The 72,089-nt window shown below is 28.6% G+C and overlaps 2 protein-coding genes across 5 annotated transcripts in view; both read right to left on the reverse strand.

Moving 5' to 3' along the window:
* Window positions 1-1,914: 1,914 nt before the first annotated feature.
* LOC111626628 (corepressor interacting with RBPJ 1-like) lies at window positions 1,915-43,817 on the reverse strand. Its single transcript, XM_023370074.1, has 11 exons — window positions 43,683-43,817; window positions 35,214-35,308; window positions 32,573-32,649; window positions 27,600-27,607; window positions 24,818-24,882; window positions 21,091-21,139; window positions 18,298-18,400; window positions 12,076-12,179; window positions 10,061-10,141; window positions 8,181-8,343; window positions 1,915-2,902 (listed from the first exon to the last, which is right to left on the reverse strand). Exons 1-11 carry the CDS (start codon window positions 43,752-43,754, stop codon window positions 2,151-2,153), a joined length of 1,569 nt encoding a protein of 522 aa, XP_023225842.1. The 5' UTR covers window positions 43,755-43,817; the 3' UTR covers window positions 1,915-2,150.
* A 9,262-nt stretch (window positions 43,818-53,079) lies between these two features.
* LOC111626639 (Ca(2+)/calmodulin-responsive adenylate cyclase-like) overlaps window positions 53,080-72,089 on the reverse strand; it is a 67,827-nt gene continuing 48,817 nt past the window's right edge. For 3 of the 4 annotated variants that reach the window (XM_023370086.1, XM_023370087.1, XM_023370088.1), the window contains 6 exons: window positions 69,850-69,969; window positions 64,869-65,015; window positions 64,390-64,488; window positions 57,150-57,270; window positions 56,769-56,893; window positions 53,080-56,697 (listed from right to left, as the gene is read on the reverse strand). In XM_023370086.1, the coding sequence (XP_023225854.1) occupies window positions 54,331-56,697; window positions 56,769-56,893; window positions 57,150-57,270; window positions 64,390-64,488; window positions 64,869-65,015; window positions 69,850-69,969 (2,979 nt within the window). In that variant the 3' untranslated portion in view covers window positions 53,080-54,330. The remainder of the gene's footprint in view (window positions 56,698-56,768; window positions 56,894-57,149; window positions 57,271-64,389; window positions 64,489-64,868; window positions 65,016-69,849; window positions 69,970-72,089) is intronic. The other variant, XM_023370084.1, reaches the window with a different exon arrangement.

Below are 72,089 nucleotides of genomic sequence, written 5' to 3' on the forward strand. Positions count from 1 at the left end.
CATCATTCATTTTTTTTCAAGCAATATAATGATCGTAATTTGACAAAATTGTCATCAGTATAATTAGATAAACAAAAATTGGCAGTTTGAAGTGTACCAAAAACATATATAGAATTTGAAAGATATCAAGGAACCATTTAGTTTAGTGATTGAATGATTATACTATTTGATTTTAATTAACTCAAATTTATGAAAAATAATTTGTAATATACTTTGTATCTTTATTTTTGTATTTGTATTCATCTAGTGCATTTTTATGATTAAATAAATCGACTCAAAATTTATCTTTAATCATCCCTATTTGGATTCATCCCTATTTGGATGTGTATTATTAAAAATGTTTATTGATAATAGACAAATAGATTGAGGATAGATAAAGTTAAGTTGTAACTTACATTATTATTAAAAACAGGTCTTTAATACTGTAAAATGTAAAGAGTATCATCATTACGATAAAATTTGCAATAACCCTTGTTTAGAAACTATCCCCATAAGGTATTAAACTAATTTTGTATATTAACATGCAAAAACTATTTTAATCTATTTTAAAATAAAATATCTTAAAACTGTTTCATATTTCAATTACTAAATTGAACACCAGTAAATTTTTCATCTTTTTCAAGTTTGATAAAAAAAAATTAATATTTTTGGTCTATGTGATAATGAAACAATATTCTAACACATTAAAATAATAAAACATGTGCTTTAATGTGAAAAAAGAATTAAGTAATTTTTTTATATATTTCTGTTGAAGCAGTATTGCAAATTATATGGGAATAAACAGATAGCCAATTAAAAATGATCTTATGATGATACCATTAGTGTGACTTGAAAAGTACCAATTTTTTTTTTACTACAGATTGACTGCACTGACCTGAGTTTGTAAGCAGGTATACATTTACTACTGTTGTTGTATTATTAGGATTTTCTTTGATTTTCTTTTGAATATAAATATAAACAGCAACTGATAATAGTTACAATAAACAACAATGATGTTACTTAGTATAATTTTTGTAGTGAAAACAGTTTTAGAGTAAAGCAAATTTATTCAAAATGGGTTTAATGTAAAAGTGCTTTTTGCTACGGTGTAGTACAGGGGTGGTCAACATACTGCCCGTGGGCCGGATCTGGCCCGTCTAATGAATTTATGTGGCCCATGTTTAATCTTTCAATATTAGCTACTCAAGTAGGAATAGCTTGATGAAAAATTCTGATGCCTAAAAAGAAAAAAAAAAAAAGTCAGCAACTCACTGTACATTTAGAGTTAACCTTCCATTACAAATCTCTTGAGTACAGCGTAAAATGTTGATAAAGCACGATAATGTGAAAAATGCCTGTAATCTCTATGTACAATTTAGTCTCTATGGGATGACACCACAATAAGATCTCGCACCACCTCAAAATCTTCCTACAGCAGACTCTGGTTTGGCCCGTGAAAAAAGTTTTCTTTCCAATTCGGCCCAGAGGCAAAAACTGTTGGCCACCCCTGGTGTAGTATCTATAATAAATTGAAGTATTCTGCAGGACAATTGAAGTGATTTGATATTGATGTTAGAATCAAAAGTGACGATTACAGACATTTTCAGTAATAAATGGCATTAATGAAATAATAAATAATACTAAATAATGTTATAATATGTATTGTTATACATATACATTATTTAGAATTATTCATGCTGCAATGGTTGATATGAATCAACTATTATGCTCTGTATCAACATTAGGATACTCCAAGTAAAAATAATCTTTCTTGGTATAAAATGTTTTTGAAATTATAGAATTAATTAATTTTTTTATAGTGGGAATTATATGAGATGCTGATTGTGTGTAGAAATTTTTTTTGTTATTCCCCAATTTATAGTAAATAAAATGAATACTTTTAACCCGCATTAATAAATCAATCAATAAAAAAAATATAGTAATAGTTTTACTTTTACTTTCATTCTTTAACTGTCACAATACTTTCCATGAAGTATCTAAAATGTAATAATACATTTTTTTTTGAAAAATTTGATAAATAAAAAAAATATTTTTGTTATTACAATCCTAAAACATAGAAATTATAGAAAATAAAAACAATAAACACATGATGATATTTTGTGTGTGATTATGCTGTACATTTTTTGTGTTCAGACATATTACCCAAACCATCAATATCTTTCATTGTATCTTGAAAATTCTGGTCTTCTGTTATCATTTTTATAATGTCTATGGTCTCTTTCTTCATGATAATTTCTTCTATAATTTTCAGACCTTTTGTAATAGTCTCTCATGTTATTATCATCATCCCTATAAAATCTTTTCTCTGACGATCGCTCTCTGTAAGTGGGTGACCGTGAATGACGACTCTCATAGTGAGAGTCTTCCCTCCGGCTTTCTCTCCAATTCTCTTCACGGGAACTCCTTCGTCCTGGCATTTCTAAACTTCTTTCTTCTTCATAACTTGCATCATTATTTCTATATCTGAACTCTTTTCTTCTTCTTCCTTCATCATAATTTTGATCTATATTTCTATGTCTTGAAGTTTCTCTATTTCTTTGTTCTTCCTCGTAACTTAAATTGTTGCTTTTGTGTTTAGATGATTCCATAGTTCTTTCTTCTTCATAATCTAGTCCATTAGTTTTATATTTAATATCATCTTCATAAGTACAGTTTCGTTCATTATATCTATTAGATATTTTTATATCTGAATTTTCTGAGTCACTGTTACATTTTTCCTTATTTTTTCTGGATGATTTTGTTTTGCTTTGCTTAGGAGAGACATCACTATCTGAATTTGATTCTGAATCCAAAGAACTACTGCTATCACAAGTATCACAAGTACTGCTACTATTACTGCTACTACTACTATTGCTACTTATAGACTTTTTATGCTTATTCTTTAGTTTCTTAGCCTTCTTTTCTGTAAATAATTAAAATTTTTTCTTAAATATCATTTAATATAATACTAATATAAAAAGAAATACAATTAGAATGTTAGTTAATTCAGTAAAGTCATATTTCAAAAATTTGATATATATATCTATATATATATATACATTTTTTTTTCAGGAAATTGTTAAATATATTTTAAACCAGATTATCAAAAAGGTTTACTTATGAGTAGCAACCTTGACAATGATGTGAGCCATTTATACTTGCTTTTTCCTTTGTTACATGTAACAAAAAATACTTAAACTTTTACTTACTACAGAATCAAGAGATAACATTGGTACTTAAAAGAATTCCTAAACATTATCTCTTATTCTTAGCATGTCTAGTCATTAAAAATTTTATTTGCAACAAGACGACTAGTTGGCATTGCCAAGTCTACTCCTTGTAAATAAATTTTTTATTTTATCATCCTATAATAAAGATTAACAATGAAAACAGTAACAGCAACAAGTATTTTTACTGGCATTCCTTAGTTATCACAATAGTTTCCACTATTACTATATTATTTATGATGATCGTTCTTAATGGCCATTCTTTAATTTCTTCAGGTTAGCAATGATTAAAGATATGATAATTAATTTTCTTACATTGACATGAAGCTAAAAATAAAACTGTGAAAGTGCCATTTACTAAAATACATATCTGATATAATTTTTCTTTATGATGCCATTAAATACTTACACCAATAGAATATTTATGTTACCCAAATATATGTTATGATGCAATCCTATAAATATTCTTTTTGTAAAATAATAAAAAAATTGTGTAATAAAATATGATTAATCCTATATAATATAATTCATTATATTTATTACTTTAGTTAAAAATGAAAGCTTCCTATATTAATTAAAAGATATAGCATAAAATGTGAACTGTAATTCCAAGTATAAATTAAACAATACTTATTTAAAAACTTTTTTGAATTATTGAAAAAATGACATAAAACTTGCAATAATTAACATTAATATACATAACATTTACAAGACAGAAAGATAAACAGAACTGTACTGTAGTCAAATATTGAAGTAAATAGATAAATCTTGGACATCTTGAAGTAAATAGATAAAATGATTTCAAACAAATTATTGTGTTACAATTCACAATTTTCAAACAAAGATAGATCCAAGCACAGTAACATTTTCACTGCCATTTAAAAAAATTTTAAACTTTTAATACTATACAAATAATATCTGTAAATGAAGAATTCAAATTAAGATAATCTAACATCTAATTATTAATTCTAAGCTTTCTGTGTGCATGCAAAAAGAAAAATATATACTACAAAAATGTTATAAATTAATAGAAATATTTTCAATTGTATATCCAAAATTGACATTGCATATGGACAATTATGTTCAAGAAAGGAAAGTTAGTTAGTTCTGAGTAAATACACACATATTTAACTAATAAAACAAATATTTTAAGTTTATGTGAATTATATATTCTAAATAAAGTTGATCAGATACTATTTTAATCATAGAGAAAATAGTGAAGTTTTATTAGCTATTGCAATGGACATTAGAATCAAAAGTTTCTTTAATGTGAAATAATCTGATTTAAATTAGAGAATTAAGATTTTTCCTCCAAAAATATTGCTGATTTTTACAGCAATATTTTCTCCAAATACACTAATATAATTAACACTTATGAAGCTTAAAGTCTGTATATAGCTTAGCTTGGTTATTGATAACAAGGATTTTCCCATTTGTATGCTAAATGAAAAACCATCTTTGTTTAAAATTAAAACTTAATATATTTTGTGTAACTGTAAATATTTTCATCAGATTTCTTTTAGATGTGTGTAGTTAATTAACGATTTGATTTTAATCTGACAGAATTGAAATTATGGGAAAGATCTTTAAGAAAATTTCCATATTCATTTATATATTGGCAAATACTTTGAAATAATTTTTAACTAAATTTTAAAAGTTTACCATAGAGGTAGTAAAGAGCAAAGTGAATAATGTATACCTAAATTTTGAGAGATAGTTACAACAAAGGTCACATTTTCTAATAAAGCAGCTTTAATACAGCTGGATGAGCAAGCCAATGACATTGTTTCAACTTGAACAAGCTACATCATTGGTTGCATTCATCAGACTCAACAGTTCCAGAGCTTTTGAGTACTTTTCTGCAGAATGCCCTTTACAGTAGTTCTGTTTTGGAACTTGTTTGGTATTTTTTATGTCATGTTTAATAGTGTCCTTCATTTATTCTACCTATCACTACCTGAAACTGACCAATGATCACTGCTTTTTGTTCCAACGCATACATTACCATACTCATCATTTGTCAGCAGGGCCGGATTAACCCACTTTCGGGCCCTAGACATTTTTTTCTTACCGGGCCCCTTCCTTCTCACACAAGAAATAGAGCACACAAAAAATATAAAACAATAAATAAAACAAAACTAAATAATGTGAAAAATTAAAACAAATCTTAAATTTCCACTCTTACTTACACAATCNAATAATCGTATAATTGATATTTTATGATAAAGAAAAAAAATAATTAGTATTTTTATATTATACAGAAACAATATACCAATGCTAGTGTGCCTCATCAATAGCAAAACAGTTTTAGAACTGTTCTTGTAAATATGCCTCTAGACATGTTCTGAATATTTTATTCATTTTACTCTGAATATAATCAATATCATCAAAGTGTGTTCCTTTCAGTGTTTCTTTTATCTTTGGAAATAAAAAGGTCACATGGGTGAACTACAGTAAATTTCATGTTTGATTTGAACATTGGATTACTGCACCCAATCTACTGTTCAACACCGCTTGGAATCTATTTCCAAAATTTCTTAAATCAGAAGAAAAAGTTTCTCTGTTCTTTCTCAAAACCAGACAATACAATTCTCTAAATGTTTGATTTAGAAACTTCTGGAAACATTCTATTTTACTGACATTCCAAAACCAAAATATTCATTCCACTGAACATCTGATTCATATCTTCTTCTCTCATGTTTCTGTTTCACATTCTATGTTCCAGATACTTTTAAATTCAAATATTAAATTAACTTAATAAAAATTTCCATAAGATTGTTCCTCAATCCTAACACTTCACATATCAAATAATACTAGATAAATGCTGCCCAGCTGAACATAATGACCCACAGAAGAGAATACAAAATATATACTTCATCTCTCTCTTACCCCAGTTTACTGACATGTTGCTCTGTCTCATACAGTTCTCTCCAAAGATTTGGAACTTTCCTTAATAAAATTATATAATTACAGATCTCAAACGTGAATAAAATAAAGAATTCAAGTAGTACGAATAAACACATCTTCAATAATCCAGCAAATAAAAATTAATAAAATAAAAATGTTTTCGACCATTTCTTAATGATCTTCTTCAGTTAACATATCATAGAATAAAATCGAACACAAAAAAAGAACGTAAATACAAAATTAAAAATATAAATAACAGAAAAGTAGCTGCAGTGGATAAAATAAACGAAAAAATAGAAATTAAGCCAAAAAATGTCCCTTAATAAAAATAAAATAAATAAAGTCATTAATTCTTGTAAAAGGAATCACCATGCGGTAGGTAAAGAGTCCGCATCTCTATGGTTGATGCAACCAGTTTTCTTGTGTGCCTTAAAGATCTCCAATTTCTCTAGATATTTCATTGTGTGTAAATTTGTTGTAGGTTTAATTATTTCCACATTATCCCAATGGACTTGAATGTCCTGTTATGTTGCGTAAGCCGATAGCATGGTGTTGTCAAGGTTCTTATTAATCGTATGCTCTTTGATACGTTGCAAATCAAAACGCCGATCGTGTAATGGTATAGAATAGATCCCTGATGCAGATTTCCAGTCATATCGCTTCTTATTGTTTCTTAATAGTTTGAAAACTGTAGGATTGTGTCGATATATCACTAGAAATTATTAGCCCTGGCCGTTTCATTATGTATTTGTCTCAAAAACGGGACATAATTTAAAACCATCCTTTGTCTATAGTCTACCGTGAGATGCCAATGTTTAGTTGTTTGGAAGGTTGTGATAAGTTTCTCGATGATTTCTTTTTGGTATCCCTGTTGTTCTGCAAGCCTTAGAATATATTTTAGCTCCACTATCTTGTCCTTTATGCCTGTACAATGCGTATAAGCTCTTTTTATCCAGGATCTAAAGGCCACTAATTTGATGTGATGTGGATCGATCGAATTATGCGGAATTAAAGTGGGTTGAAAGCATGGTTTTTTGTATATGCTGGTCCAGATCTCTCCTTGTATGCAAATGATGGAAATGTCCAAGAAATTTACAATACTTTCACTCTCCTGGTCCACTTGTAGTAACAAACCGTAAGGGTTATTATTGATCATATCCAAAAACTGCTGTAGGTTAGGTTTTCTTTGCCACAAGATGAATATATCGTCGACGTATCTGGAGTACAAAACAATAATATGTTGAAACTTTGGTAGAATTTTGTTTTTGAGTTGCCGTAAGACCAACTCACAAAGAATCGCCAATGTGGGACTACCCATCGGTACGCCTCTTCCTTGCAAATATAACTTGTTCTCAAATTCAAAAAACGATGTATAATAAACCAGGTGTGCACATTCCAGTATTTGATTGTGATGATGTTGCGCATTTTCAACATTGGCAAATAAAAAATCTCTTATTGTGAAGAAGCAAGAAGATAATTTTATCGATGGATACATCAACTTAAAGTCCAAGACTGTCATATATTCATTGTCCATTAGAGAAATGCTTTTGAGATCCTCTATGAGTTGTAGTGAGTTGTTAATCGAGAGTGGATGGTGATGAGCTTTAGATTGGAAGAATTTGACCAGTTGTTTTTCAATTAAGAAAGTTGGAGAGTTACATTTCTCGATTACAGGGCATATCTGGTATCCTGGTTTGTGTGTTTTGGCAAAAGCAAATATTCTTGGTGCTCTTGGTGCATGGACCATGGAGTTTTGCATATGTAAGAGTCGTGCTAAAAGAGTGGATGTGAACTTTTTAACTCTTTGCCGTAGGGTTTCTAAAAAATGGACAGTTGCTGGTTGACATTCAGTGCTTGTAATTTCTCGTTGTAGGCTGAATGTTTTAGCAATACCACTCCTTTCGATTTGTCAGCCTTCATCAGGACTATGTTATTTTGTTGTAACCATTGTTGTGATTTCTTTATCATGTTTCAAAACTTGTGTGTTCCACACATTGCTTGTTACTTCTTTCGTCGTTCAGAATTTGGTTTTCCAATAAACAAAATCATGGCTCATTTCGCTCATGCCTTTAATGACCAATTCAATATCCGGTATGTAGGTCTCTGGTATTGGCAAAAGGGTCAGAGCATAAAGAGGACCGTAATCCAAGGCTTCTAAAATGCATTGTGGGGATATGATGTTATCCCATGCCATGATATGGGTGTTTCTGCCTATGTTTGGTTTAATATTCTGCATTCGGAATATCCATCTTAGTTTCTTGATGTAATTGCGTTTTAAATTTCTTTCAACATTCTGTGTCAACTTAACAACACTTTTATTCACAATCGCTAGGAGTTGTGGGTCCTGTTCATAAAGGTAGTTCTCCATTTTTATCAGCTTGTACAAAAGAGTGTACGTTTGGCATCTTGTATTCCTAATAGCCTTTCTGAGGCACAGCTGTCTCAATTTTAGGATTAGTGAATTACATCCCGTCGGTAATCATATGCAATAAATAGACATTGGAAATGCACTATTGAGATGGCATTGAGAAAGAAAATCAAACTTAGCCCTTGCCTTACATAACTTAAGGGTCAGTTTCTTATACAGTTTGGCCGGTGTAGCCATTGGTATACTTATATAACGAACTAACTGGATAAATATACTACAAATAAACACACCTTTAATAATCCAGCAAATAAAAATTAATAAAATAAAAACGTTTTTGACCGTTTCTTAATGATCTTCTTCAGTTAACATATCATAGAATAAAATTGAACACAAAAAAGAACATGAATATGAAATTAAAAATATAAATAATGGAAAAGTAGCTGTGGTGGATAAAATAAACGAAAAAATAGAAATTAAGCCGAAAAATGTCTCTTAATAAAAAATAAAATAAATAAAGTCATTAATTCTTGTAAAAGGATTGCCATGCGATAGGTAAAGAGTCCGCATCTCTAAGGAGATCTTTAAGGCACACAAGAAAACTGGTTGCATCAACCATAAAGATGTGGACTCTTTACCTACCACACGGCGATCCTTTTACAAGAATTAATAATTTTATTTATTTTACTTTTATTAAGGGACATTTTTCGGCTTAATTTCTATTTTTTCGTTTATTTTATCCACCGCAGCTACTTTTCTGTTATTTATATTTTTAATTTTGTATTTACGTTCTTTTTTGTGTTCGATTTTATTCTGTGATATGTTAACTGAAGATGATTGTTAAGAAACGGTCAAAAACGTTTTTATTTTATTAATTTTTATTTGCTGGATTATTAAAGGTGTGTTTATTCATAGTATATTTATTCAGTTAGTTTGTTATACAAGAATTCAAGAGTAAACAAAACAAAGCAAAAGTTTAATATTGAAGAGAGGCTATTTAGATTTTGAGGTTTTTGTTCCTTATTCTATTTTTTCCATAAGCCCTGTTATTTTTATTGTGTAAAATTTGATAACATGACAAATTTAAAAATATATATATACAAGTAATAATGCAACAAATTTCCTAATATAAATAAATATCATTATTTTTTAATAATATTTAAGTTAAGTGACAAAGAAGTTGTCACTTTTATTTTTTTGTTAATCTTAACTTGGAAATTGTACAAAGTATGGTCTTTACACTGAGGTTTACAGTACTAAATTCTAAAATTAATATTTGATTATAAAAACACATTTAAAATTTCTTATAAAAAATTAAAATTATTTCAGTACACACATACATAATTCTTAATGACTGTGTATTGAAAACTAATAGAAGTCAAAAAAATTTACTTCATATCTAAGATTCTAACCTTAAATCTCAAGTAAATTTATAGCTTCTGTTAAATTTGATTGTAAATTTATATACAATAATAATTAGCAATAATATAAGAGACTTCATATTTACAAGTATCTAATTAAAATATTAAAGTGATATTGATTGAAATTATTATTGAACTAATTAATAAAAAAATGCTAACCTGAGAAGCTTTTTTTTTTGTTTTGTAGACAATGACTTTAAAAATTCCATTTCAGGATCTTCTTCATCACTTGTTAAAAATTGCTACATATCATAATGTAAAATAAAATAAATAACAATTAACAGTCCTAAAAATATTAATTAAAAATTTTTATTATACAATATAAAATGTTTTATGAAAATAAATATTTAAATTTCATATTGAAAATAGAATTAAAATTTAAATAAATATATTTATCATCTAAATTTAATAAATAAAATATAAAAATTAAATATAGTCAAATATATTTATATGTGCATTAATGCATGCATTTATTATTGCTTTCATACTACATCACTTATAAATAGGCCAAATCAACTAACTCCATTTGTAAATCCTTAATATAATTATTATTATTTTCAAATTTTTTGTGTAACAAATTTTACATATCATTATATTAAAAAATAGCTTTAATATAATGATATATAAAAATACATTCTGCAATGTTTATTTGAATTTAATGTTTAAACGGAATTAAAAAAAATAGTTTATATTATCAATTTTTATACTTTTTGTTTTGTGGAGTTAATAAATTTGGCAAGTGAGCAGCTCAAAAAATGGATTTATTAATAATATCCTAGATGGTTAAGTTATGTTAGATTAGTCATCTCCAAAATAAAGTAATCTTTCTAACAGGATTTATATATTAATTCTCTTGTATTTTCTCTTTCTTGACAATGACTAGAAACTTTTAATCACCAAACTTTAATGTAGTCATAAACCTTTGGTTTTATCAGCAATTCTTTCATTTACATAAAAAAAGAATTGCTGGTGAAGCTGAAGGTTTGTGATTACTTTAAAGTTTGGTGATTAAAAAAAGTTTCTTGTCATTGTTCAAAAAGAAAAAAGTTAAATCTAAATATTCAATATTAAATGAGAGAAACTTTGTAACAATAAATTTTTTAAAGTACAAAATAAGGGCATTTGTTCATTAAATTGCAAAAATTTTATAAATGATAATGTAAAATTTATAATTTTTAAAATGTCAGTTTAAAATTACTGTGTAATTTATAGATGTGCCAAATTAGACACTGATAAAGGACTAAAAGCCGAAAACGTACTTTGTATGAAGTACAGCAATAATTTATTTTTTTTAAAACAAATCAGAAATTGCTCAAAAGATCATGTACTTAAAAAAGCAGAAAAATTTAAGCTTCACAATACAAACTGGAATATAAAATATGTTATATTATTCTTAAAAGATATTAACAAAACAATTAAATTTTCTATTCCCTATGTACTTAAAAGCAAAAATAAATAAGAAAAAATGTAACTGACTTGATAATAATACGTTATTAACTAAAAATTTGTTCTAGAGAGTGTGTGTGTTTAATCAAGTACCAAGTGATGTTTTTCCAGAATTTGTGTTCAAATACCAAGTTGTTGAAGTTGGGAACTGTTCTAATACTGATATACCACTGTTCGTTCATCATTTTTATGAATGAATTAATAAATACCTATAGTTACAAAAAGTTTAACAACACTTACCTAAAAATGTTTAAATAAACTTTACCAAATACAAAGATTAATTTATAAAAAAAAAAAAAAAACACACAGTAACAGTGTTAAAGGTTACTCTTAAAGCAACATGACACCTGGTTGATAAGAAAGCTAGGACAAGGAAGAGAAAAAAAATTGAACTATCAGTTTTCATTAAAGTAAACCTGATGAAAGACACAAAACAAATCGAAAATTTCAATATTCTAAAATACATGGGCAAATTTGAGACAACATGTGTGCTTATTGAATAAAAAAAAAGTAATGAATAATGGAGTTTATACTTAAAAATTGTGAAATTTTTTAAGACGGATTTCCAAAACTGTGTTATACCAAAAACTTTGTTGTACAAGGGCCTCGTTGTATGAGGGATACCTATAATTTTTATTTATGATAGACAGATATTTAAACATTCATATTATTTATGTTTAAAAATGTCAGAATTACAATAATAGCAATAATAATAATAATAATAATAAACCTGATTATTTTGAATTGGATCTAACTGATGTCCTAAAATATGTTGTTTTAAAGATAATCCATCTTCATTCATTTGTTTCATCAATTCAAGTGGATCCATTGAGGCTGCAAATTTATTATTATTAATTTGCTGCTTATTGAAAGAATCAATTATTTGAAATAGCAATAATATACACAGATTATAAAAGCTAAATTATTTAAATATTTAAGAAATGTGAATTATATTATATTATATATATATACAGTATACACCCACACACACACAGTCAAACTTCACTAATTCAAAGATGAAGGGACCAACAAAAATTTTAAATTAAATAAGTTTTAGTATGGGTAGTAAAAATAACTTCAAAAATCATTTCTGGAACAAATAGTTAATAACAATTTATTAAAGACTTCTTACATTATTACAATGTAGGCTATTTATACATTTTTAAAAAAGCTTGACATTTTCAACTGTTTTTGAAGTTTTTCAATTAAGTTGTAATGTACTCTCCATGTTTATTATGTGATTTAAAAATGACATCACATGTTGTCCTTCAACAAACCATCATAATTCTTGAATGTGCTCCTTGACCTGCACTGCTGATGGAACTGGTTTCTCAGAAAGCTCTTCTAGTTGTTAGTTGTTCCCCTTCTTCATCTGAAGATGGACTATTATTTTTGATTTTCAGCACATCAGCCAAAATTTTGGTATCTAAGTTCTCCACAAACTGCCACATTGCTGTCCATGTTAACGTGGCACTCAAAAGAAATGCCTGTACTTTGTCCTACATCTTCCCAGGTATCCACAACAAGTACAATCTCTTCATCATCATCATTTACAGTATATTTTCAGCTTCTAAATGGCAAAATTTTTGAAAGAAGTTGGCTGTGGTCATGAGTTTCACTTGATCACAAGAATTGTTATGCATTAAAACAGCATGTAGCAGGTTGATCTTATTGTTTTTGTCAGTGTAAGTGGTTTGAACAAGGCATCAATAGTGGTGCTTTAATTTTTAATTACTCTGTATTCATCAGTTGGAGAACTGACATCATATTGGGGGAAGAAACATAAACTTTACATTTTCCATCAGGGATGAGGAGTCGGTAAAAAAACACTCAACTCTAACTCCTAATAATTTTAGTAGGCTGACCAACTCCAGCAAAATGAAATACCAAGTCACTTTATGGGGGGCGGAGGCACTCGTAGGGAGTTACCCTACTTTGGTAGTAGGGTAACTCCCTACTACCAAAGGAGGTACTCGTAGGGAGTTGGATAAATACCCTACTTTGAACTCTGAAAGGAGCAGAGCTCCTTTCAGAGTTCAAAGTAGGGTATTTATCCAAATATTTTTATAGTTAGTATTTTTAATATTTAACATACATTAATAATTATTTGTATAAAAAAAATTTATTTTTAACAAATATTTAACTAAGAGGAAAAAAGGGGAGCGATAAAATTCTACATCTACATATCTTTATTCTGCAGCTTTTGCACTTCAATTTCACCTTTCCAGAAAAGTTAGTCCAACTAAAAATTTAAAATTAGCTACTTCAGCCCCTTGTTCAGAAAAGAAAAAGGTATACTCTGATCAATTAGTCTGGATCATTCAAAAAAATAGAGTACTTATTTAGAACGGGGATAATAAAGGAATGAATCAAAAATATTCAAATTCAATTGGGTTAAAATAATTTAACTACTAAACATAAATACTACAAAGAAAACTACTGTATTGACACATATTTAATAAATTAAATTGTTGCATTTTGTATTTAAAATAAATGAATTATAACAAAATACAAAAACATTTTAAAAAGTTAATAAATATAAAATAAATTTTCTTTCATTTAAATAAAAAAACTAAATTAAATTTAAAATGCTGGAGTCGGAGTTGATACATTTTTCCCAACTCCAACTCCTCTGGCCAGAAATTCCTCCTGACTCCAACTCCGCAGCCCTTTTTTCCATCAGAGGATTGGTATTATATTACTTACAGTTGTCAATAAACAACATGATGTTTTGATTTTGTTTTCCAAATATTTTTGTCAATTTTTAAAAGCCACCTTTCAAAAATTTCACTTGTCATCCATACTTTTGTATTTAATTGATATTCTACTGGTTTATTTTTAACATTTTTGAAGCATCATGAGTTGGCTGCAATCATTAACAAAGCAACTTTTTTAGACCCATCCACTTTTGTCCCAATTAACCTTCTGTGAGTCGCATGGGTCTGACAGACCCATGCGACTCACGGAGGGGGTAAAAAAAAACGTCAATTAATTTGTCGCCGTTGCCGATAGCGAGTGTCGCAATAACTTTATCGCGCTGAAGTTGTCGCGCGGTGTCTATTATACTTTATAATATCGTTATTTATTTATATATTTATATTTTTGTTTTTTTTTTGTTATAATATTGTTTTCAAAATTAATGTCTAATTAACTTTTAATCATTTTAATTATTATTCTATTTTTATCATATAATTTTTATATATTACTTATGATGATTCTTCGTATATTAGACGATGCAAGTTGGCATTTTTTTACATTTACTAACCAATGGGAAACTTGTGAAAACAGTCTAGCTATAAATTGCCGGGAAATATCTCCCCCCTTTCGGCAATGATCTTGGAAATCAAATGTAAACAATCGCTATAAATTCGCTTGTTTTATTCGCGTTTTGAGCTATAAATTGTTAATTAAATATTGTTTCACAATGTATATACGAGTAAGCATGTTCTCAAAACTGTCTAGCAATAAATATTCCCGGGAAACTCCAACTCTCTATAGTAAGTCTATGGAAGATGTTATTGCTGTTAATTGGCTTTAAAATTTTTGTTTCTACGCCTATTACACTCTAATTGGTAATTTATATTATGACTGATTTAAGTTCAACGAATGAGAGGTTTCTTCAGAACCATCTGGTCTGGATTTTCCCGCGAAGAACCAATCAACGTGATTAAAGTCAGAATGTAAGCAAACCTTACAAATAGCTATCTTCTTCATTTTAGAGCCGTAATTCTGGTAATTTTACTCCTGAATGTTCCTGACAAAACAAACATTTGTTTAAATAACGTCAATTAAAATGAAAAGTAGCGAAATTAGAGCTGAAAACGATGAAAATGGCGATTAACTAACTTTTATTTACATTCTGACATTGATTTAAGTGAAAGGCTAATTCTTATCGCAGTCAATTTCCCACAAGACAATTCTGAGAAGATGCTTACTCGATCAAACGAAATAAAAGAACTATATGTTAGCTAATTAGCCCCTAAACATTATGAGAGCTAATTAGATATAAAGTGAAAAATTACAACTATGCGACAATCATATCGCATAGCTATCATTATTGTAAAATCAAATAATCTAAATTAATCTGATAAAAATACTTTAAATTGTTATCTGCAATTATTATCTATTTATTTTCCATCGCTAAACAACAAAACAAAACTAAAACAAGAACGTAAACTACATTTTAAGTAATTATAAATGAAATCGCTGCGTTTAATCGCGTTACGACTTTGTTGTCGCGCAATACGCAACGCGCGACAGAAAAAAACAAAAATAAATTATGACAATACAAATTGTGAAAATTACAAAATTTTTGATAATTGCATTTTTATAACATTCAGGTATTGACATGGATGTATTTTTTAAGTATTATTTTGTAAAAATTTTATATTATGAAGAAAACAAATTTCAGAATTGAGAGCATGTCGTAAATTGCCGAATTTTTGATGGTCCACCCATTATTTTTTCGATCGCTTCTTTTCATGCACAGAAAACATTTATAACTAAACTATAAGCAAATAATTTTGATGGATTCTATAATATTTTGAACGATGTCAATTTTTGAAAATAGGTGATCGAGTTAAGCCTAACACACGACTATATCAGATAAAAAATTAAAAATAAAATTTATGTCTAAAAATCATACGAAACTATCTATTAAATCATAAAGACAACATTCTTATGAGTAAAATGAAGTAAAATCTTTGTCAATTAGTCGATTTACAACTCAGAAAAGAAGTGTTGAAAATAGAGTCATAAAACAATTAACGTTTATTGACTTTCGCGGTAGGGGGTAACGCGGGGTCGGTTGACAAATTTTCTCGCAGTAGTGCAAAAGTTCTACTCACTTCGCTTGAAAGTGTCATATTTCTTCCCCACTTACAAACAAACCCGATGGCAATCGGTGAAACAGGAGATAAATTACAGCGAGTTGAAATTTGATATGTTTATTTTTTTGCGTTTTTCGTATCGAATTACATAAAAATAAATATTAATAAATTCATTTTGTCAATACGCAAGTAATTTATATCACTAGATAGAAAACAAAGCGCAGAATCCAACTAAGAAACTGTAGTTTCTTTAGGTGATAGATAAAATTGAATTATTTCATATTAAAAACACTGGGTCTGTAAGACCCATGTGACTCAAGTAAGAGCCCCATTCCTAGCGACTCACGCAGGGTTAAAAGTGTTATCCTTTCCTTGCTATCTTTACTGCCACTACAACACTCATTCTTGAAAGTCAATGTTTTGTCTGAGGTGCACTTATAAAACAGTCCAGTTTCATCAATATTAAAAACATCTTTGGTGTCTCTATCTTGAATCATTTCTGCCAAATCACTTTGCCACCTATCACCTAACAGCTCCACTTTCCTCACAAACAGTTTGAAAAAAAAAAGTTATTTCTTTCCTTAAACCATAAAGCCAATCAATGCTGGTTTCAAAACCACCCTATTTAGCCCTCAAGCAAATTCTTCAATTTTAGCTCTAAGGAGGGGTCCACTTATTGGAATGTTTTTGTCTCATGCCTGTTTAAACCATTTTAACATGCACTCCTCAATATCTGTTTTCTCTGTCCTCTTACTCTCTTCTTATCTTTGCCACTCTGTTTAGTCACACTGTTCAAAATTTTGTCCTTATTTTTTAGATATGTGGACAGTATATTCAATGGAAATCCAAAGACTTTTGCAATCTCAGAGTTATTTTTTAATCCTTTTTCCACTTCATATGTAACTGTTATTTTTTGGAAAAAGTTAAAGTTTTGTATCGCACAAGCTTTGTGTTTTTGACAAAGATATGATGGTAAAACATGCAGAATCCAATAAAAATTGCAAAGTAAACTTACAGTAAAAGCAATACTTTTCACCTTAGTTACAAATAATGAAATGGCTCACTAATAATGTATACAAAAATCACAAGAAAAAGAAAAAGAATGCAGTGGTAACTGACTTCTTCCCGTGAATACAAAAGTAGACTGAACAGCCAGTGCAAGTGGCAAGATGATATCATAAACATAAAAATTTGTAAGAATTATGTTACAAGTCAATTTTAGAATATTCTAGATCAGTTATTTTCAACTGGTATGCTGTGAGAGAATTGTAGGTGTACTATGAAATTTTTTGAAAGTTACTATATAGATTATTTCAAAAGAAGCCCAAAGAACAATAAGAGTACATGTCAAAATTAAAATCTCTTCAAATTGATTATACAAGTTTTCATTGTTATAACAAATAAACATATACATAATGTAGTAACAAAAGATATCATATAATTTTGATACATATATATATGTGCATAAGACCAGGTTTAGAAACAACAATACTGTTAATAATAATACAATAAATATAAGAATAACTTTTAACAAAGAAAAAAATCTTTGCTTCAGTCATTTCTTTCGTTGTTTGCACCATCAGCAGTTCATAAAAATCACAAAAATTCATGGTCATCTCTGTGAGTTTTTGTGATTTTTATGAACTGCTGATGGTGTGAACAACAAAAGAAATGACTGAAGCAAAGATTTTTTTCTTTTTTAAAAGTCGTACTTATATTTATTGTATTATTATTACATGTAAATAATCGTTCGCCATGTTAAATTTATTATTAATTTTACTTAAAACAATACTGTTTTTTTTAATTCACAAAAAATATAGACAAAAATAATTAGGTTAAATAGCAAGCAATATGACAGTAGAATGTTTACAAAACTTTAAATCACATAATTTTTCTACAGAAATTTAATTATAGGTTCAAATGCGTCGATGTGTTGAAAAACACTGTGCTAGATCAACAAAGTTAACTGTAGTTTCATGAATGTTTACAGAAGTAATTACTAAAGCTCAAATTTTATGTTTATATATATTTTTATTCTTAAATATTAACAATAAACTAATCATTGTTAAAATAAATAAATATTTTTTAAAATAGGCATAACATATTCAAAACTTTAATCTTACTTGTTCCTGCAGATGAATTGTGAGCTTGATTAAAAAGTGGGCATTCCTTATCAGTGTTGATGTGACCCCACTGATGACATTTAATACAACGTACATTTCTTACCTGTAATATCCAAAATAAGAATCACTCAAAATTTTATTTAAATAAAATAATTGAATTTGTAAAATATCAATACTATTGAAAAGTTGTTAAAGCAAAAGTGCATAAAACTTATGTCCCACTGTAATAAAAATATTCAGAAATTTAAATTTGTTTTTAGAATGAAATCATACTAAAAGTACAGTAAGACCCCGCTTAATGCGGGGGATGCGTTCCTAGACGACAAAGTGCTAAGCGAAACAGCATTAAACGAGTCCATTTTAACATAGTGTAGGGTAGGGAAACACACAACCAAAAAATAAGCACATTTTACTATAATTTTAAGTTATTTTTATATAAATTTTTGCATAATAATATATGTTAAATAACACAAACATATGCACACAGAAATGTAAAGTCAATTTTTTGTGACAAAGCTCCTGACTCTTCTGAAATTCTTGTTTTTTGCAATGAAGTCATGTAGTTTCATTGGTCACTTTCTTTTTCTTTCCTTAAGCAAATGTTGGTAGCAGAAGATCGCATCCAAAGCATCTTGTTTTGCTTTGGCACTCCTATCAAAATCTGGATCGTTCGCTACAATTTGATCAACAATTTCAGTTATTGTTCCCAAACTTTTACGAAGGAAAACTGTAGAGAAATTTTTTAGGTTCTTCGTCTTCAGAATCTCTATTTTCCAGCTCTACATGAATTCCTTGTTCTGCCCATTCTTGAAGGTCATCGTTGGTAAGGCTCTTACCAGAAACCTGCAGTAACCCCAATATTTCTACATCTCCTGTATCAATTAAGTTGATAATTTTGTCAACCTAACAATACAGTGATAGGCTATTCTCGATGGAAATTCTTGGATACCATCAGCTATAACTACTTCAACACTCCTCCGTTCATGCATTTATCAGTTAATTCTTGCCAAGCAAAGTCACTATTTCCTATGGCATCCATGATGTTATATTTTTTTCCAAAATTGCACAAAACAAACATAGATTTAAGGGAAGTACAGTGCTACGACGAATTGCCACCTTTTGCTGACTGGTTCATGTTTGGGAATAATCGTATTATATATAAATCAATGAAATACTGCATTAATTTGAATCAGTGTAAATTTTGAACGTTTTCTAGGCATCAAGCAGACCGTGTTATATTGAATCAGTATTAAGTGGGGTCTTCCTGTATATTACTTTTTATTACAATGTACAAATAGCATTTCTTTTCTTAAAAGAACAGATGTAGGAAACAGTAATTATATTTCTATTAACAAGTATTGTAAAGCCAAATTTTCAGTTACTTCATTAATCACTTTTTAATGTAAAAACATTTTGACTCATCCTACATTCACATTGTAAATTTTAAGCTAAGATGGATAAATAAATCAACTTAATTTGCTTTCTAAAATAAGCTTAATGTAGTTTTTGGATTTATATAATAATTACTAGTGTAAGATGCCACCAGTACTTTGTAGTCAAAATTCCCTAGGATTTCAGACAAAAATAAATCCTTACTCTGTTTTTTTACTTTCCTGGCTGTAATATATAACAGAGGGAAAGTATGGAAATTGGTCAAAAAAATAACCACCAAGATTTTTACAATTTTGGACTTAGGACACCTTGAAACATCAAGAAATGCAAAAAAATTTGGGGGTAATTTCTGTGTGTGTGTGTATCTTGTGAATTCCTTAACTCCTGCAATTTTTGTTCAATCAAGACGAAATTCGGATTATATTCATTTTATGTTCTGACAGAAAGTATAGGCTACTTATTTTGTATATTATTTTGATTATTAACTAGAGAATAAATGTTTTATCAATTTTTGATCAATGACCACTTTATGTTTCAGTGACATCTGTGACCTCATTTAGTTCATGCTTGACAAGGGACTCTCTCTTAAGTTGCATTTTTAAATGTTTTGGCAAATTGCATATTTTAAACAATTAACTTTATTAAATTTAAATTTTAAAACAAGATAGCCACATTCTGTCACTTCTATAACAAATTTTTAACAAAAATCTTTCCATAGTGAACACAAGATGTTCTATTATCCAATTGGAAGTAATGATCTAACAAGCCTATTATTTGGAAAGTGTTATCTCTCCTCTAAAAAAAAATATGCCTAGAGGAAAGCTTAAGAGTAAAATTGGTCAAGTAAATTCTAGATCTAAAAGAATAGCAACAACTGAGACCACTGAAAACCACAAACTTCATCTTGAGAAAAACCAAGTAAGAAAGGCTTTATCAAGGGCTGCAGAAACAGCATCATGTCAAATTAGACTTGAGAAAATAGAAATATTAGCAACTTTTCTTGAATTTCTTGAAATCTCTACTCTTCTCAATTCTCCAATCTCTACTTTCTCATAAAAAGAATCTGTTATACTTGACAGAGAAATTTCTAGTAATTGTATAATTACTATTAATACTTTAGAGATTTATGATTAAGAAAAAAATCTTTTGCTAGTTCACAAGAGAATTTATACAAAAATTAAAATGATATTAATATATTTTTATTATATCATTAACTGTAAAGAATGTTTCAATCTATACTGTTTACTGTATATATAAATTAATTAAAATATTCAAATTACAGAATGATAATTTTATTAGTATTGAAAATATTAATATATTTAATGGTCTACTATGAAAACTAATTGGAATCATTGCTTTATTGTGTAGATAATCTATTTTAATAAACAGATTAATACTTACAGGAATTCCAAATGGTTGATCTTTAATATCTTTATTGTCTTTAGCAAAGCTGAAAGAATTAAAAAATTACTTTTTAAACATTCATTAAAATAAAACTTTTTTTTTTAATTAATTATAATTATAGACTACAGTTTTGACAATTTATAATATAAATTGTCAAAACTGTAGTCTATAATTATATTAACTGTAGTCTATTATTGTTAGAAAGTTGTGTATGTGACCTTTGTCTTTGTGATCGTCGCGCCCTCCCCTCTGCTATGTGTGGGGTCTGTTATGTTCGTCAAGGGAATTGTACTCTGGCCCAGGTTAGTTTAGTTTGGAATGTGTGCTGTGGTCTAACGGACATCGCTTTCTAGTTCTCTCCACTTTCTTTGTGTTACCTTCGACATTACCCTCCATTATATCCAAACCCTGACAATTATATAACTTTTATATAATAGATCTGAGAAGATAGGACTTTATAAAATGGCTTCTCTTCAATGAGATATGAATTTACAGTTGAATTTTCTATTTTTGTACAGTTTTTATTTAAATTATTTAATTTACCAATTAGTTCAATTCATTTAATTCACAGGCATTCTTGATAATCATAAAATAAAATCAGAGCTATGGCAAATGAATTTCATTCTAAATTACTCTATAATCCTTTCATAGATAGACCAAGTAAACTTTGCAAGAAGTGATTATTAAATTTTACAAACAAATTTGAAAAATTACTGGCCATTAAAATTATTGCATAAATATAAATATTTTATAAATCAAACTAATAAATATAATAAAGATGAGATGACTTTTAAAATATATATAATTAAATTCATTGAATATAAATAAAAACTACACTCATTAACAACAAAGTTATGCATCAAGAAATAAGCTTTGTAATCAAATGAAACTTTATTAAGTTGTAGATGTACTAACAATGATAATAAGTAATTATATATCATAACAAAGAGACAATTTCCTGTGCAACCATGATTCAATTTAAAGAAATCTTTAGTACCTTGTAGGACCTCCTCTTGCCTGGAAAAATGCAATGGAGACTTACAGGCATCATATGCTATCCTGCAACAGATACACAAGTATAGCTTCAGAATCCTCAGATTGCTCATACTCAAAAATGACTGAGGTTGGCATGCCATCTGGACCAAGACCAAGAACCAAGCAGACCAAGGAACAGAGGCAACACAATGGAGATATTTCTGGAAAAACTTAGCCGTAATATTCTTACAATCAGACAACTGAAACCATTTATTTAGCTGTCTGAGGCAAAGCTGTATGAAGACTTTTGCAGTAACTCAACAATTCTATTTGAGTGCATATTGAAGAGTTCTTAAAACAAATAAAATTGACTTTCAATTATAAAAAGTTCTTTAATTTGTAATTATTACACACTTATATAAGGCTAATGTTATAAAAACAAAATCAAGTATAAAGAACAAGCACACAAATGATGTTATGTATAAGAAAAATACAAATTTTTTTTCTACTAAACTAAATAAATGAAACAATAAGTAACTTTTTGTCTCATGTTTCTGAGACTGTCTTGAAATCTTTTCAATTATATTTTTCAATTGATATTGATAATGAAAAATTTTTCCAAGAAATTGTGTAAATTTTCACTTATAAAATCAATTTCAAAACAAACTTTAAAGTAATAAAAATTAAATTTATTTACTGTATTATCAAACTAATCTGTTCATAATGTAACCTAATTTTAAAAAATTTAATTACTACAGAGCCACATTAATATCATACAGGTATCCCTCATATAACATGGTAGTTATGTTTTGAAAAAGTGCTGTGTTATGCAAATCCCTGCTATATGAAACAAAGGACTAATGAAAATCATAGGGTCAATTCCAGAAGTTAGCAAAAGTATACTATTTTTTTTTCTAGGAAAAATATGTTTATTAAAGCATTAATAATTTATTACTAATCAATAATTAACTAGCAATCACTAGTGAAAGTACTGTATTATGCATTAATTTTCATTTAAGTTAAACAAGGGTGTTTTCTTTTTACAAAGTATCATCATCATCTCAGCTATTTCGTTGATCTTAATCAGAAGTATCAGCAACATTTTCATATTTTTTATTTTTATGGATAACTAAATAAAAATATGTTATTAATCAAAAATTTGCTCTAGCAGATCATGTTTGTTCAGTCAAGCACTGAGCAACTTTCTTTACCAGAATTTGTGTTTGAATACCAAATCGTTCAAGTACCAAGATACTGCCATATTTCGTTCATCATTTTACAAACAATTGCTAAAAAAAAGTTTAACAACATTTACCTGAAATATTTAAATAAACTTTACCATATATAAAGATTAATCTATAAAAACAAAACACAGTGACAGTCTTAAGGGCTAAAGTCTGAAAGCAATGATGATAACAGCACCTGGTTGATAGGAAAATTAGTGCAATTTTTCCTTCCTTGTCATATCAGTTTTTATTAAAGTAAACTTGACGAAAAGCACAAAATAATTTCAAAATTTCAATATTTAAATACTGTGGGTAAATTTCAGATAACATGTGTGCTTACTTGAATTAAAAAAAATACCGAATAATGAAGTTTACACTTAAAAATTGTGAAATTTTGTACAGAGGATTTCATGTGAGTGAAACTGGAAGTCTTGTTGTATGGGGATATCCCCAATTTTCAAACAATGTTAGAGGAAAACTGTGTTGTATGAGGGATACCTGTATTAGTTATCATTGTAAACATGCTTTAAGTTTGAGTAATTACTGTATTTTTAAGGGGAAGGTTTAGACCACTAATATTTTCAATATGGTTAATAGGTCACTCTCATAGGCTCACTGCATACAAAGATGTCATTAAAAGAAGAGGGCCAGTAACAGTTTTGTCTTCTTATGCACAACTTCCTGGCATAGAGAGAGATTGACAAGTGGTCAAAATCATATGAACCACCTCTCACCATTCCCACACCAGTATCTTGGAGGAGTGCAAAATTTACAATCAGTCCTTTACCAACAAATGCATAAGCAGAAGAGACAAGGACTCCCTTCCCCAAGCCTGCCATTATCTCCTCACTTTGTCACATCAACCACCACCATTGTAACCAGCCTTCCCCACTTGTTTACTTTACCTAAATCTATCCCTTTGTCCTTCCAACACATTGACATTGCACTCCACTTTTGACTTCCGATGTCTGAGAATGGCCCATGAATGAGGTCAAAAATGTCAGTGTTCTTCTAAAAATTCTATTGTTAAAGGTGAGGTAATTAGTCTAGCTAACCCAGGGGTGGCCAACAGTTTTGCCCCCGGGCCAAATTGGAAAGAAAACTTTTTCCACAGGCCGAACCAGAGGCTGCCCTAGAAAATTTTGAGGTGGTGCGAGATCTCATTGTGGTGTCACCCCGTAGAGACTAAATTGTACATAGAGATTACAGATACATTTTTCACATTATCATGCTTTATCAACATTCTATGCTGTTCAAGAGATTTATAATTGCAGGTTAACTCTAAACACACAGTGAGTTGTTGATTTTTTTTTTTTTTTGTTAGGCGTCAGAATTTTTCATCAAGCTATTCAGACTTGAGTAACTAATATTGAAAGATTAATCAGAAGCCGCATAAATTCATTAGATGGGCCGTATGTTGGCCATGCCTGAGCTAAAACTATCACATTGGTTAGTAATTAATGTGATAATAATCTGTTTTAAGTTCAAAATAAATTCCAAAATTTTAAATTATAAATACTTACTCCTCTCTGGGTGCATTATACTTTCTTTGCCAGTCAAATTTATATTCTGGCTCATCATCCTCTTTCTGTAATATTTGATAAATTTAATATTAAAATTCATTTAAATTTATATCAAAGAATTATGAATTTGAATTTGTTTGAACAACATTTAAACATCTTATTCATTATTATTATTATTATTTTATATTAAAAAAGAATAAAATAAATACTTAAACAGATATTATTTTCTAAAATTCATAATATAATCTAAAATAAAAGAATTTTTGTATGTAATAATAGAGAGAACTTAATGAATCAATTTTGAATTCAAATCAAGATTCTACATCATTGTTTTGTATTTGTCGTATAACCAAAGATGGCCATTTGATTGACTAAAAGCATTTCTAAATAAAGAATATTTTGACTATCTAAAAATAGTGGTTAGATTCTTGTTAATCCAAGCTTTTTTTATAATAAAGAAACAAAAAAGTTTTGGATTGTTATATTACATTTCTCAGATATTAAACTTTCACATTAATCAATCAAAACTTTTACTAATAAATTGATTCTTTCATGCATTGTAAAGAAAATATTCCATATCCAAAAGTGTTTATTTGAGATACAAAAGAGATCATCTACACAAATTTGAAACTTCATTTTTCCAAGAATTTTGCATCTTGGTGTGAACTTTGACTTGTTTGTATTTTTAGAGAATAATGTTTTGTCCTACAAGTATATATAACATTGGCTAGTTACACTAAATAACTTTTTAATAACTTTAGTATAACTATTTATTTATACTTCTATAAAAATCAATTCCTCATAATTAATATAATATTAATTATGAAGAATTATATTATTTTCCTACTTTTTACCTTTATCTTGTTATTGGAAATAAAATAGCTTAACAAAACATGATGAATAATTCTAGTTATTAAAGTACTTGCAATTTTTTTAATAATTGCTGTCATATTTTCAACTATAAATGGAGTCTCTAATCTTGAGAATGACCATTTGAATTTTAAAAGACATTTGGGAACTAAATAAGAAAGATATAGTCAAAGATTAAAATATTTTTTATTTCTGAATAAACAATGGAGAAAGATTATGTAAAATTTACTACTACTATTTCAAAAAAAGTCATCAAAATTGGAGATAAATTTTGTGGCATCCAGTATTAAAATCTTCTTTAGATATTCACTGGATAGTGATGTTTGATAGTTTTATTTCATATATTTAATTTTTGAAAAGATTTGTTCATAAAGGTATATAGAAGCAAGAACAGAAAATATACCCTATGCAAACTTTTTAAAGTCTATTCTGACAGAGATTTATAAAACGGTAAAAAATTCTCTTCTTTAAATAGGTTTTTTATAAAAATCATTTGCAGCAAAATCTATTAATTCAAGTTGGCTTTAAAAAGTGTATTTGCTTTGAGCTAGTTAAAATTCTGATGACAAAACATGTCAGTGAAAATAAGCTACACAAGCCAATTGAATATGTTTCAATATTTGACCACAAGCCATAGGTTGTAGACTCCTGAACTTTAACTTTTATATATTCATAGTAACTGATACATTACGTAGTTTTTACATAGATCAGGTTTAATTTATATTACGTAGTTTTTACATAGATCAGGTTTAGTTTTTACATAGATCATGTTTAATTTATAAAATTTTCAGTTTTGCTTCAGTAAGCAATTTTTGTTTTAAATAATCCCAAAATTATATAAATAAAATTTCTGAAAATTCTAAACAATTATTTAACTTCTTATTGCATACTTAAACAAGTAAAACAGCAAAACTGTATTTGGGACAAGACTATGTCTCGGAGACAGAATCACTTTGATGCTTAAGGCAGGTCTCGTTCTCATTCTCCTATCTTCTTTGATATCACTGCTTTTGGGTGCGATCATTAAAACTTCGCCTGCCTCGACCATGAGGTTGTCCACGAGCCATTTTCGGTGAATGTTCTGTCAGTAAAAATTTACTAAGAAACTGATAATTTACTTAATTTGTATCGGCAGCACATTATTTACAATAGCATCAATATATAATATAAATCCAAGATTGCACGGCTGTCGACTCAAAAGGTCAATTAATGTGAAGTAAAAAATGTCTCTCCTACTCTCCTACCTTGTCCCTGATGTCCACTTTGACCTCGACCACGTGTTCTGTGTCTTTTGTTTTGTCATTAAAAATTTACTAAAAAACTGATAATTTACTTAATTTGTATCAGCAGAGTGATATTTACAACAGCGTCAATATATAATATAAATCCAAAATCGGCACAGATGTCAAATCGAAAGGTAGTAAAAAGATGTCTCTCCTCATTAGAGTTTAGGAGCAAAGTGAGGTCAAAGGGCAAATTTCATATGCAGGTGCCCTCAATCCTAAGGTCAGAGTTCACTTCTTAGAATGACTGCGGGTGGTACTTCTCCCCTGCCTGACTTTGGTGGGGTGAGGTGGCTGTTTTGCCTGTTTGTAGAAGAGGATCGCCATTTTGGATTTTATTTTGATTTGATTCTCAGTCCCGACTACCTAAGAGTCTGGATTTTTTTATGTGCAAATGATTTGGGCACCTAATACTCTGTGCCAAATATCAACTCTCTACATATACTCCTTCATACCTCTATGCTGATAAGAACATGAGGCAGTACGATTTTATAAACAAGACATACTCTTGTCAATAACCAATTCAAGAATTATTAATATTGCTATATATATTTCATTTCCTATTAATAAGAAGTAAGATATAACAATGTGAATGTATAATAAAAGTGAAATATAATAATTCAACTTACTTGGCGTTCTGAAGATATCCAAGTTCAACATTATACAGGGGAGAAAAAAATGCATATTAATATTTCCATTATGAAAAAATACTATAAATTATATTTAAATGTTTTAAAAATTGAACATAAAATGATAATATAAAATCTAGTATATTATTTAGTAACATTATATAATATGTTAGCCAGTTTTATATAATGAAAATATTATAAGAGGATATTTCAATTTCAAAAAGTTGACTGATAAATATGGTTTCCACTTTACTATAATTAGTTAGAACAATGTGGCCAGTTTCAAAAAGCAGAAAAAAATCACTTGTTTCAAATGTATGTTCATTATACATTTTTCCAAATGTTCAGTTTGTTTTTGTATGAAAAACTTTTTAGTTTTTTCTTGATCTCCATTCCCTATGGGAGTTTTAATTTCAGGGTCTGATAAAAAATTCCTTTAGCTTAATAAAAGGCAGTTTGACCTACTTGAACTTTGGGAACAATCAGAAGTCTATTGGTGTCATATCTGGATTGCAAGGAGAGTACAGAATAACTGATAACTAGATTCTTAAGCATCTTTCCATTTCCTAACATGCAGTGTGGTCATATATGATCTTGTTACAATAAAAAAATGGTACTCTCTGATTTTACTCTGAAAATACATTTCTTGAGTTCTTAAAATTTCAGAATATTTGCCTGAATTGACTGTTTGTCTTTGCATTAACATTCCAACACTAAAAATTCAATCACTGATCACTGTTTTGTATGGAATGAGGAAAACAAGTTCATGTTTACCTGACTGTTACGCAATAATTTCACACAACAAACATATCGCACACATAAAGACTATATATTTGTGGTTACTAAATAGTGGCAGTGGTCACACATTATTATCCTTATACTTTGTGGGATGTTGCAGTAAGAAACCTTATTTATCCATCAACCCGGATTAATCAAAACTGGAAACACAAAAATATAAAATTGTTTTCCTTTTGTAAACTTATTATTGATTATATTTTCATAATGCAGCCATTTGCAATATCAACTATTTAACAAATTTGTTTTTAAAAAACTTGTTCCTACCATTTTAAAATAGACAAAAAAAAAAAAAAAAGAAAGAAAGAAAGAAAATCACTAAATCCAGCAAATGTTCAAGATATTTGTAATAAAATTATTTAAAAATAAAACAAATACTAAAATTAATAAAATTTTATAAAATTGTTTTAAAATAATTAAAGAAAATTTTTTAAAATCTTGAACAACATCCTGAATACGTTTTTCATTATTGTTAAATCAAGGAAGTGGTTTAACTATATAAAATAATTATGAATCTGAAAAGTATAGCAGAATTTCTAAAAGTATATTAATCATTACTTTAAACTTTTAACAATTTTCAAGTAATAAAAATAATCTGATTATAAGAAAAATAACTAAAATTTAATAAGAATAAATGAGATCTATACAGAAGACAACATACAGTAGAGCATCAATTATCCAAAACAATTCGAGACTGGGGTTGTTTGAATAACTGATCATGTACGAAAAAATATATTAACCTATCCTGAAATTTTTCTCCATTGTGTTTCACCTCGCATTGAATTTTCATCAATGTTAAGCCTAACAAAAACTTTTTAAAAATAATAATCATGGCTATTGTATCGTTAAAAATTATTTCTTTATTTTGCACAAACAAAATAAATATATTGAAAAATATAAAAACAAAAAAAATTATATTTCGGAAGTTAATCTAGTATCAAAAACATTCTGATTCAGCCTGACACATGTCCTGACACACAGTCCTCAGAAAAACACTACACAAAACAAGTAAAACTCACCACTCACAATGTAAAAAAAAGCCTCATTTAAATACTGGCGTGTCCTTAAGTACCCTCTCATGGTTGCACCAGTGCTGCCAGCTAAAACATGCACACCAACAAAAATAATACTGGAGTAGCCCAAGACATAGCCAAATATTGCAGTGCCACAGCATTTGAATTTTCTGACTAGAACGCTTTTGGTTAACCGATGTTTTGATTGATCAGTATTCAGATAATTGATGCTCTACTGTACTCACATAATCTGATGAAAACAATCAAATAGTTTGGCTTTGTAAAAGAAAATGATACCAAATTCATGTTATGATACTTGATTATATCAATCACATCATGAAAGTGTCAAGTTAAAAAATGGAATATATTTACACTTATATTCAAATCTAAAATTAATGAATGGCTGATAAAGTTAAAATGTGAGAACTTCAAACCTAAAAACTGCATGTACATTTGTTTGAGATATTTCGAAAAATATTTTACATATCAGAATTTCACGAAGAGATTATTTAGGCCTTATGTAGTTCCAATTAAATTTAAATTTCATGAAAAAGAACATCAAAGAAAAAGAGAACAACTTACACCGTAGGAACACTGTAGGAACAATGATCCCTTTTCAAGACGAGTCTCAAAACAAAAACAGTTTGATCTATTTTTTTATTATTCTTTTCATAGTATTTATAGTTTACATTTTCTGAAATCATAAAAACAAAAAACTGTCAAAATTTGTTGTGTCCAAAATAGTCTTGTTTTCATAACTATGTTTTCTAAAAATGTGAACCATAAATACTATGAGAAGAATACATTGAAAAAATAAACAAACATAGAAAACAGATCAAACTGTTTTTGTTTTGAGACTCATTTAAATCTAATTAATCAGGCCAAACAAAAACTTCTTTTCCGGATTTAAGTGATAAATTTAAAAGTAAGTTTTTAATATTTTCTACAACTCTGTATTAAACTATAACTTCTGAATATCCAATATTTGGAAGCTTATAAAATAAACAATGATTCTATAAACATCCATTTGTTGTGGGAAAATTTTTTCAATACATGTTTGTTTTTTCTACCAAGTTTATCTAAATCTAATTGTTCAGGATTAAAAGTACATTTTATTTCTTTTTATTATACTAATTAAATCATTAGCATAGCAAAGGTTATCTGGAAAGGTTGTTAAATACGGATAGAAGAAATTTGAAATTTGCATAAGCTTCCATTTTGCTTTTTTATTACAGCAACATTGTATTCCATTCTTACAAATTTTGTTGCTATTGATTCAAACCAAATACTTCTATGTAACACTGCTGGAATTTTATTCTTCAAAATGGAAATTATACTCTTTTTGCTAAAGTACTGTAATTTCTAACTGTACCATGAATATCATATCTGATGATTACAATCTATACATCTTTTCTTCTCATATGGTAAATTCTATCTGTGTTAAGCTCCATAAGTTTTTAATATCACATTTCAATGTTTGATTCAAATATAAAACTTTCTCCAAAGATAAAATACTGGTAAATAAAAATAGCATTTGCTTCCACTAAGTGCAGATAATGCTAAAGACAATTTTTGGCTCTCTTAAAATAGAAGAAAGGCAAATAAAATAAAGTTTTATTTGATTTATTTAGAATGTTTTTAAAAAATGTTGCTATATTTTTAGGAGTTATGTGGAACTTTGGTTGATACCAGAGTTAGTGAAGAATATACCTTCAGCCAGCTATATTTTTCTAAAGTATATGAAAATGTAAATACCATACATGTTTGCAAGAAGCAAGTATTGTTCCACCAGCACAACTGCATGATGTAGATATTACTGTAATATACAATTATTGATAACTATAATTTAAGAACAGAATCATATTAAATTGTTATATCATAAAAATCTCTGACAGATTAAAGCATGTACAAACTGACTAAATAATAATCATTTTATGTTAATCTGATAGTAATATTAACAATTTTAATGAAGTTTTGCTATACTAAGGAATCCTATAACTTTTAATATACTGATATCAAAACATAACAATAAATAAAATATAGATTTCTGTCTGCAACAAAATTAAATAAAGTGACTGATTTACTTTTCTTTATATTTAAAATTATGGCTTTCAAAACTCAGTTGCAAGGATGTCTTCACTAATGAAATAAAGCAATTGATACTAAAATCATTTTTAAAAAAATAAATAAACAAAAATTCAACAATCAAATTAGAGTATTAGAAATTCAATAATTTAATCTTTTTTCATCATTCCCAACATTTGTAAACTGATTAAATTTACTATATGTTTTAGTTCTTCACTGTACAGTATCACAATATCAGTGGGTTCATTTAGATTGAAAATTTCTCATATTTTAAAATATTGCAATATAACTGCTTCTTGTCCTTATTGTATAAATATTATAAAAATGTCTACAAGAACCTTACTTTATTTCAAGACTTAGTGTAACAAGTCCTTAAATAAAGTAATATTCTCATGGGCATTTTTATTGCAATATAACTCTTTCAGATATTTTAAAAATTATCTATCTAGTATATTTAGACCTAGTAATTGCTGTTTTATTACATTTTGAGAATTTACTCCAGAACTGTATGCAAACAAAACTGCATGTTTTATTAAATTAATGTATTTATTATAAAATTTTTTAAATACATTTACCTAATTTGTTGGAGAAATGATCACTGATGTCTCATAAGACACTTATTCATTTCCACTTTAAAATTAGAAACAATGATAAATTTTCCAAAATATTCCCAATAAAAGTAAATGTCACCAATGAACTTCTTAAACATTAATTTCCTATTAATACAATTTCTGTAATAACTCAGGATATATTCTTCATAATTGAAGTTTTTGACTATTTACAAAAATTTTATATTTTTGTAAATAGTCAAAAACTTCAATTAATTTCTTGTTTTTATTCTCTTAAAATAATTTCATTACACAATTCACTAAGTTTTGCTTACTTTTTGGCAATGCTGTATTATTTTGACATTACTGAAATCAATCAAATAAAGCAAAATGTGAAAAAGAAATTGCATTTGTACATAATCTGTTGTCATAACTTGTTTTTACCAATCATGTGCTTTTGAAACTTTCAAACTCAAATTTGTGTATAGATCTTCTCATTGATTTCAAAAAATTACAAGAAATATTAAATTACCTCTTTTTGCACCAGGTGGAGCTTCATACATAAAATTGAGAGCAAGTTTATCTTTGCTTTCGTTGCTTAGAAGAGCTCTGAAATTATAAATAATTTTTATGAATTATTTTCTAAATTTATTAATTACAATATATTTTAAACAAAAATGTAAAAGACAAAATTAATAAAACTGTTAATATGAATCTGTAGTAAAGTTATTATAAATGTAATGAATGATTAATATATTATATGTTATAATTAACTTTGTTGAGTTCAAATTTTCAGCTATTTAATACATATTTATAGCATACAAGTAAATTGCTATTGAATGCAAAATTATAAAGTAAATTCACTTTTTTACATTCTGTATATATATTTTTTACTTTATAAAATTAAATTATATTTAAATTACTATGTACAAAATTCTATTCTATTCTTGTGGAATCCTCGTCTTAGAGAGTTGCAGCAGACAAATCATTTCTTTCCATCTTTCCCTGTTATGAACATTCCTCGGGTTAGTTTCCAACCAGTACTTGATGTTATCTCTGCATTTCTTCCTCTCGGCCCATTTCCCTCGACCATTTCCTCTATCACTGTCTTCTTTAATTGTCCTGAAGATCCCCTAGCCAAAGTCCAACAAATGCATATTTTCTTTGCTTAATGCTAGTCATTAAATGTTTTCCTAAATTAAATCTTTTAAGTACTTCCTTGTTTGTGATTCTCTCTGTCTAGCTAATCCTGTCCATCTTTCTTAGGCATCACAGTTTATTGTTTTCTATTTCTTTTGTGACAGCTAAGACTCACATTCATAAGTCATCACAATCCATGTGATTGTCTTAAGAATTTTCAATGTGAAACTTCTGCTTGGCTTCTATTTGTTAACTAATCAGTTCTCAATATTTTAATAATAATCTTCTGTGAATATGAGGTTTGATTCTTTCTGATTGGAAAATTTAATCATATCATATTATTCAGCAACAGTACAATTTGAAATAGCAGAACTGATATAATTTTGCATTGACTGTTACAATGTGATTCATCACAAACAACCAGATATAAGTCCTCTTGTAATGTGTTTAGAATTTTTAAAAATTTATAATTTAACATAAATGTCAGCCACTATTTATAATGATAACTTTCTGTTTACTATAATTTCTGTCAAACATTTTATATATGTGCAATTAAAATATCATCATTATGATAATGATCACATGTCAGAAACTAATTTATTGTTAATATGAAAATCAGTGATTACACGTGAGGATTAACAGTTGATCTTAACATAAAAAAGTCATAAGAACATAACACCAGTCAGTTTTATGTCCAATGTCTACATCAGGGGTCGACAAAGTGGTCAATATGGACCCCCAGGGGTCGATGCACCATCATTGGCGGGTCGATGCGGCTAAGGGGTCACAACCTTTTTTTTTTTTTTCTTTGCTTAGGCAGAGACCACAACCCACAACGTTTTTTTTTTTTTATTATTCTTTGCTCATACATATACACTTGTAATAAAACTTTACAGTGGAGGGGGTCAATGTGAGGCTTTGGAAAGTGATTGGGGGTCGACGGTTAAAAAAATTTGGCGACCCCTGGTCTACATTCACATAGGTGGAACTGTGAGAATTATACTGGTAAGAGGATAGAGGTAGCAACATTCTATAATATTATAAGGGGAGAGAACACATATGATAGAGTCATACATGTACAATAATTTAGTTTTTGTGGTCAGTAACTTATACACACCTGTTAGTGGAAAAAGAGAAAGGATGCTGTTCAGGTTTAAAGGTAATGAAGTAGACAAAGAACAAGAATAACTAATGTTAAAGCTCAAAATAAAAACAAAATTCTGACAAAAGACTCCCATCTCCGGACATTTGTCTCTCAGTTTCATTTGACATTTAGCCAATTGAATATTTAGAAATCCATAATGCCCATTTACCAATCAGCAAAATAAAGTTTGCACCAAGTGATTAGAGCCTAGGAAAAAAGAACTATTAAAAGATAGGCAAAAGTCCAGATATTCAAATTTTTGATAGTAATAAAGGATTTTAGTTTTGTATCCTTTCTCCTCTTACAGTTGTTTGAAAAGCTCAGTCTGAAATCTTACCTTAATTCAATTTTCTAACCAGTTAATCATGATCACTTAGAAAGCTAAAGATGTTTATTTATAATAATCTTCTAATATAAATAAACTCAAAGATATGCCTGGTTGTTTGCTTTTTTGAAGATCAAAATGAAAAGTTCAATGTAAACACTAGTACTTTGGAGCTTTCCAGTACATCTCAAGGATACCAACACTGTTGTGATAAAAGCACAACATGGATTCTAATTTTATATATTGTGCATTTCATTCCACACAACTCATTATCTCCCAATAAATCCCCACCTTTTGCCCTTTGCCAGACAGATTATAAAAAAAAAAAATAATAATAAATTATATTATGTTTAAGGAAATTGAAAAAAATAAATTAAATACAAGCTCTCTAAGGTAAGAAAAGCTTAATAAAGATTTGTTTAGTCTAATGATAAAATTGACAATAAATTTATTTTGGAATTTTAATTTTTTTTATGACATGAAACTAAATAACAAATATTTAAATGTTATGATCATCACTATTATTATTGTTAAAATAATTCTAAAAAATAAACAGTAACATACTTGTTATTATACAAATCTTGTTCTTTTTCATATTGCACCCTTAACTCATCCTGTTTCTTTTTTTCATTTTCAGTTCTCTGTTCCGCCATCCATGCCTATATCAAAATAACAAACTATATAAATTATATGAAACAAATTTTATAAAATATTAATTAAGTGATGAAATTCAGGACCATGCCAAAACTTCCATAACAATAATCAGTAAATGATTTCAAAATATAATGAGTTTTTATTAAATATTCATTAAACTAAGTACAGTGGTACATTGTACTTTGAAGTTTAAACACTACTTCAGAGTTTGAATGCTAAATTTCACAAAAATTTACTTTGGAGTTCAAGCAATGCTTCAAAGTTCAAATTGTACATACAATGAAAAGAATGCACTTAAAGTGTAAATGCAATCTGCTGTGTGTGCAAGTCCTCTCTTGCTTTCATGTTACGCTTGTATGTTTTTCAGTGCTTTTTCTCACTTTATTTTTGGTGTGTTTGATTATATATTAAGTTATCAGATAAAAAGCATATCAGGCATTTTATGCTTTATAAGTTTCATAAAGGATAAAACAATAAACAAATAGTAAAAAGAAATTTGTAATATGTATGAAGATGATGCTCCTAAACTTTGAACAAGTCAAATGTGATTTAAAAATCATCATTGCTAAGATTTGTGAAACAACTTGTATATTGCTATACCAATCTGAAATATGTATACAAAATTTCAGAAATATGTTATCATCAGAGCAAAAATATGTTTTTTTAAGAAATGTAATCAAGCAAAATTTCTTTATAATAAAGAAATTATATTTGAAATACAATCTTCAATTCACTTTCTAAAATTTTGAAATGTTTAATCTGTCAAATCAGAAAGAATGATAAAATGTCACACCAGATTCAAATTCTTGCATCTATTATCTCACATTTGTAGCATTTACCAATGCAATATAAACAAATAAAGTATATCAAGCAATTTATGTTCTAATATGGGTTAATGCTATCTGATGGCAATATTTTTACTGATATTTTTGTTTACTAAATACTTAAAGTATCAAATAATATGAATCTAGATTATGATTGATTAGACACACACCTAAGTATACAAGGAAATCTCTAGTTAAATTTTTTCAATTTGTTTACAATACCTTGCAAGGCATAATTCGAGCATCAAACAAATGTCATTTTTCTTCTTAAATGAAGTTAAGACTATTTACAAAAATATAAAATTTTTGAGTCTATCTTAATCCTTTTTTACACCACCCCAGAAGTAACAGTCAACAGAATCCTGAGTAATTACAGAAATTGTATCCATATGCAAATTAAGTAAGGATAACTCGTAACTACCACCAGAGGGCCTGAAGCAGTGAAAAATAGATAAGGACAATGTGGTGAGAAGAATTCTTCATGTTTTTTAATGTAAAGTGTCAGATCCTAAAACAGAAGGCTGACACTTGATCGTTTTTAACATTGTGAATTGTTTTTTACTGTTTATTTACCTTTGTTTTTAAGAAGTATATTCTTCAAAAAGAAAAAACCCATGTTGACTGTTACTTCTGGGGTGGTGTAAAAAAGGATTAAGATAGACTCAAAAATTTTATATTTTTGTAAATAGTCTTAACTTCATTTAAGAAGAAATATAAAAATCCTGAGTAATTACAGAAATTGTATCCAAATGTCATTTTGTTTCATGCAACTGTAATGAAGACACTGTATACTTAAATATCAAAACAAAATCTCAGGACATTCAAATACTAAAAATGATTAGGCCTAGTTTATTAATAGAATAAAAATTTCCACATCAGTTCTTTATTGTGTTAACTTTAATTCTTCCTATCCTTGCTTAAAAAATATCTTATAAAATACAATAATTTATTTTACTTAAACATCCAAAAATGATTAAACAATTAGTTAAATATTTATTAATATATATAATATTAAAGTAAAGAAAAACTAAAAGTAATTTGCTAATAGACTGAGTTTTAATATTTTTGCAATATGATTTGATATTTTCAGGAATATTTAAAATAAAACAAAATTTGTTAACCTGATAACCTTATCGAGTTGTTGTTAAACTAAGTACTGCTTGCAGCAATTCTAAGCAATGCCATCAAGAGTGTTGCTAAATTCATTTTCTTGAATTACTGTGTGCAGTGATCTCACTGATTAGAGGTTAAATCTGCAGTGTTTGTTTCAGTTGCTTTTCTTGCTGCAACAAAAATAACTGCCTCCACAGTAGAAATGTACAAAGTTGAATTTTTATACAATTTGGCAGTAAAGTTATAAGATTTTGATCACCATAAATCAATATTCTATTTGTAGCAACTGGGTTGCAATTTGAAACAATTGTAGACCTAGAAATTTCCACTATTGCCCATCAAGAGTGTTTCCTTTCTGTCCTGTCTGTCTTTCCTTAATCTCAAGAATGGAGTTAGATAGATGAAAGACGAGACCATATATGGAAACCTTACAGGCAGGAGGCCCCAATTAACTATATATAAATGTCCAATACAAACTGGAAGTCACGTTATTTGAATTAAAAAATTTCCCCCCGAAAGGTGTTAAGATAGATGACTGGCACGACTCTATTGTTAAAGAAAAAGTACTTACAGGAACAAGACACTACTAATTTGAGGTGGAGAGCATATCTTTTAAATTAAATTAATTAAAAATATGATTAGAAATTGAAACCCAGCATTGTGGAGATGTCACAATAAATAATTGCTTGTCATTAATTTAATCCTCTAAACATGGCATTGCATTACAAAAATGAATTTCTTTTAAAATGTTTCAAATTAAATAATTCGCAAAACATTCCAACAGCTGCACTGATCACCATTTTGGAGCCTGCATCGCTACTCCATGTGCATTTTTAAGAGACTTTCAGTAGTGAATGCAACTCTCTCACACAAAAGCAACAATGCTGCTCAGCAGCACTGAATTTTACAATAAAGTGTATAGGTAACATTTCTGAATGATATCTGAACTGGCAAGCTTTTCCAAACAAACCCTAAGTTACCTTGCACTGGTTTTGGTCCATTCTGATATTAATGCTTCAAATATGAACAAATGTTTGATTTTTCTGTTCATTACATATACAGCTTGGACTGAATTCAAATATCATATCATATAATTTTCCATATCCTAAAACTGATAACAATACAGACTTTTTCACTTTAATTGTTTGATATGAAACAGTCAATATATGAATGACAACAAACTGTATACATAATAAAACCATAGTTAAAAATTATGGACTATTTTTACACTATACTTCAATTTATTTATTAAATAATTTGACATTAGAAATGGGTAGTACTATTTTATAATAAATTAATTTTAATCATTAAATTTATTATTGTTAGAACAATGATGAGGCAGTCCTTTAACTTAGAATTAAACTTTATTCTAATCTAAGGCTATACATGCACTTTTTCACATATTTATAACTTGGCATGCAACTGAACAACAGATTTCTTGTTTCTAGTGGTCTTGCACATGTTGCCAGTTCACACACAGTTTGCTATATCGACACATGCTTTAGTTTCGTATAATTCTTTTCCCCTAACAATTATAAAAATAGCAGTAGTGCTAATTAGTAAGATCAAATTCAAACTCAGATTTACCATGTAACACAAAATGAAAAACCATACAACAGTCTGACCAACATTTTCTCATTTTACTATAGATTTTTAAATATCCAACAGACATGGAATATATTTTATTATAAGGGTTTTATGTGAGATAAAACTGTCAAAGAACTGTCTATCTTATCTGACAAAAAAAAATATCAAATTTAAACCATAACAGTACCAATACAGCTCTGAATGAGGCAGTTAGATCCTTATCAGTCATAGACCATGCTCAAAGAAGTAAACAAGTCAAAGGAACCAATAGTCCACATATGATATATGTACGAATAAACTTGATATCTCTCTTCTCATAAAGTCAAATTATTATATTAATCAATAAATTTTGTAATAAATGTAATCTATTAAACATATAAATAATCCTTTAAAGAATTCACAGAAATCTCTGTTAGGATAATCTCATCATGAAAGTTTTCTGTTCATTTTCTCTCTAATTCTAGCAAATTGTTTTGTTAAGAAGTTTCACTTTTAAATTTTACCCATTTATGAGTTGTTCAATTAATTATCTGTCTTCTAACATCTGCAGTCAAACAACAGATTTCAGGGACTGTATTTTGCAAAGGGCTTCATATAGACTCTGATTATTTTAATCCTTTGGGCATAGCTACAGTGACCATATGTCCTTTATTTCACTGCTCTGTCCTTTAACTTTATTTATTTTCTAAAATAGGCATTTTATCCTTTATTTTGTAAAGTTGATGCAAAGTTTAAAATTTTTTTTTTAATAATATATTGAACAAGTTAGTTTCATGTATGCCATCATGACCGGTGTTGTCATTGTGTCGTGCATTGCTACATAAAGTGCGGTAGTGCAGTGTGTCGCCAACCGAACTCTTATGGGGATTTTTGTGATAGTTTTTTAACTCTCTAATTGGTGGATGATACACTTGGAGCATTGGTGAGCCACTTGTCGGTAATCTTCAGGGGCTCGGGCATGTGACATTTTTACTGTTGAGTGAAACAAATCCCTTCTCTTTATAGTACACTCCTTTTCTCTGGACAGTACACACGTGGACCTCGCATCAGTTAGTACACTACTTTTATGCAATGTTAATTAGTTGCACAGGGACTGCATGTGAGTTTTTAGTCTATTATTTGTAATTTTTCAAATTTAGGTATTATTTAATTTATATTGATATATTTTAGACCATTTATCATGGCACCGAAAAGAAAATGCATTTTTAATCAAACATTACAAGAAGAATTTCCATTTATTAAAAAAGAAATAACAGATAGTGATGTCAAATGCAACAACTGTTTAGCCAGCTTTAATATTGCGAATAGTGGCAGATCAGCAATTACACAACATATTCAGACAGCAAAACACAAAGAAGCGACCATCCAGGCTTCAACAAACAAATCATTAAACTTATTTTTTGTTAATAAAAATTCTAATGACAACCTAAAGGCTTTAGCACTAAAAGAGGCATCTTGGTGTTATCATTCAATACAACATAACTATTCATTTCAATCAAATGACTGCTCTTCTAAATTAATTAAGAAATGTTTTGAGGAAAAATATTCTTGTGCAAGAACGAAAACAGAAGCAATCATTTGTGATGTTTTCGCATCATATTCTTTTGAATCAATTAAAACTGACTTAAGCAAAACAAATTACAGATAACCCCGTATAACACGGCACTTCTATAGCACGGATTCACTCTAAAACAGTTTGAGAATTGGGAACATTCCCATATAACACGGTGCTTTTCTAGCACAGGTTTAGTCTAACACAGTTTGGGAATTTGGTAAAACCCTCGTACAATATAAAATGTAATAAAGGATGCATTCTTTTATACCTCCGCGCGAGCATTCTAGTTGTTTTCGTGGCTACTTTTTAAATGCTCTTTCAACAAATAAACCATTTAATGGTTAAATTTTACAATTGGGACCCTTCTTTTGCCTCTAAAATCTCATTTTAGAATTATAGATTCCTCCATCATGATACTATTGATAGTGCGGGAACTGCCATCTTTCTTTCATCGTTGTTCCTAAATGCCTATAAACAGCAGCGCACTCCAGTTGCAGAGCGACCACTATTAACGAATGCACCCAAAAACTGTTACCAGTTGATGATGCTCATGCTGAGATCATCATATAGGATGAATAATCCTCTGGTAAAATATTTACTTAAACAATAAATAAGTATTTTACCTATGAAAAAAATGAATAATAAATCCGATTTAAATAAGGATTTAACAACATGTTTTTTAATTTTTGGAACCTAACCACCCTTTTCGCACTAGTTTTTTATTTCGTATAACACAGATTCGCATAACATGGCAATTTTTTGGAACGTAACTCCCGTGTTATACAGGGGTTACCTGTATATAACTATTTATTCAAATTTTTAGAAACATGGTAATACTAATTTGTGCACAATTCTGGTCAGATATTTTTTACCCAATTGCAGAGTCAGAATAAAAGTTTTGAATATAAATAATCTGTCTGGAGAAACTTCAGATATATTAACAAATTGCATCAAGGAATCACTGTCAAAATGTGAAATTACTAATAAATTACTCGCTTTGTGTGCTGACAATACCAACAGCAATTTTGGTGGTTCCCATAGAAAAAGAAAGAATAATGTTTTATTTAAAATGATCAAGTAAACATAAATTGATAGGAGTTAATTGTGCTGCCCACATATTGAACAATTGCATAAGCACTGCTGTAGATTGTCTTCTGATAGATATTGAAGTGATATTAGTAAAAATTTATTCACATTTTTATATTTACACAATACGAGTAAAAGATTTCAAAGAATTTTGTGATGACACAGAGGTTCAATATAAAAAGCTTCTTGGTTAGAGCAAAACACACTGGTTAACTCTTTTACCAGCTTTAGATAGAATTTTACAACTATTTAATCCATTAAAATCATACTTTTTGAATCTGGAAAAATGTTCCACAATTCTGAAAAACTTTTTCAACGAAACATTAGCAGAGGAATGGTTATTATTTATTCATAACCAAGCCTCAATATTTCACCAATATATATTGGAAGTTGAATCGCAAGAAATCTCAATGTGCGAAACATCTATACTTCTAAAGGAATTAAAGCTAAAGTTAGTTGAAAGAAAAAATGAAGGGTTTCTTCCTATTATTATTAGAAAAGTGATTTTAGCGTTAGAAAAATCAGAAAATATACAAGCCAAAAAATTCAATAATGCTGTGTACACATTTTATGAAACATGCATACATTATCTAAATCAGTGTTTTTCAACCTTCTTGAATACGCGACCCCTTTACAAGTTAAAAAATTCTGGCGACCCCCCTAGGGCCATATTAAAACTATATCAGTGATTTTAAAAACTATGTATTTAATTTTCTTTCTGTTGAGACAAATTATTGTTGATTAAAATGAAAGTTTCAAGCAGAATCGACAATAATTTAACACACATAAAGTATGAAACTTCCTTTAATTGTAACATTAGGCACATGGAACTGTTCACCAACGGTATTTTTTTTTTTTTTTGGCTCTCAATTTTCAGCTTCTACTTTTCTGCTTTTTATTTCCTTTTNTTTTTTTTTTTTTTTTTTTTTTTTTTTTTTTTTTTTTTTTTTTTTTTTTGGGATCTCAATTTTCAACTACTACTTTTCTGCTTTTTATTTCCTTTTGGAAATCAGCTCAATGCTTTTTCTGCTATCATTTTCTGGGGTGGGCCATAATTCTTAATGAAATTGTAGTTTTTTTAATGTAGTGTAGAACCTACAAACACTTGTCTTTTTCTTGTGCCTGTGACCTCCCGTGTAAGGCTTTGCGACCCCAAGGGGGTCGCAAAGCCTGTGGGTCGTGACCCCCAGGGGGTCGCGACCCACAGGTTGAAAAACACTGATCTAAATAATTGAGACATATGTATTGAAATAGAGGTGTTTGAATGGGTCACATTAAGCAAAATCCCTTTGTGGGCAAAGGTAGAGGAAAGCTATATTTTTATTTTGAATCATTGGTCCATAAATATACTCAGCGGTGACTTATTTGATGAAGTTTCATGTGTAAAAAAATACGTCACAAACGAAAAGATTGACGAATGGCAACAGAATAACAAGTCCAACCATCAAAGCTGGGGTTGAGATTTTTGAACATTTTACAGCAAAAGAAATTGCTTTCAAAAACATTTGTAAAATCATAGAATTTTCTTTATGTCTCCCTGGATCTAATGCTCCCGTCAAACGAATATTTTCATTGGTGAATAATATGTGGACGAATGAAAAAACCCATTTAAAAATAAGCACATTAGAAGCATGTATTTCCGTCAAATACAACTTTCAAATGAACTGTATGGAATTTTATGACTTTTTAAAGTGTGAACCGGCACTATTAAAAAAAAAATTAATTCTACTGAAAAGTATCAAAATTAATGTTATTTAAATTTTTACAATGTGTGTGTATGTGTAATAATTCATATTCTTTAAAATTTTAATGTATGCATTGTTGTATGCTACTATTTTCATAATAAATGTTATAAACTTATGAATTTTATAAGATATTTTTTTATTTTCTTTGATATGTCTTTTATTTTCCCAAAATAAATATGGTCACTGTAGGCATAGCCTACAATGTTGTTAAGGTCCCAACTGTTTCATTAAAGCTTGAATTGAGCCAATCTAAAACCACTTTAAAAAAACATTTAGGAAATTTGTCAAAATTAACTTTTGACCTATGACCTTGGGAAGATAATGTAAACAACAAACATGTTGAAAATATAAACGTTCAACATTCAGAATATTTTATAATTTTTTAATGCTTGAAATACAGTACATTTACAAAGCACACAAAAAAATATATATTATTTACGTTCAATAACTTAATAAGTATTAAACTTACTCGTTTTATATTAGCTTTCGAGCCTGGATGAAACGGTTTCTTACACATATAATTATTAAATCCTTTACCCATTTCGACTTACTTTTCAGTTTCTATACATCACAATTACCAAGATGGAAGCCATCGAATCGTAAATAAAACATACAGCGCCCCCTTGCGGAGCAAATATTTTAATAATGAACCAAAAATATAAATTATTTTAAATTAAAGTCGTTCGTATTTTAAAAAACGTACAAAATGTATAAAACTTTTATATTTTATATTATTAATATTAAACTGTTTCCCATATTCAGGTAATGTAGGAGTGTAAGAAGACCGAAAATGTTATACAGTACTAATAAATATTTACTGCAAAGTAAATGGTTAAGTTTTGTAGATATTAGATAGGCTGACCATAACATTTACAATCAAATAGGTATTGACATTACTAATACAAAAGCCGTCGTCTGTGTGTGTGAATTTCTTATAACTCCTGCAATTTTTGTCCACTTCAGGTAAAATTTTGTTTTATTGCTCTTTATGTTACAACAGATAGTATAAACTACTTAAGTTGTAAAAATATTAACAACTCTTCTCGAATTTCTTGAAATCTCCGCTCTTCTCAATTCTTCAATCTCTACTTTCTCATAAAAAAATTTCCGTCATACTTGACGGGAAAATTTCTAATATTTTAGAATCAGTGAAAATGGGGTCTAAACTGATTGGCCATTAAATAAATAAATGTTTTAATTAATTAAGTAATTAAAAATAGTCAATGATCTATAAATTTGTGATATTATATTGCATATTAGTAAAATTGCTCTATTCAAATATTGATTCTACAATCAAATATTTAAAACACCGAGCGGACGTTGGCATGACATTCAAATTCGTGAGCTAACCTCTTTCAGCAGGGTCTTTTTATCTCATTAGTTCTAAATTATGCCGCTACGGCGAACAGAACCAATGGCGAGAACTGGATTTCTGTCAGTTTCGGTCATAGTTACAAGTTATGAAACTTTATTCGTAATTTCTATTAGTTAAAAGTGAAAATAAATTAAATTTATGAATAGACACCTTAGTTAAAAATGAATTTTTCTTTAAAAAATTAATACTGTAAGATTATGAGATGAAATTATGAATAAAATAAAACATAAGGGGACTTAAAATTTGATATTCTCTCACTGAGAGAAATGTTATTATTGTTAGTAATTGAACTTTCTGTAATATGCATAAGTATATAGCCTAAAAAAACATTATTGTTTACTTTAATTATAAATTCATTACTCATATAACATTCGCAACCATAATATTATCTGGATAACATTACCCTGTATTTCGGAAAGAAGACAGGATAGGGAAAAGACAGGGTTCAAGACTAAAACGTCTCTGTCATACCCAATTATAGGTGATGGGGACGCAGCCGCGGATCCAGACGTCTGTCACAGGGTGTGGGATATAAAAAAGGTCGGGGCGCGTTTAATAATATAAACAAAAGTATATATATCCAAATAGTCCAATAGGTTAAAAGTTTATGTAATATATAAACGTAAGCACCTAATCCTACATGACTCAGCGTGCTCGGGAGATTAACCGGTGCTTCTGATTTATTTATTTGTATTGAATAATGAAAAACTCAAGAAGCAGCACGCTGGGTACAATCTAATCTATCCAATACAAGCGAGCCATAAATGAGTTTGACAGTTTTAAGTTTTAAATATAAAGTAAAAATACTAGAATAATTGCTTTTATGTGATAATAAAGTGTTTATATTTTTGCAACAGATTGTATGAACTACATGGGAAATATGTTCTCGTAAATATCGTGTTTATAGTGTGAGGACCCAATCGAGATCCGAAATCATGTAAATCGCTGTATTCTTATGATTAAATAATAACGATAGATTAAATATGAGAGGGAGTGGAAAATCCCATAATTTAAACAACGCGGCACAAAATGTAGACAACGAGTCTCGGATGACTCCAACACGTGTTAAACGAACTGTCAATGTCAGAATGAAAAGTTATAAGTCAGAGACAAGTGGTCATATGCAGGTAGAACTTTGATCCCAGCGCTCATAAACAATCAATCTAGGGAAACAATTTCGGAAAAGAGGGAAAGATTTAAGAGAGAGATAAATCATTGCATATGATCGTTCGAGTACCCAGAGGACAGAAATCGCGAGTAACGGAGCTAAATTATAAGCGCGAATCTTGCAATTTTGTCAACAATCCCCAAGAACAATCGACAGAAAGGCGTCGAGCAGACACCTGGAATCGGACCTTTCCCGTGACTCGAGTCGGTCTCGATTTTCCCCAAAACAAAAGAGAGACCAATCGGGAAGCGAGGAAGGAGATGAGGGGCCAATCAGAAGTCCGAATTTCAGAAGAAAAAAAAAAAACTATAAAAATCCGAAATTCAAGGTCGGAAAAGGCTCTCCTCCGTATTCCACGAAAGGTCGTGACTTATATTGTGGTGTGTCGTCGCCAAGAAATTTGGACTCCGCCGCTTCCTCCTTCCGATCGTCCGCCTTGCTCAGCGACCTTATCTCGTCCGCCCCGGGGCCAGACAGACGTCGAAGTTCTCGCCTCTCCGCATCTTCAACGAGAAGAACCTAGTGAAGGACTGTCGGTTGTCGATGTAAGCACAAACGTTAACAAATAAATGGCTTTCTTGTGTAAAACACTTGTCATCATTTGCCTCCTCCGTCACAGCCCACATACAACTTTTCCTTAGGTTCATCCTGACGCGGGATTAATAGATCCCACTTAGGAGACGGCAACCTTACACAGGTGCCGTGGAGTGGGTTTCAAGTCCCCTATCTCCACCGGTCGGCTATCTTACAATAGCAAAATTATTGGGTTGCAATTTGCAAAAGTTGTAGATCTATAAATTTTGACTCTCATCTGTCCTCCTTTAATCTCGAGAAAAGAGTCAGATAGATGAAAGTCGAGACTATACGTGGAAAGCTTCAGGACGCCCAGATTAACTATATATGAACTTCCGGTTTGGAACGGAAGTCACGTTACTTCGATTCAAACTTTCCCCTGAACGGAGTTACTATAGTTGTTTATCTAACTCCGTTCGACACGACTAATAGTGTCGAATAGAGTTAGATAAACAAGGGTTAAAATAATATTTTGTTAACAAATAGCAAGTATTATTAACAGGAAAAGTATGATGTACTGTACAGGGGCAAGACACTACTAAAACAATTGACAACATTGTGACCATGTCACCATAAATAATTGCTCGTTAGAATTAGTTTGGTTTATTTGGTTACGGTAACGCGACACGCTATATTATTGTCGCAGTAATTAAGTAAATATAATATACTAGCAGACCCCGCCACGCGTTGTTGTGGCTCAAAATGTATCTATTATAAATGTATAACACTTCCCCCGTGGGGGGAAATTTTTTGGAAAATTTCTTCTTAGTGTACATTCTCTTGACGTACCCTTGACGCAATCAAAAACGCAAAAACCGCATTCAAAATAGTATAATAGAAGCCAAGTTGTTCACGGTAAGCCTTAATCCTGTCCCTCTCCTCCGCAGGGAATATCGAAAAATCCCTTCTTAGTGTACATTCTGTTGACGTACCCTATTAAAACGCAATCAAAAACACAAAAAGCCGCATCTAAAATAGTATAAATAGATGCAGAGTTCTTTACGGTAAGCCTTAATCCTAACCATCTCCCTTCAGTGGGGGGGAATTTCGACACGTATATTATATAAAAACACGTGCGTATTCGAATGCAGCGTTGTGTCAAAATTTCAAAGGAATCGGTAGGAACAAACGAACATTACATTTTTATTTATATAGATAGATAGAAGATGATCCGCTTTAGTTCATTTTCACAGAAAAGCAAACTTAGGGCGTCGTACTCGTAGCGCCATCTGTTGGACATAAAAGCCTTAACCTAGATTATATATTTTAATTTATATGAATGTTTAACGAAATAATATACAGCCTATGTCCACCCTGAGATTCCATTCTAAATATTGGTGAAAGAATTTTTGAAATCGGATGAGTAGTTTTGGAGATTACCTGCTGCAAACAAACTTACATACTTACTTACAAACATTACCTCTTTATAATATTAGTATAGATATATTTTTAAATTATATCCTTTTTTTCTATAAGAATTATATTTAGTTTATTATTTTGTTAAACTTTTTGCCAATAGATGACGCTACGTGTAAATTATCAAATCGAATGTTAAATAGAAATTAATAAACAGAAATCCAATAGATATTTTGGGATGGAATGTATCCGGTACATTACAAGTATGCAAACGTAACTGCCAAGTTTCGTAGCAATTGGTCAAACGGCCTAGGAGTCAACAAACAAACATCCTCATTTATATACAGTGGTACCTCAGGTTACGAACGCCCCAGCATACGAAATTTTCAGGATACGACATGAAATTCGAACATATTTTTGCTCCACGATACGAACAAAAACTCACCATACGACGTTACATTAGTTCGCATTTTTCATTTGTTTTTCTTACTACAGTTATTTTTTTAATGTATTACTTGGCTTTAATTTGAGTATGTTTTTCGCGTTGGAACGAATTATTTGGTTTTACATGTAATCGTATGGGAAAAGATGATTCACCTTACGACATTTTCATGATACGATCTCAGTTTCGGAACGGATTAATTTCGTATCCTGAGGTACCACTGTATATACTAGTATACAATGAAAAAGATTTGAAAATTACTTTGTTCTATTGATAAATAAATACAGCATTTGTAGTTTTGATAAATGTAATGCGCCAAATTGATTTATCGTTAAACACATGAATATTTTAAGAAAAATTATATTTTTTCTTATATGTTTGTATAATAAAAATCATTTATTTAAGGAGGAGATTTTTAAAACATTTTAGACCTATATTGATTTTTTTTAAAGCTGAAAGTTTTTAATAAATTCTATTGAAAAAAATCTTGAAAAATTGTTTCAAAGTAACTTTTATTTGAATATCAATATATTAGATTATGTAAATATTATCTGCATATTTCTCTTGTATTAAAACAGCTTAAATATTTAAATTTATCGATCCACTTACCTTTTCTGGCATCTCATTAAAATTCTCTCTTCCAAAAATAACATGAAAAATGCTTTAACGCTTAAAAATATATTATTTTATTTCTTAAAATTAGTTTTATAACATGTTTCATATTAAATGCTTCCTTTAATATTTTAAAAAAAGTTTTTAAAATCAGAATTTAAATGCAAAGACATAAAAATAGATTTATTATATATTCAATGTAAGATAAAAACTGATATTAAAATTTAAGTTATATTTCAGAATAAGTTTTTTGGAAAATTTTTTTCAGTATAACTTCTAAAAGAGTTTAAATTTTCATTTTGTGTATTCAAGGATCTTTCTTTCATAGTAATAAAGATCTTTAATTAAATCTATAATATATTTTTGATATTGGCAAAGTTGTTAAAGAACAACTAATATTTTACAGCTTCTCTGTAGCATCAGATCTTGATAATAATATGTAAATGATATTACTTTTTGCTTATTAAACTGATATTTATGTATTCAGGTATAGTTTACTAATTAGAAGATTGTGATAGCTATAGAATGTATTGATTTTACAAGCTTATATGCAAGATATGTCCTGAATGTGCCAGCTAGTCTTGATGGCAAATGCAATAGATGTCACATTGTGGTCCTAATATACTGTGGCCTTTTCAAGTCCAGATTTAACATTTACAATATACCAAAACAAATTATAAGAGAAGTTTTCTCAATTCCATCTTTGAATAGTTGAAGACTTAAAAACAGTTGTCAAAAATAACTACTTTAACAACTTTTAACTTCAACATGGACGATATCTGGAAGAATACTGAAAAAAAATAAAATAAAATTTGGATGTAGAATGGAGGGGTGAATACTGATAACTTAAAAATAGTATGCATAGGAAATTTGTGCTTATATATTCTTAATTAAACATTTAAATATATAAAAGAAAAAATAAATAAATAAATATTGAATTATGTAAATTTAAAAATGTTGAAATAACTTTTACACATTTTAAAGGTATTAATTTTTAATGATTATTTTATAAATGAATGCATTGACAGTTCATCATACATAATGCTCCCTACATCAGACTTCATTTAGTTTGAATGATTCACTCTTGAATCATCTTAACAAATTTATTTTTAAAGTTATATATTTTTAATCATAATTAAAATTAATACAGTTTGTGGCAATTCCATTCAAATTTTTACACTGAAGTGCACAAAATCTTGAACAATTTTAAAATTAATTATCAGCAGGTATTAACATTTGTTAAGCTCCTAATTAAAATATCAAATTGTTATTTTGACTTAAAACTAATTTGAATGTATTTTAATTAATACAAATGAGCATAATCATGTTTAAAGATGTACTAGTTACTAATTTAATTGAAATAAAAAAAATTATATTTATTAAAGAGATTTGTTCAAGATAATTCTAATTTTAACTAATTGTAAAACTGTTGGCATGTATAAAAATAAATTAGTAATTTGTAACATCATAAAGCTCCAATCTCAAGTTTACATAAATCCTTCTTTATCAGCAAAGTCAATTGTATTGACGTGAGCTTTTCCTAGTACTTCCATATCTCTGGACCCATCTTTGGGGATATATTCTAAAAATAACACTTCTAGATGTTCTAATTTCAGCTCTTTTTTATTACTTAAGAATTCTAATTTTTTTCTGGAATTAAACAATTAAAAATTGGATTTATTAATTAAAAACACATTAAAATTAGAACATTTAGAAGCATTATTTTTAGAAGATTATAACCCTGAGGATCGACCAAGAGTTCTGAAAATTTTAAATTCTGCTTTATTGGGGAACTATTATATTGTGGCCGTCAGCCATGATATTGTATATATATATATATTTTTTTTGAATTAATCCTATCCTTCCTTCCTGTTCTTTGTCTCTTCTAAGACCTTCTGATCTACCCCTTTTGCCCTTGGGGTAGGATTACCTCTTCTAAGAAAATAAGAACAAGAGAGGGAGTGGGGCCAGGGAAAAAGACCAGTCAAAAATAGAGCATTCTGGAGAGAGATTCTGAAGAGAGCAGATTGAGAAAGGAGTGCTCGTGACCTGAACCGGCAAGAAAGGAAAAAGACAATAACAAAAGAAAAGGGCCGTGAGGACAACGAAGAGTCCAAGGAACGAGCAGAATTCTTTGATAATCGAGAAGAGCAGAACAGACCTTGGAGAAAAAGATAGCAAAGAGGCACTATACATCGAACAGTGTATATACATACCAAAAGAAATCCCAGATATTTCTATTCTCCCTACCTTTTGTTTCCATATTCATCTGTCCTACGTTCTTATNATGTACTAGTTACTAATTTAATTGAAATAAAAAAAATTATATTTATTAAAGAGATTTGTTCAAGATAATTCTAATTTTAACTAATTGTAAAACTGTTGGCATGTATAAAAATAAATTAGTAATTTGTAACATCATAAAGCTCCAATCTCAAGTTTACATAAATCCTTCTTTATCAGCAAAGTCAATTGTATTGATGTGAGCTTTTCCTAGTACTTCCATATCTCTGGACCCATCTTTGGGGATATATTCTAAAAATAACACTTCTAGATGTTCTAATTTCAGCTCTTTTTTATTACTTAAGAATTCTAATTTTTTTCTGGAATTAAACAATTAAAAATTGGATTTATTAATTAAAAACACATTAAAATTAGAACATTTAGAAGCATTATTTTTAGAAGATTATAACCCTGAGGATCGACCAAGAGTTCTGAAAATTTTAAATTCTGCTTTATTGGGGAACTATTATATTGTGGCCGTCAGCCATGATATTGTATATATATATATATTTTTTTTGAATTAATCCTATCCTTCCTTCCTGTTCTTTGTCTCTTCTAAGACCTTCTGATCTACCCCTTTTGCCCTTGGGGTAGGATTACCTCTTCTAAGAAAATAAGAACAAGAGAGGGAGTGGGGCCAGGGAAAAAGACCAGTCAAAAATAGAGCATTCTGGAGAGAGATTCTGAAGAGAGCAGATTGAGAAAGGAGTGCTCGTGACCTGAACCGGCAAGAAAGGAAAAAGACAATAACAAAAGAAAAGGGCCGTGAGGACAACGAAGAGTCCAAGGAACGAGCAGAATTCTTTGATAATCGAGAAGAGCAGAACAGACCTTGGAGAAAAAGATAGCAAAGAGGCACTATACATCGAACAGTGTATATACATACCAAAAGAAATCCCAGATATTTCTATTCTCCCTACCTTTTGTTTCCATATTCATCTGTCCTACGTTCTTATTTTTTTCATTAGTTATAAGATAGATATAAGTTAATTATATAAGTATTTTTTTGTTGTCACATGTATGAACCCCGCTGACAGTGGAGGACAAGCCTGTTCCTTTTTTTTTCTGTATAAAAGAGGCATAAAGTTTGTTAAGTTGGGATTCTCAAAGTAAAGTTTCTGTGTGATAATTGAATTTTGTATCTTTGTGTTTGTAATTTTTCGTTCATGGGATTGTATACCTGTCCCGTAATGAACCACCACAATATGTTAATTGTGAGATTTTATTGTTTTATCATTTAACATTTGTTAAAGTAGAAAAGACAAGAATTGAGACATAACAACAATACATTAGTTTATTGCTCTAAACCAATATGTTTTCTAAAGTAACAATGGTCTAAATTACTTTTCTATACAGTTTTTTCCATGTCTGACACACAACAATTAAAAAGAAGAGAAATATATTGAATTGTTTTTATATTATATATATATATATTTTTTATTACACTAAAATCATGTAAAAATAGCGAACAATTCGAATATTCTGATTGTTGTTAAAAGCTGCCCCTCTTTTAAAAAATTCACATTTTCATCTCGCAGACTGTTGTTACTTTGTTTCAAAAAACAAAATATATATATATATATATTTTAAAATCACCATTACACAAAAAACATCATTTTAAAAAGTTTTTAAACTCAATCAGACTAGCGAAATGATGTAAAGTTTATTTGTTTGTTTATTTTTTACTGTATTTTATATATAAAGATCTGGAAGAAATGCTTACTGTACTGTATGTAAATGATAGAGGTTCTACCGAATTCTTTGAATTAAAAAACATCTTCCCAGAAATTTTTTCTAAACATCAAGTTTTTAGAAATTCAGAGAATACATTTATTCAATTTGGTTTGATTTTTTACATGAATTGTAAGCATTGTAAAAATCTTTAATAGTAAAATAAGAAAATTTTATTTGTATATAGATATAAATGATGGAAATGTATATATACATATATAAAGATGAAGAAAACTTTTTAAAATCTTGTTTAAAAAAAATACATGACAAAAAATATTTAAAATCTTATCTTCTATATTATTTTTATTTAATTTTCTTTAATAAAATTTTTAGATATTTTATTTGATTATTTATTTTTTGCAACATCAAAAAATTATGGTTCTAAATTATATTACTGTCTTTTACTAATTGAATTCGGAGAACCTCTATTAAAATTTTTTAAAGATATTTAAAAATCTATATAGGTTGCTTTCTTACAATTAAAACATCAGAAAATTCAAGCAACAAGAAAAGTATATATATATATATATATAAATGGATTTTTCTTAACAATAAATGACCTTTTAAATGCATTGGATTATAAGTGAAAAATTCACTTAAGAATGTGACACAGAAAACACATGGAAGAATAAAAATTCTGAAAATATATATAATGTAGTTAAGGCCAAAATTACCACATTGCAAATTATGTCTTATATGGAAATACAATTATTAATTCTTAATTATAATAAAAGATTACCTAGAAGAATTTCTTTGTTTTATTTTTAATCCTGATTATCCATATATCAGAATCAATACATTCTTTGTAATACTTCATCCCATTATTACACTTTGCATTAGAATCATTCTTATATATTTGTATTTATAATTAATTACTTGTATTTAATATGATTCCTATCATTACTCTTGTATCTTAAACAAAATTAATGGGGCCTTGTATACTGCATTTTTTTATCTTGTATAGTAAATCTGGATAAATAAAAACTTTGAATGTGTTTTTCTCAAGATACCCGTAAACACTTGATATTCTATAACTTATTTTGTCAACTGGCACTCTAAAGGATTATCTTTTATATGGTTAAAACTTATATTCTGTTAATGGTTTTTAATATAATGGGAGATTTTTAAAATTCCCTTTTACTAACAAAAGGATCATTAATTGCTTCTCTTAGATCATTTCTCATTCTCTTCCTCACTTTCTTAGGCAATTTGCTATTTTCTTTCTAACAGAATCAAACAATCAGTAACAAAGGAGAGGCACTGCTTGCAATGACGGCTGTCATGTATAAATATCAGCCTTAAATTAAGCAATTCATTACGAATTTCATTTTTTTTCCATCAAGCATTAAAATAAAGAATGTCCTTTTCTGATATGTCTACAATCATATATTTGCTATGAATGCAAATAATGATGGAAGATCTACTCGGTTTAGATATTTTTGATGACAAATGCTTTCTAAAGTCGAGATGATTTTCTAGAAGCAAACCACTACTTCAATGCACTGAATAGAGTCAATGTCTATAAATTTACTTAAATATACATACCTATATAAATATTCTTACACAAAAGGCCTCGATCAACCTTCCTCACTATCATCATTTTCACTGATAGTTCTTCCTTGACCAAAATTTTTGGTGATGCTATCTGTAACTGATCGTAGATTGCTACCATCATAATAATCCAAGTCACTAATTGGCTCAGGGTGAAAAATATCATCATCACTAATCATGCCTGGTTTATAATTGTCATATTCAGAATCATACACAATGTTTAGTGAATCAATACTAAGTAGTTGATCACTGTCAAATACATGGCTGCTTGCACGAGAAGAGAGACTAGTATCATCCATATCTGCTTCATGTCCTGGATCATTGAACATGGAGTTTAGGTCGCTGAGAGCTCCTTCTGCATCAGTCAGTCCTTGTTCATTCATCAGAGACACATTTTCTAGAGCAGGATCATTACCAGAATAGGGATGATCTGCTATTAATGGCATTTCATCTGAAGTTTCTTCTTCTTCATTTCCATCATCATCTGATTCAGAATCATCTGCACTAAACTCCGTTTTCAATGCACCCTTCCTACTCTCTGTAGGTAAATAGTTAGGCACTCTTTGGTAGGCATTTTGAGTACTATCACTGGGTCGATAGCAGACATTGCCCTCGTGGTCTTTGGTGGTTTCATGATCTGAAAATTTAAGAACTATGGGATTGTTGTTAATTCTGTCACTTATTGCCGTTTCAACTATAGGTTTCTTTCCTAACTCTGATTCATTTAATTCATCAATCACATTTTTTGCATTTTTTAAATCTTGAAGAGGAATTCCTTTTGTTTTTTCTTCTTGAATAGGTATAGTTCCACATTTATTTTCAGCTGGTTCTGAATAAAAGATATCTCTCAAACAAGAATCTCCATACAGCAATGCCGTTCTAGTATCCTCCTCTTCTCCTTTAGCAGTTTCTTCCAACATATATTTCTTTCCACTAAAAGGCATCCATCTAGTTGTTGGTAATGGTCCTGCTACTTCACCCAAACTCAAATTCTGGGCATCATCTTCAGGTGTTGTCATAAGTGACGATGTTGTTTCAGCTGAATTTTGACGCTGCTGCAGATATCTAATATCAGAATTACTACTACGTGTGTCAAGAGGAGATGTATTTTGCATATGCTGTTCAACCTTTCTCCAAGGTTCCTTGGGTGCACCACTACATGGCGTAGAGGAATTACTGTTAGTTGAACTACCACTATATGATGGAAATTTTTTTGAAGGGTCGGATGGTCTAACAGAAAGCAGGAGAATGGGTTTTGCTCGAAAATCTTTATCAGAAGGAGGTGGGGGAAACTGGATCGATGTTGCACAATGAGATGGAGAAGTGCCAACTTCAGGAAAACAATGTTTATCTACAGTTAATCTACCATATAGGGGAGGACCACTTTCTCCTGATGATGATAGAATATCAATTCTAGTGTCGTTGACTGAACCATCGATACTAGAATCTTGATGAACAGGATAAACCCACTTTACACCTGTTGGTGTTTCACCTCTAATATTTGGTTGTTCTGTAATGAGATTTGTGTGGGTAAAGCTATCACAAGATGAACTGGATACAGAATGATTAAGTGAAGAACTATCCATTGAAGATGGACCTTCTGTGTCAATACATCTTTCTGGTTTATTTACACGGATATCTTCATCACTTTCTGGTGGAGGCGCTGGAGGAAATGAAAATGTTTTCCTAGGAGGAGTTGAAAATCTCTGTAATCTAGAATTTGCATAGCTTTTGGGAGGTGTGGAATTGGGAATACTTTTATCATCATCAGTAGCAGGTGGTGGCACAAGACTAGTTATTTTGCGAAGACTATCCCAAGGAGTCTCTCGTTTCAAAGAAGGTTGTTGTGAGGAAGAAACTGGAGTGCCTTCATCGAAAGAAATGCTAGAGGATATAGACTGGCCCCTTCCCTCCGGTCTCATTGATCGAGGCCTAGATTGAGAATAAGTTTTAGGTGGAGTATTTACTACAATAGGCTTTGGTTGAGTATATAATGGACCTCCAATAGAACTTTGAGAACCAGTGTCTTCTTCTAATAGTGTTTCTGGTTGATCTTGAGGTGATTTGTACCATAAACTACTGTGATTTTGAGGAGGACTTTGGGTACCTTCAGGCTTACTGTTGTGAGCCGGACTAGAGCCACTACTATTTCTTCTAGCATTTGGTCCTATTAAACTAAGAGGAGTTGGCACACCACCTGGTACACCTCCTGCAGAAGAACCAGGCACTTCAGGTAACTTACGATTCTCATTATAAGGCCCAGTTTGCTGACCATTTTTTCTATCTGTGAGAAAATATGTAGTCATTTCACCTTTCCCCTTCACTTTTACTTTACCTCTACAGTGAAAAACATAAGGATAATCCTTGAGCAAAATATATACTTCTTCTGTAACCTATAAATAACAATAATTTTAAAATACTATTATATAAATATATAATTTTGAATAAAAAATTAAATTATTACTTGAATATGACTGGGTAATCCTGTACTATCCATACGACTTGCCACATTAACAGTATTTCCCCAAATATCATATTGAGGTTTGCGCGCTCCAATGACACCAGCAACAACTGGACCAATATTAAGCCCTGTATAAAAATTAAGATAAATTTACTTATATTTATTAATCAGTTTAATGATTATATGTATATTATATAGTTAATATAAATGTATTATATAGCTAATTACAGTTTTTAATATAATTCATAATTAAATTCACAAAGATGTTGAATGTTAAAAACTGAATTACAAACCTACTCATGAAAGTTAATCAAGTTTTTTCTCTTTTTCATATCTATAAATTTGTTATAAAATGCTGTAGGATAAGAAAAATTGTCAACTTACCAACTCTCAGCATGAAATTATTGTATGAGTTCTCATTAATATCAGCCAATCGATCCTTCATGGTCAAAACTAATTCCACTAAAGTGCTCATATAATGTGCTGCAAGTTCCACATTATCATCCTTAAAAAAAAACATTTCACATTAATTATCATTTATATCAATACATTTTTTAAAAATTGAATACTGTATTTCTTGAATAAATAACTTTTCCTCTCATACAATAATTTTAATTTATACAGAGTGGCAACAAAATCTCTGTACATGAGAACTATGTAAAATTTCTGTGCCTGAGGTTAGTGGCATCTAATATGGGATGCAATTTTATTAGTATTGCATGTTAATGCAATCCTAATAAAATTGTTTTGATTTCATACAATGTTTTGATTGGCACTGATTTTGGTTAATTTTAAGCTAAAGTCAATCAAAATAGTTTAAAAAATTAAAACAATTTAATTAGGATTGTGTGCCATGTATAGTACTCCCATATTAGATGCTATGATCCACCACTGATGATAACATATCCAGATTTCCTATTTAGTGAAATAAACAATAAATTTTATGGACAGTGAATTGGACGTAGATCTGATACAACTGACTTTCTCAAAGTCCAACAACATGATAATTTTGAGCATAGTGAAAGATACAATTTATCAACTCCTTCCTACACACTTTCAAAACCAACTACAGTGATGCCTCGTATAACATATGCCTTGAATAATGGACACTGCGAACAATGGACTTTCTGTTTGGCCGTTACGTGAGGTGAACAATGGACTTTCTGTGAACAAGGCAAAAGAGTGGAAATGATGTTTCCACTCTTTTGCCATTGCCAATGGCAATCTGATATTTTTATAATATATTAGTATTATTAGAATATATTATTAGTATATCTGAAGTACAGAGCTCCTGTTGGGATTTGGCTTGCTCCCTTGTTTATGTAAATACCCTGCACCGAGGTGTACATCACCTCGGTGCAGGGTATTTACATTTATTCAAGTGTTGTGCAAATCACGGCTTCTAAAAAAACAAAGGTGATTTCAATTTTAATAAAACAATAAATCATCAGAAGGAGTGAAAGTTGACATGGACTTCCTTGTCAAATGGGGAGAGGTTCAGGAGTTTACAAACACTCATTATCCAAACACAGCTGAGGCCAACAGGATCAATGATCTCTACAATGACACCCTTGCCCGTCATTTCCAACAGGTGTTGAAAAAGAGAAAGAAACAGACCACCTTGGACATGTTTTCAAGAAGCCAGGTGCCAAAAAACAAAGGATGGAACAAGAGGAGTTGACCCTGCAAACTCTGGTAGCCTCTCCTGAATCTGACTCTGATTAAAAAACAATAAAAAGGGACCTGCTGCAATGTGTAAAAAGTCTGTATTTGTATGAATGTGTGAAGACAGTGTTCCTCCATGTCCTCTTCACATCTAACTACCCGGCATAATTGGTGACTACTCCAATTTAATTTTTTTATTATGGTACAGTACAGTTATTTTATGCTGCAGAACGAATTATGTTTTAACATGTATTTCTATGGGAAAATGCGTTTCGTATAACGGACTTTTCACTTAACGGATGTGCACCTGGAATGGATTAAGTACGTTATACGAGGCACCACTGTACTTATATTTATTAATCAGTTTAATGATTATATGTATATTATATAGTTAATATAAATGTATTATATAATATACATATAATCAGTTTAATGATTATATGTATATTATATAGTTAATATAAATGTATTATATTAACTATATAATATACATATAATCAGTTTAATGATTATATGTATATTATATAGTTAATATAAATGTATTATATAGCTAATTACAGTTTTTAATATAATTCATAATTAAATTCACAAAGATGTTGAATGTTAAAAACTGAATTACAAACCTACTCATGAAAGTTAATCAAGTTTTTTCTCNATACTACAGAATAATGTCAATGATGTATTCCTTTTTAAGTATTGATTTTTATCGTAAATTTGAAACAATTTGGCTTAAAGTAAAGAAAATTTTAATAATTAAAATAATAAATAATGTGTTTGTGTTTGAAATTGCCTTCTCATTTCATAAAAGCATATAATTATACTGTAAGATATATATACTGTAAAGTGTCAAAAATCTGGATTTGGCCTTTGAAAAATGGATATTAATCCTTTTCAAAGGTAACTTCATTGTTGATGTTCTTTCAGTCTTGCCTTGTTAATGTTCTAATATTCAGAATTTATCATTTTTTAAATTTTGAAATTATAAGTAGTGTATTTTTTGATTAAATATAACAATTCTGTAAATTATATTTTGAATCTTTGTAAGAATACTTACAAAGGTTCAAAATATAATTTACTTAATAAAATACTGGCTTGAACTTAGAACAGCTAAACTTGATTTACAGTATATTTGGAGTTTACAGAGCTCAAAATGCTAATTTACCTGTATATTTTAAAATATAAACAAATTGAAAATGTGGATGGGATCTGATCCTAATTAGTCTAGATTTTCAACACCATTATATATATATATTCTTTTATAAATCATTATTAAGAACAATAGGAAGACAAATATTTAAAGCTTCATATTAAATATAATTTTCATAAATTACAAATTTTATAATTACAATTATTATTCAATTTATACGCAGATTATTTTGGTTAGATTATAAAACTCCAGGTAGTATACTTAGATTGGAGATAAGTAGATTTAGTTTCATGGTGCTCTTTGTCAAAAGATGCATAAAGCTATTAATTAAGGTAAGAGATGGTGGTGAAATTACATCTAACCTTTTAAACCAATTATATAAAAATTCCATTAATGGATTTTCGAAAAGGAATTGGATATCAGACTTGTCTAAAATAATTAATGGTTATGGCAGCTCGATTGAACCATTTATTTTTTCTCCAGAACTTGGAGATGAGTTGTATCAGCAACTAATCCGGAATGTACTAGAAATTTCATTAACACGAGATATAGAGGACACTCACTTACGAATATCTTTGAACCAATATAGTTCAATATTGTTATACCTGAGTAATAATAGTTATATATTTTCGAGCGTTCCATTTTGTGTGAAGAGACTTTTTATACAGCTTCAACTTAATGTTAGTACACTGGTGATGGACAACAAAGTATATATATATGAGAACAATTTATGTCCAAGGTGTCTTATGCCTCTTTCTAAATTTCATCTGATTTGTGAATGTAAGGAGAGCATAGAATTGAGACAGAGATATGATCTTGTAGACTTTAGCGGATGTGAATCGGTGGTAGAAATGTATGTGTTGTTCCATCGTGCAACCCAAAAAAATGTTTATAATTTATATAATTATGTTAAGAAGTTTTTTAGTGTTAATTAATTTTGTAATGATACTAATGATAATGACAAGGAGTAGAACTCCCTTTGTAACAGGCAGTTGCCTTTTACTAATAAATTTGGATTTTGAATTTGAATTAATTATAATTATTCTAAATTACAGAAAATTTTAATTAATTAACAGAAAAATGAATTTTGTAGTATTAAATTATCATATTTAATGCAAATGCATTTGTAATAATATTGTATAAATTAAAATTTAAATAGAAATTAACAAAGTGTGATTAAAAAACAATAAAAAGGGACCTGCTGCAATGTGTAAAAAGTCTGTATCTGTATGAATGTGTGAAGAAAGTGTTCCTCCACATCCTCCTCACATCTGACTACTTGGCATAATNGTTTTAATTCATAATATCTAATTTATAATGATATATTATTTATTAAATATTATAAATTGTTTTTATTTTAAACATAATTTAAACTTTGTAATTAATGTATTAATATAATAAACATAAGAATTTTTTAATATTCAATGCATAATTATTGACATAAAAGATTATGATATGATAGAATAATTATTAATGATATGCAAAAAATTAGTTAAATTATGTATTGAAGAAACTTTTATAAGCTGAACACATGGTGGTCCTGCAGTTTTATTCTTCAATAACTAAAAATGTACAAATGTTAAAACTAGGCAATAAATAACATCTGAAAGCCTAACTTTTAAAGTTATTAACATAATAATTTTATCAGTGTAGAACTATTTTATTTTGTTTTATTACAAATCCTATTAATGACTCCAAATGGTAACAATCAAAGAGAAATTAAACTGCATCTGTTGACTTTTGAATTAAAGTTAATAACAGTATAGTTTCTTCTAATGACTGTTATTGACTTTAATTTTGCAAGTTAAAGGATGCAGTTTATTTTCTCTTTGACTGTTATCATTTGCAGTCATTAATTGTAAATAAAACAAAATAAACATTAGTTCTACATTGATAAAATAATTATGTTAATTTAATTAAAAACTTCAAATGCTAGTTCTAGCATAGGACTTGAAATATCTTTATTCATTTGTGCCAATTAATGCTGCATGAATTGGGATACTACAGAATAATGTCAATGATGTATTCCTTTACTTTTGTCTATGATGGTTATTGAAGGTCATCCTGTTCTTAAATCATCTAGTGTTTGGCAATTTTTAAATCTTATAATACTTTTGAATTATAATTAAATCTTATAATACCTTTGAATAAGACAAGGTATCATATGCAAAGATTGTAGCATTTAAAATGTTTCTGCACTACTTTTTTGAAGTTTCCAATAAAATTTAATGCAGGTTCTTTGTTCTTTAATGTCACACATTTTAAAACCAAAAAATAGCAAAAAAACCATGCAGTTGTTAATCAACTGTTACTTGAATACTAATAGATGAATCACTACAAAACTCGAGCAGTCTCCAGCAGGAAGATTACAGCACCTCCTCATCATAGCAAAGATTCTGATGTTAATTCTAACACCCTCCATGATCCAGATCCCAAACTTCTTGATCGCACTTTTTATAGTGTATATTGCTTTCACATCAAAAATAAGCCTTTAGTTTGCTTGTTAACTGAAAGCTTATTTTTTGATGTGATGACAATACATCTATGATTGATTTACAGTTCCATGAACAAAAGAAAGGTTTTATTCATTATTTAACAAATAATGATACAACCTTTTTATTTATTTTCCTTTCTTGTTTATACCTCAATAAATAAAAAAATGGACTAAGACTTGGTTGCAGACACTTGATTAAGCAATGTAAATATTTGCCTTTCTATTAATAATTAAATACATATCTTAGTATGTGAACAATGTGAAAATTGCCACAGTACATGATTGAGGATTTTTATACAAGACAATTTACTGGATTATTTTACAGATGTAAATTTTATCTATTTTGTTTTTGTTTTCATTATTTACGATCTGAAGATAGAAATGACGATCTCTAATGAACTAAATAGTTAAATATTTTTGAGTCCTTGAAGACAGCTTGAAATTGTTTTCCTTGGAATTATTAATAGAAATTATATAGTCTCAAAAGTTTTTTAAAGTTGTTAATATTAATATAAAAGTGTTAAATTCTATCTAATAAAAAATAAATTTTATTTCTTATGTTTCCAGTCATCTTATGACCATCCTCAGCTTGCAGAAAATTGCAAACAAATAATATATAACTACCGTACATTATAGAACTATTTGTTGAAATTAGAATAAATTTAAACAAAAATAAAATTAAACAACATTTAACTTATTTAATAAAGAATAAATTTTGTTCCTGAATTTATCAGTTTTGTCTCTTAATTTATAATATGGTGCCAAATTTCATATATTGTTATTATTACAATTAAGCAAGAAATAATAATATTGATGCTGCAATTAATCTAGCCAAATATCTTTAACCTTATGTCATAAATTAATTTTTGCTGCTAAATGAGATAAAAATTGTCACTAGGATATTGTCTTAATTAATGTTATGCAATATCAAATTTATATGATAATTTATTCTAAACCTCCCAATAAATTTTTAATTATTGAGAATTTATAAATAAAATTTTATTAATTTGAATTTATTTCTTTTTTTATGAAAAAAATTTTTACTTTTTATTTCTTAAGAAATAAATTACAATATAATAAGTAATTCTTTCAAATCTATTCATTTATTATTGAATGAATCATCAATAAAAAGTTTTGTATAAATTAATTTTGATGAATTGTAATATTTTTAAAAGAAAATAATAGTTTTGCATCATCTTCCCAAACAAATTTTATTTTTCTTGAGTTTTTGTAATAATTATTTTGAAACAAAGGCAAAAAGTAAAAAGCCATCATCCAGCAGTTTTCTGATATTTCCTTTCATTTATAAATTTTAAATTTACTTTTGTAATATTATAAATTTGTTAAATCATTCATCATAGTTTTGAATATAATAAATTGTAATTTAAAGTGAATTAAAATATGTAATGAAACAGTTTTAAATTATAAAAGCAATGTTTTAACTAAACTAAATAAATATAATAGTGAAAAGGAATGTGAAACCAGAAAAAAATTTTTATTTACTTAATGAAAGTGGTTCACACTACAAAATATGAAAAGTGAAAATTTTCAATGTGTTGTATTGGTAGAGTGATTTACTAAAGGAAAAAATTTGGCAGAAATGGTGTCATATGTTGTGTATTATTTGCTCTACTTCTTACATTTGCTAGCAACTTTCTGTCAGTGTGAACTAAGTGTTTTCTATAGCATAATTCACTTTTTCATTTTTTTTAATAAGCATTTAAAATTTTTCCATTTGAAAGTAAATAATGCATAAGTGAGGAAAAGTGCAGTGGGATACCAAAAAATGTGACATATAAGTACAAAATTATATAAATGAAAAATGTATAACTGAAGTGTTTTATAATGAAAGTTTGATGCAGAAAATATTTAATGTATAATTGTGAAAAATGTACAACTGACAAATGTATAAATGGGTTCAACAATATTTCTGTTATTTATGTTATGTTCTAGGAAGCATATATAAACACTTTTTAGATCATCATCAAACCTATACTTCAAGAAACTCTCTTGGCTTCTTCAAATGAGTTTGATGTCATTCTAAAATATGATATAAGGTCACTACTTCATGCTGTTGAAGATAAATAAACACTACTTTCAGGAACATTATGTGCCTATGCTGTTTCTTATGTCACACATAAGAAACTTCTTCCTTATATTAAGTATAAAAAGTACATGTATACTTTCTTTATGCAAGAAAAAACATATATATTTATTTATATATCTGAAAATAGTATTAAATATGCAAATTGCTAGCAAATGTAAGAATATTTTATAAATATATTATTGCAGAAGATAGAAAAATAATATTGTCTTACCGGTATTCTTACATCAGGCATTAAACCCATTGCTGCCATATAAGTACTACCAACTGTCTTTATTTTATCAACTCCATGAAATCTTTTATCATCTAAAAGCTAAATATATTACAAAACCGTTAATGTTATGTAATTGTTAATAAAGTTTCAATTTTAACAATTTTAAAATATAGTTACAATAATAAATGAAAAATCTCATAACAATAACTTACAGAATAAGAAAAATTATAAAATTATTTTTTAATTAATTAATTATTCAGAATAGTTAAACTTTATAAATATTTTAAATATGTATAAAAATTAAAGTTTTATTTTAAAAATGAATTTTAATGTCTAATTGTTGAATAATAGAGAAAAGTAATTATATATTAAGAATATTTATTTATAGTAATTAAATTATTTAATATTACAATATTTAAATTGCATATTTTTATTGTTACAACTACACCATTTTATTAGTCATTAAAAATATTTATTACCTCGTCAAAGTCTGCTATAATCTCATTAAGGAGCCGAAGACATTCTACTCCTTGATTATTTCCGTCTAATTCCATATAAAATTCATGAAAATTTGGTATAGATGCAAACATAACTCCAACTTTTGAATAGGATTGATAATAAAGTTCCTATTTAAAATGGTTAAAAAAAATCAATCCTGGATATTACTGTAAATAAATTTTTTTTAAATATAATTCATTATAATGATATATTCTAGAGTTAACAGCTTAAACAAAATTAGTTTGTTCTCCAGCTTAAATAGCTTGGAGAACAAACTAAAAAATATATTTTAAAATGTTTCTTTAATCTAAATTTTATATTATTATAAGTAATTATGTACTGTAATTATGAAGGCTTTAGTTTTATTTGTTCATCTTTATTAATTATAAAAGCATTCCTAAGTTTTAATGGACATTTTATTTCCAATAAACAATAATGTCTGTCACTGTCTCTGATAATGACATTTGGAGAACAAATAGCCATGGCATTTCTGGGCAATGCACTCTTCATTGAGCAGATAATATCTAAAGAGTTTTCTATCAGTATACTATATTTGTATCAGTTGGGAATATGTGTTTGTTTTCCTACATCTTTTTCTTGTATCAAAAATATGGATAAGGTGTTTTGCTTGATTGTATTCCTTTTTTAAAGTTGCTGGTTTATTCCAAGCGTGTGGTAAACTTGTTCTTGATTCTATTTTTTCTTCTTCACTAATAAAAAAGTAAGACATGCTGCATGCTTGCATCTACTAAGAAGTTCTGCCCTGCATGAGTAAAAGGCCTTAATCATTTTCCATTGCTGAAAAAATAATATACTACCACTAAGTTAATATGTTTATGTTGATTCTTTTATCAGTTCTCTTACATCCTATGTTGATAACAGCAAATCTCACATGTACTTTTTTCTTTTGCAATACACATTAAACAGATTTTTAAAATGTTTGCATTAATATTTTTATTTTTAAAATAAAACATATATTTTATAAAAATGCATCAATACAAATACATTTTTATAAAATTAAATTTTAATTACATTTTAAAAAATGATAAAAAGAGATGTAATGTAGATGATTAACTTTCCTTTGGACAACTTACTTGTAATGGAATTTGTTAGCTAGATTTATGTATGTGCATTTATAAAAAAATATCATCCTCAAAAGTAACAGGAAATAAAATTATTTCTTAAAACTATGTTCATTGCACCTATGTAAGAATATGTGTTTGTAACTACATTTCCACTGCAAGAGGAAAAAAGATTTAATGGTAGCATAGTGCAATTGTTAATTAAAAATAAATTTATATATATAAACTTTTTAAACTGTTTTGGTTTAAATGTCTTAGTAAAAAAACAAAAAAGAAAAAGACAGAAATAATAATACTGTAAACTATAATGTATGAAAAGAATTTGAATGTTATAAAATTCTATATTAAATATTAAATGGACTTAAGAAATTGGACTGAAGAGGAGCAAAAGATGCCCAAAATGCACATTGCTATATGAAAGGCTACTTCTTGTTGAATGTGGCTTCCAAAAAAATAACTACACAAGTTTCATTGAATAATCTGTATACATATTTAACTCATAATTGGCAGTCAATGTATTAATGCATTTTTTTATTATTCTTGACTCAAACAGGCAAAGGGATCCCATTGGCTATCTTGACCTTGGCTCTTAATACTTTTGAGGGACTTGCTTTACAGAGCCGGCCCTACCATAGGGCGAACAGAGCAGCCGCTCCAGGCGCTAAGTCCTAGGGGGCACCTCAGTGGTAGAGAAAATTAAAAGGTATAAATTAGGGGCAACTAAGGGGGCACCATAATGGGATCTTGCTCCATCCTAAAACTTGCCTTGGGCCGGCACTGTTGTTTTAGACCTTAAATCTCTCTTTTATTTAAATATCCTTGTTTACTTAAAACTTTTATCTCTTAAATAATTAATATTGATGCCTAGATAGCTTAAATGGTTAAGGCATCATTCTACTGCTGTGAGGGACCCAGGATCCAATCCAGATTACCAACTGCAGGAATTTTTTGTGGGTGACTTGTCAGGTCCTATCCCCTCATAACTTAATTCCCCATTATGGGTCTGTCCAAATTAATCCATGACATGCATGGAAAAAAGGCCCCATTAGTATCTACAAAACAGAAAGTGTCAAAAATGAAAAAAGTAATAAATACAAATGCTTCTAAATTTTTATTTCAAAGAAGCATTTTGGAATGTATTAAGGATTTATTTGAACACTGAGACATTTTCAGAAATAGCCAAGTAGCTTTGAAGAAAGTTTTGACTTTGATGAAGTTTCCTAATGGGTTCCTGGTGTTAAATTTATTTTTCTGGTTTGTCTTATAAATTTTTTAAATTTTAATTAAAAAAAAAAACATTTTTAAGACTTTTTACATGTTAGAGTTTTTAGATATTTTTTTAAAGAAATGAAAATTTAATATTTTATTTATAGAAAATTGATTAACAGAATGTCTAGAAATGAACTTTTCAAAAATTATTAATTACTGTAAAGAAATTCAAGAAAAGAATAAAATTAATCTTCAAAAATGTAAAATATTTATAATTAACGGTGTGGCAGGCAATATTTTCTTGTGTGGTTTTTGCTTAGTAGAAATCTAATTTAATTTTTTCCGGTACCTTTTCTCCAAGTTGCATGCAAGAATTTCATGGAAACAGGCAATCCTTCTGTTCGCCTCCTCAAATGAAGTCGGATTCTGTTCGAATATTTGATTCTCCACTTTAATTGATTTATCAAGGTTAGAATAGATGATTTTTCTCAATGATCTAATGGCCTTTCTTAAACATAAAACCCTGATCCTCGGTAAAATTAATTCACAACTCTTGGGGAGGTGTATCTGATGAATAGACATAGGAAATACATCATTCTTCTGGCATTCCAAAAGGAATTTAAGTTTAGCTATAGTCCTTGTTAGGGCTAGCACTAGCTTTTTGTAAAGTTTAGCTGGCCTAGCTTGCATATATAATAATAGTCTTCTTCTCAAAAATACTGGAGTGAGAAATAAACAATCACAAACAAAACCTTTTTTAACCAGTAATTGAACTTTAACGTAACTTCCAAATGTTTTTGGCCTTCACTGAGGCCTACTTCAGGTAATGAACTAAACCGACTTCCAAATTGGACCGTTAGAACAATGATGTTTGACTTTAAGCTTTGTATATATCAAATTCACACAGCTGATTGACTTCATTCAAATTTCTCGAACAGGATTTCTCTAACCTGGATAAATTGATTAAAGTGGAGAATCAAATATTCGAACAGAACCTGACCGCACAAACAGAAGGCTGTTTCCATTAAATTCTTGCACGCAACCTGGAGAAAAGGTACCAGAAAAAATTAAATTGGATTTCAACTAAGCAAAAACTGCACAAGAAATATTTATAAAAACACTTTTTGTAAATTTACATTTTAGTAATAAATAGTAAATAGATAATACACTGAATTGTTGTCATATAACTTTATGAGAATATTGCCTCTGACACACACATATATTAATTAATTTTATAAAAATAAAAGTTAGGTTGAAGCTTGTAAGAATATGAATCATTAGTATATCTACTGGGGGATGTCAAAAATTTAATCTTATTTAATTTAAAGTGTTAAAAGTAAAAAATAAGATGAACATAAGATTCATAAACTATAAACTAAAATTACTGCAGTAAAATAAATTCTGAAAGTTTGTTATTTTTGGAAATAGATAATATTTTGTCGATAAAGAACATTCTTTAATCTTAAGGAAATATGTAATACATGACAAATCACCATTATAGTTTGGATTATTAGATATATTTTTGATAACAATAATAGTTTGAAAATACATAAAAACTGATCAATGTTAAAAAATCTTATTAAAATGTAACAAATTATAAGAATTACTTATTTTTTATAAGTAAATTTTATATAATGGTTAATTTTTAAATATTTTCAACATTATTTATTTATTTTTTGTAATAATAATATAAAACAAATTATAATTTAAATTATAACAGAAGATTCACTACAGATCCAATTTTGTTTATTTTACACAAGCTTTCCAAATAGTTAGCAGGACCTGTTTGTAACGAAGATACTGGAATTACAGTAAAGTCCTGATTATCCAATGTAGTGTGGACAGGAGATTGCATAACACAAAATTTTTGATAAATTATTAAATGAAATTTGAATTCATTACCTTGTACATGTATTCTATTTTAGAATAGATTAATGACTTTAATTATACAATAAAATATTTTAAATTTTATTAACTGTATCTACAGTGATATTTCTTTAATCTATTTTAAAATTCATACTTTGGTAACGAGTAACCAGAGTAAAAATTCTTTAAAAGTTCTAAAGCCTATTTTGAGTATTGCACAACATCCAGCCAAGATTTGTTTAATGAAGTATACTGCACTACGTTTTCTTATTTTTGTTGACAAAATATCTCTCTCTTCCTGCTCATAATATGTCTCAAGTAATGTTGAACCTCAGTTAGACAAGTCTTAGTTAATTGAAACTCTACAGCAGATAATTTTGAAATGTTTATTTGTCATTAAAAATATAGTTTAATTAGTTTAAAATCAGGTTATTTCTTACATTTATAATCTAAATAAATAGTAGAATTTTGATATATGAATCTTTTATAATGTATAAAAGTAATGTAAGACTTTTAATTAATATCATATTTACATGACCAAAAGTTAGTTAACTGAAATATATTTTAAGAATGATTAAAATATGTTTAGAATTTTATTGTATATTATTATATACAATAAAATTCTATTTTTATTGTATATTATTATATATGATTCAATCATTTCATTGGAAGTAACTGAATCATTGAATAACAACACACAACTACTTGAAAACTATTTTATCTGATTTTAAAATATAGGGTACTTGTATCTTGGTTAATTCATTTTTGTATTATCCTGTATCGCACATATTTCTAGTGAACTTACCATATTACTAAGAAATTGATGATCTAGGAAATGTGCAGCAACATGAGCTGGAAGTAAATTAAATAAAATTCTTCGGTTACTATTCTGTAATTCATGCATTTCATGTTTCTCTTCCAAAGCCTAATAAAGATACAAATAAAATATTGCATAATTAAACTATTAAATATATTTAAACCTCTTTTTATTATTAAGTTTTAAAATTCTTATTATGTTTTTCAAATAACACTATATAAAATTAAAAGTATATTTGTGAGAATACATAAAGTTAATCAAAATTTTTATAAAATCTATTAATTTAATTTTAAAATTTTCATATTCAAGCAAAGTATCTATTCAACAATTTTATGAAGCTTTGTGACTATGTGTGGTGCCTTGAATAAGGATAGTGATGTTTATATTTTGTTTGTATGTGAATTTTGTCTTTATATGGTATAATTTGATGTAGATTTGTTTTTTATTGTTTAGTTTTATCCTCTGCTTCAGAAAATGCATATATACTTATTCCTCCAAAAATAATTATTAGAGAAAAAAATAATTATTGCTGCTCTGTGCAACCTGTTAGTCAATCATCTTGCCACATTCCAAGCAGAAATATTCATTTTATTCAGTCGCCTGTTAGACATGCAAAGAAAATGAAGAGAGATGATTTCTTCATCCATGTAAATAAAGAGCTAACCAAACCATGGATGAAGAAGAGGTTACAATCACATATTGCAGCCACACTTTCACCTTTTCTTAGAAAATTTTTTACAAAAAAATCTTGCCATTCACAGAGAGAATCCAACATCTGGAAACAAAACAACAATTTGTCACATCTACCATTTGAAAAAACTGAACTATTTTACTACTACATATTGCAGCTAGCGCAACCACATATAAAACAAGGAACATTATGCAAATCAATGTGTTAATTGCTGAAAATAAATTAGTAATATAAACAAGTGTAAAATTTACAAAACTTTGTGTTCCAATACTATTGATTTATGCTTTGTGATTTAGGGTTAATATTCAATGGACTTTTTATATGTGGCTTACAAAAGGTTGTTTCACTAAAATCTTGTTTTTCTAATTCAATATTAGTTCTTAAAATTTATTTTAATATTTGTAAAACTACAAAATAATCTATAATTTTATACTAAAGTTTAAATAAATATTCTCAGCATTTTCATTTTTTCAAGATCAAAATTTCTCTCTATTGATTTTAAATATTTTTGTAAAATTCTTTATATCTGAATATCTATGTTATTCTCAAATAATTATTAAACACTTGGATATTCATTTTAATCAACTGGCATGATGTTAATTTTAATTTTAAACAGATAAAATCACTTATCAACAACATAAAATCTAATCCTATATCTGATGATGATGCTCATATCTCTATCAGATAAATCTAATCAATTCTGAAGTCAAGCATTTATTCTTGTAACCTCTGACAGAACTGATACAAGTAAGATAGTGTAAGATATTAAACTGTATATTATATTTATTTTTTATTATATTCTTACTGTTTAACTGACATTCTTTTTGTGTAAATATGTAGATCAAAAATAGGGGATTGGAGACTTTTACTAGTTTCTAGTGTGGTCTAATAAAATAAAATAACTAGTAGGTAAGCCCAGCATTGTTTGGGCAAAGGATAAGAACAAACATTAATATTATTAGATTATTTCATACTTATAACTTTTCTATTATATTATATTATAGTATTTGATTTATATTTAATATAATATTAATGTTTACAAAGGTAATAGATAACCTTCGTAAATATAAATCAAATACTATAATATAATATGTATGTATAATATTATGTAAGGGTTTATCACACCGAGTGATCAATCTAACACATTTTAAAAATTCTTTAAATTGTGTATAGCAAAGGAATAAAGAAACTTTAAAATGCATTAAATTTGTAGTGTTTTTCACTAAATGTTTGTATGTCATCATTAAATATATATGTATCTATATACTGTATTTTGTCACGCATTGGTAATTGTAGACTGTTTCTGTAAGGTTCGTACCACTTCTTGAGGTGTGGTAGTGCGAGCCTGTGATTGGCTCCCCTGCCATGACGTATGTTCCCTCGTCAAAACATGGCGCGGGTTATAAAAAGGAAAGACCACGTGCATAGAGGACTTTTCTTTGGTTCACCTGGGTTCGTGTTGGGTTGGCAGAGGAAGGAAGGTGAAGAACAAAGAAGAAAGAACCACGTGAAAGGAGGACAATTGCGTACTAAAAGA

This window comes from Centruroides sculpturatus, unplaced genomic scaffold (assembly GCF_000671375.1).
Source record: "Centruroides sculpturatus isolate CEXI.00-Female unplaced genomic scaffold, Cexi_2.0 scaffold399, whole genome shotgun sequence".
NCBI lineage: Eukaryota > Metazoa > Arthropoda > Arachnida > Scorpiones > Buthidae > Centruroides > Centruroides sculpturatus.

Coding starts and splice junctions, on each gene's coding strand:
- LOC111626628 (XM_023370074.1), bottom strand. CDS start 43,754: ATGGGTAAAGGATTTAATAATTATATGTGTAAGAAACCGTTTCATCCA. Junction 35,309..43,682: donor CGAAAGCTAATATAAAACGA/GTAAGTTTAATA, acceptor ATTTTGATATAG/GCATGGATGGCGGAACAGAG. Junction 2,903..8,180: donor TATTGAATTGGTCATTAAAG/GCATGAGCGAAA, acceptor AATTATTTACAG/AAAAGAAGGCTAAGAAACTA.